A 72089-nucleotide genomic window follows, 5' to 3' on the forward strand; every position below is an offset into this window, starting at 1 on the left:
CCCCCTGGGCATGCAGGGACATGTCTGCTGTCAGGGACTTAGTACGTTTAAACTGTCACCGCGTCTATAGACGCGGTGACAGTTAAATGGCATGACGTACATTTATGCCATGTGTCGGGAAGTACATCCCGGCCATGACGTAAATGTACGTCAAATGTCGGGAAGGGGTTAAAACTAAAGTAATTTATTGAAGTACTTTTATGGGATCCAGCCATCTTGGTCCCCTCGAACTTTAACCCACCGGTAACAGAATATGGACTACATCATCAGAAAATACAAATGAGGAGAATATGACATCTCTGTAAATGTATGGTCCATTCATATTATTGGGTCTTATAAGGACAATCTCATTTCTTTCCATTTGTATCGGGATCTGCCGTATACGCCCATCTTAGTACATTCCCCCCTATGTGTCTCATGTTATATAATGGGGGATCCTGCCACATAGCATCAGACACCGGCACCTGCCCTGTGGGAACACATTATCTTCCAGCTCTGACCCCAGTGGCAGAGTAACAGATCCCACATTATGGGGCTCATGTGGAGGTGGCCGGGAGTTGTGTCTAAGTACCGGATGCCAAATGGGATCCATAAAGTTGCATGGTGCTCGGCTCGTGGGCTGTGAGTCCCACGAAACGTGGCCGGCTCGGCAATCCCAGCACATGCACCTCCTACATAGGTGCCCGGGGTATGACAAGAGGCGCAGAGTCATAGTGATGGCCCAAATATCAGTATACACCACACACATTACAGCACAGGGTCACACAGTGTATTTATTACATATATATTACAGAGAGGCTGTTATACATAAAGCACAGGTACAACAATGCGGTTATATAATGACTCAGTAATACATACACCAGCTGCTTTCCCATATACAGTCAGACTAGGAGACATGGAGTCTTATTGCACACTGATCGCTCATGTCACTGTAACCATGGCAATATATCACAGCAGCAATAGAACTGGAACATCAGCATAACTGACAGATGCATTCAGCCAATCAGATGGGGCCGCCTGTATTACATGTGCGTAACTTGCACCAAGGGTGGAGAGGGAACCAAGAGGTTACGCTTTACACTAATTGGGAGTCCATGTCAACACTGACACCAAAAAATGTGAAAAACACATGTCGACCTTTTCAGGTCAACATTTTGACCCTGTTAGACATTCAATTTCGGCATAGGAAAGTTTACCTAGACACTGTATCTAAGAATCCACATACAATGGATGATAGAGGAATTTAGTATTGATGCTTCCGTTTCATGTAGATCAGTTAATTAAAATTAAGGGTGAGATTTAATAGGATGAGAGATTCAGAAAGTGAGAGATTTGGTGAGAAATCTCCAGTTTTGTTAAAGCGGCAATCATTAACACTGCTAAACCAGTTTGATTTTGAAGTGTAAATGATTGCCGCTTTATAAAAACTGGAGATTTCTCACCAAATCTCTCACTTTCTGAATCTCTCATCCTATTAAATCTCACCCTATACTATTTGTGTGTGAGTTCTCTGGTGTTTATGAACAGATGATTTATGTGTAAAACATTTCCCACATTCCAAACATGAAAATGGTTTCACACCTGTGTGACTTCTCTCATGTATAACAAGAGTTGATTTCCTTCTAAAACATTTCCCACATTCAGAACATGAAAATGGTTTCTCACCTGTGTGACTTCTCTCATGTGTAACAAGAGTTGATTTCCTTCTAAAACATTTCCCACATTCAGAGCATGAATATGGTTTCACACTTGTGTGACTTCTCTCATGTGTAACAAGAGATGATTTATGTGCAAAACATTTCCCACATTCAGAGCATGAAAATGGTTTCGCACCTGTGTGACTTCTCTCATGTCTAACTTGATTTGATTTTTCTCTAAAGCATTTCCCACATTCAGAGCATGAATATGGTTTCACACTTGTGTGACTTCTCTCATGTGTAACAAGAGACGATTTATGTGCAAAACATTTCCCACATTCAGAGCATGAAAATGGTTTCGCACCTGTGTGACTTCTCTCATGTCTAACTTGATTTGATTTTTCTCTAAAGCATTTCCCACATTCAGAACATGAAAATGGTTTCTCACCTGTGTGAATTCTCTCATGTTTAAGAAGAGTTGATTTCCCTCTAAAACATTTCCCACATTCAGAACATGAATATTGTTTCACATTTGTGTGACTTCTCTCATGTGTAACAAGAGACAATTTATTTGTAACACATTTCCCACATTCAGAACATGAATATGGTTTCACACCTGTGTGACTTCTCTCATGTATAACAAGATTTGATTTCCTTCTAAAACATTTCCCACATTCAGACCATGAAAATGGTTTCTCGCCTGTGTGAATTCTTTCATGGTTAAGAAGATTTGATTTCTTTCTAAAACATTTCCCACATTCAGAGCATGGAAATGGTTTCTCACCTGTGTGACTTCTCTCATGTGTAACAAGAGATGATTTATGTGCAAAACATTTCCCACATTCAGAGCATGAAAATGGTTTCTCCCCTGTTTGATGACTCTGATGTAAAACAGAATCTGACGGATGTATAGAACTCTTACCAAACTCAGAACTGGATGATACTGTATCATCTTTATGGTCTGTACTGTGTGAATGATCAGGAGAAGGTTCCTCATGACTAGAGGGACCAGATGAAATATCTGCAATGGGAAATGTTGGGTGTGTATTGGGGATAATGGGTTTTTCTTCTGGAGACTCTTGTCTGATGTTCTTATCTTCTAGTATATAATCTGGAGACACAATGAGATCTCCCTCCGAGGTATTCCTGCTTGTGCGCCCATCTACAGGAAACAGATGAATGACAACAGACAGAATTGTTTACATTGAGAAACAAATGTTCATGGAGGTTTTATCACTTAAACTGAACATGTCTAATGCTGCGCACACACTGGCCGATATATCGATGGTCTACCAGCCAGCGATAGGTCTATGAATGACCAGAAATATTGCGTCAGCTCTGCAACACAGCCAATGGTCAACATACCTAAAGCTAGATGGTGTATGGCGCTGTGTGTGATATCTCCTGACCTCCCATACACCCGCTGCAATAGGCAGCGGTGATGTGCAGCGGAATTGACCGGCGCATGTAATTGTACCCACCCAGTTGTGACATCAGTCACTATGGATTGGGCAGGGTGTATGGAGAACAATCCATCCACAGATATATATGTCTAATAGAGCATACACATGGTGAGATAGGCTTTATAGAAGCAAAATCGAATAGAAAATGGAATGGACATCAAATGGGTTTTGCACATTAAATGCAGATTGGATCCCAATGCAAATCAAATAGATAAATAGTGATAGCAGCCAAGACTATATAGCGGAATCTAATGTATCACTGCAGCATTCCAGTCCATGTCCATCTCCTGCCTGAAGCCAGTGTTGATCGAATGATAAATCGGATAGAAAATAGTGGAAACGGTAAAGGAGTAGAAAACGCGCCAGAGCAGGTGGAATTGTCCATATCTAATAGAGATGTAATAAATAACAGCAGGAACCGCGTGTGCGCACCTGACGTCTGAGCTGATTGTCGGCTCCCAAACGGAAATCGCTAAAATCCTCACAGCTGCCGAGTGATTCCGGGTTACGTGGCGGCTGTGAGCGTCAGGGACAGGACCAATCATACGATGGTAGGTAACCAAATGATTTCTTCTCTGTGCGGGCGCTAGCGGATGGATGTGTACCCGTACGTATCCCTGCACAGGGTGGGAGAGGGCAGGGGACGGCGTGCGTTCAGAGGGGCAGTGTTATCCTGATCCCTGGGATCCGAAATCACGCAGCACAGCGAGCAGGTCTGAATAGGGCCCTAAGACTCTCATCCAATCACTGGTTACAGACCAGACTGGATTACTGTAACCTGCTCCTATGTCTCCTCCCCAACTTCCATCTCTGTCCAATGACAATGACGGGCACCTCACCTCCCACCTCATTACCTCCTCCCACTCAGGCCTGCAAGACGTTACCCACCACCATGGGAACTTTCCCCGCCCAGCTCTTCACCTCTCTCTGATGTATCAGTCAGACTCTGATACCCCAATTCCTTACTAATGCTTTCCTGCTGTCACTCTGTATCCCCTCTCTATGATCCTCAGTCTCTCCGCTCTGTATCCCCTCTCTATGATCCCCAGTCTCTCTGCTCTGTAACCCCTCTCTATGATCCTCAGTCTCTCGGCTCGGTACCCCCTCTCTATGATCTCCAGTCTCTCTGCTCGGTACCCCCCTCTCTATGATCTCCAGTCTCTCTGCTCTGTAACCCCCCTCTCTATGATCTCCAGTCTCTCCCCTCTGTATCCCCTCTCTATGATCCCCAGTCTCTCCCCTCTGTATCCCCTCTCTATGATCCCCAGTCTCTCCCCTCTGTATCCCCTCTCTCTGATCCCCAGTCTCTCCGCTCTTAACCCCCTCTCTATGATACCCAGTCTCTCGGCTCTGTATCCCCTCTCTATGATCCCCAGTCTCTCCCCTCTGTATCCCCTCTCTATGATCCCCAGTCTCTCCCCTCTGTATCCCCTCTCTCTGATCCCCAGTCTCTCCGCTCTTAACCCCCTCTCTATGATACCCAGTCTCTCGGCTCTGTATCCTTTCTCTATGATCCCCAGTCTCTCCGCTCTGTATCCCCTCTCTATGATGCCCAGTCTCTTCCCTCTGTATCCCTTCTCTATGATCCCCAGTCTCTCGGCTCTGTACCCCCCTCTCTATGATCCCCAGTCTCTCGGCTCTGTACCCCCCTCTCTATGATCCCCAGTCTCTCCGCTCTGTATCCCCTCTCTATGATCCCCAGTCTCTCCGCTCTGTATCCCCTCTCTATGATCCCCAGTCTCTCGGCTCTGTATCCTTTCTCTATGATCCCCAGTCTCTCCGCTCTGTATCCCCTCTCTATGATGCCCAGTCTCTTCCCTCTGTATCCCTTCTCTATGATCCCCAGTCTCTCGGCTCTGTACCCCCCTCTCTATGATCCCCAGTCTCTCGGCTCTGTACCCCCCTCTCTATGATCCCCAGTCTCTCCGCTCTGTATCCCCTCTCTATGATCCCCAGTCTCTCCGCTCTGTATCCCCTCTCTATGATCCCCTGTCTCTCCGCTCTGTATCCCCTCTCTATGATCCCCAGTCTCTCCGCTCTGTATCCCCTTCTCTATGATCCCCAGTCTCTCCGCTCTGTATCCCCTCTCTATGATCCCCAGTCTCTCCGCTCTCTATCCCCTCTCTATGATCTCCAGTCTCTCCCCTCTGTATCCCCTCTTTATGATCCCCAGTCTCTCCCCTCTGTATCCTTTCTCTATGATCCCCAGTCTCTCCGCTCTATACCCCCCTCTTTATGATCCCCAGTCTCTCCGCTCTGTATCCCCTCTCTATGATCCCCAGTCTCTCCCCTCTGTATCCCCTCTCTATGATCCCCAGTCTCTCGGCTCTGTACCCCCCTCTCTATGATCTCCTGTCTCTCCGCTCTGTACCCCCCTCTCTCCCCTCTGTATCCCATCAGCTCCTTCAAATAGAAGGACCATTTACATTATTTTTACCAAAATAATGCAATAAAGGGTATTTTTACATTATTTTAGTTTCCCCTGAATGTACTAGCGGGCTTTTGGAGCAGTTTTTATGAAAGCAAAATAATAATAGTTCCGGCGCAAAACTTCTAAATAATCAATTACTCCAAATATATATATCACAATTCACTATGAGTGCTTATGATTGGTATATATGTGCAGCTACCAAGGCAACAGTAGTTAAAGAGCGAAAAAAGAACCAATTAAAGAGAGCGCATGTATACCAATGTATACAATTTTATTAAAAGACAATAATTAAAAATACATTAGTTAATATCAACCTTGTAATAAACCTATTCGGTATAATTGCCCCTTAGGCAAAATGTCCCATTGACAATTAGCAATGTCCCAAGACCCGTGCTAATCACACAGTCTCTAATTGGCGGTTAGGGACCAATAGTCAATATAAATCCTGTAGGGTAAAACACATGTGCAGATCTAATGTTACTTGAATGGTATGCTTCCCAGAGCAAAATATCTCACCACTTGTCTTTCCCTCTTTAGAGGATATTAATTGCAGGCATTGATGGTTTTGTAATTCCACGCAAGAAAGTCTCCACACAGATGTATTTGCGGCCGTCTCAGACTCGGCGCTTACGGGGTCCTAGCAGTATCCGTTTGGCAGTGTGTGGGCTCCCGACTCCGTCTAGGTTGAGCGGTCCTCTGCAGCCGCACACCACGTGGCTGACAGGTGCTGTGTCAGTATTATTAGCCGTGCCCCTCCTGCTATACCTCAACCCTCAGCACCGCACATCAGTTTCCTGACGGGCACCGGATGGGTGATCGGGCAGGTCCTAAGGTTAGGACGGTGGGGTTTTAATTGCCGCGGCTGAGGCGACAGTAATGGCAAGTCTCTGTGGAGATGGCAAGGGTGATGATATGCTCCTGGGTGGCCCAAGGAGGTGAGAAAACCTCTTTTACTTGATGCGTTTCTCCGTCTATGTATTCAGACGGTTTCCTCAGAAGGTATAAGAACCCATATCCTCTGCCTGTCTTTCTTATAAAGCACTCCTGCCCAATCAGCCTGAGGCTTTCATTTGCATACACCTGTTGTTTAATTAACTGTATCTCCAGGTGTAATCAACCTATGAAGTTTTGCACTTTTTAGCTCTTCTCATTATTTGGAGCAATTCTATTTAAACATAAATAATTATAAACTCATTATACTATATATAAAAAATGCATACACATACACAAATAAAAGTATCTATAAGTATTGGCATCGCTGAACGTAATCACCTTACTTCACTTTAATAACATTACTAGTCCTCAACAATAAATTGTTTATTCACATTCATTTGATCCAGCTCTTGCTGGTTCGAGTCACACATCAGACCAAACCCAACTGTGGGTGTGTATAAATATTTTTCTTTTTATCTTTATTTACATTTATTTTATTTTACATTTTTGTATTTTATTTGGATTTTTATTTATTTTTGGATTTATTTTTATTTTCATTTATTTACTATTTTTGATTATTTATCTATATTTCTTTATTCTCATTTATATTTTGATTATGGTTAAATTAACATTTATTATTATTATTATATATCTTTATGTTACCACTTTTAATTATAAAGCCTTTTATGCCTGGCACAATATAAAATATTCTAAAAAATCAATATAAAATAATATAAAAAAGAAATCTATTTATACACACCCACAGTTGGGTTTGGTCTGATGTGTGACTCGAACCAGCAATCGGAAGGTTGGTGTAAACTGAAGGTCCGGGTCTTTACCGTCGAGCCAAGAGCTGGCTCAAATGAATGTGAATAAACAATGTTGAGGACTAATTAATGTAAATAAAGTGAAGTAAGGTGATTACTTTCAGCGATGCCAATACTTATAGATACTTTTATTTGTGTATGTATATGCATTTTTTATATATTGTATAATATGAGGTCATAATTGTTATGTATGTTTAACTAGAATTGCTCCAAATAACAGGATTTTGTACTTACCGTTAAATCCTTTTCTCCGATTCCACAGGTGTTACAGTGGGGAATAGAAGGTCGACTGCAGGGAGCATGGGCACTTTAATAATTTTCAGCCAGCTCCTCCCCTTCTACTTCCCCCAGACAGTCAAAAGAATTGTGCCCGGAGGGAGCTGGAAGATAGGAAAAACACTTCCCAGGAGGAGATGAGTACAAACAAAACACTCTTACACAGAACAACATAAGAAAAGAACTGAAATTGAAAAAGGTCAGAAAACACAAACTAGACCACACATACCATCGTGGAGAGTTTCAGCAAAGCCAACTGACTGAAACTCTAATCTTACTGGAACAGACCTATGGTGCTGTAGAAAACCAAAGAAAACAAACTGGTCTGAATGAAGCAAACAAGAACTTCAGCGCCGAGGCGGGCGTCCAGTGACACCTGTGGAATCGGAGAAAAGGATTTAACGGTAAGTACAAAATCCCATTTTCTCCTTCATCCACCAGGTGTCACTGGAGTAACAGTGGCGACATCCTAGAGCTCCCAACACAGGTGGGACAGCGCTGAGATCCCATCAAAACCACGCGACCAAACTGAGAAGCAGGGTCTGTAATGGTATCAAATTGGTAGAACCTGACAAAGGTCTTCCTACTCGACCAGGTAGCAGCCCAGCAGAGCTGCTGAATGGAAACCCCTTGGGCAGCCGCCCAAGAGGGACCTTCCGAGCGCGTAGAGTGCGCCGATATGGTAGAAGGAGAATGACGAGCCTCCGCGTTGTACGCCTGTCTGATGGTCAGACGAATCCACCGAGATAGCGTCTGTTTGGTTGCAGGCCAATCTCTTTTTACCGGATCGTAGACCACGAACAAAGCATCGGTCTTTCTAATGGAGGCCGTCCTTTCTACATAGATATGGAGGGTCTGCACCACATCCAAAAACTCGTCAACCGGAGAATCCCCCACAAATGCCGGGACTACAATGGGCTGGTTTATGTGAAAGGCTGTAACCACTTTAGGTAGAAAAGCCTTGCAGGTTCCGTCCTGTCCGGGTGAAAGATAAGGAATGGTGGTTTACAAGAAAGCGCCCGTACCTAGGTCACAGACCCTCCTTGCGGAGGGCAAGGCCAAAAGGAGCACAGTCTTCCATGTAAGATATTTTAATTCCACCGATTCTAGAGGTTCGAACAAAGAGGATTGGAGAAAGGTTAAAACCAAATCCAAGTCCCATGGTGCGGTAGGAGCCCTAAAAGGGGGTTCAATACGGAGGACCCCATGGAAAAAGGTCTGTACCTCCAAAAGTAAGGCCAAACGGCTCTGGAAATATACAGACAAGGCCGATACTTGTACCTTGAGGGAGCCCAGCCTCAAGCCTGTGGACAGGCCTGCTTGTAAGAAGAGAAGGAGTCTCGACTTTTTGAACAACTTTGGTGAGACACCCCGCCCCTCCCACCAATTGATGTAAGCTCTCCAGATACGGTAATAGTGGAGAGATGTCACCTCTTTCCTGGCCCTCAGCATCATAGGGATAACCGTAGCCGGAATCCCTGCCTTCCTCAGAATGGACTTCTCAGTACCCACGCCATCAAATGATGTTCCAGGCTCTGATGGTAGAAAGGGCCTTGACCGAGCAGATCCTCCTGCAGAGGCAATGGCCATGGTTCGTCGACGAGCATGGACGTGAGGTTTGTGTACCAAGACCTGCGCGGCCAATACGGTGCTATCAGAAGAACCGTGGCCGCCTCCCTCTGAATGCGCTGTAGCAGTCGCGGAAGCAGAGGGAATGGAGGAAACAGATACACAAACCGGTAAGGCCAAGGCATTGTCAGGGCATCTACTCCCACTGCTCATGGATCTCGAGTCCGAGCTCCGTATAGGGGCAACTGGTGATTGTGTCCAGACGCTATGAGGTTGACTTGAGGGAGACCCCACCTCCTCACCAGTTGCTCGAACACCAGAGGATGCAGACACCACTCTCCGGGGTGCATGTCGTGTCGGCTCAGGAAGTCTGCCTCCCAGTTTTCGACCCCTGGGAGGAATACTGTGGAAATAGCCTGAGCGTTGTCCTGGGCCCAGAGGAGTATCCGACTGACCTCTCGTGGCTGCGAGTGCCGGCCTGCTTGTTTATATATGCCACTGCCGTGGCACCCTCTCTAGTAGAGGGACCGGGCTCTACTCACCCCTGCCAGGCTGGCCGGTGGGTAGTGTGGCTGGTGGGAGATCAGGACACGCGCCGCACGCATCGGTGTCTCTGTCCACTCCGGAAACTGTGGTTTCCTCAGCCGGGGCCAGAGCACAAGCCGCATGCAGCTGCGAACTGGTCCCTCCGGCAGCTCCAACGGCAGGGTCAGACAGAGGCAGAGGCTGTCTGACCCTCCTCTTGCTGATTGTAGAGTAAAATAAAAACAAAAAATAAAGAAATTCTCCTGAACTTGCTCTGGAGCAAGCCAGAAGTGTGCCAAAGCTCCCGCAGGGCACAACATAAGACTGACTGTCTGGGGGAAGTAGAAGGGGAGGAGCTGGCCACAAAATTCTTAAAGTGCCCATGCTCCCTGCAGTCGCCCTTTTATTCCCCACTGTTACTCCAGTGAGGTGCCACAGGTGGATGAAGGAGAAAATGAGAATACCTAAAAAGTGAAAACTTCATAGGTTGATTACACCTGGAGATACAGTTAATTAAACAACAGGTGTATACAAATGAAAGCCCCAGGCTGATTGGGCAGGAGTGCTTTATAAGACAGGCAGAGGATATGGGTTCTTATACCTTCTGAGGAAACCGTCTGAATACATAGACGGAGAAACGCGTCAAGAAAAAGAGGTTTTCTTACCTCCTTGGGCCACCCAGGAGCATATCATCACCCTTGCCATCTCCACAGAGACTAGCCATTACATCTACTCAGCCCCGGCAATCAAAACCCCACCGTCCTAACCTTAGGACCTGCCTGATCACCCATCCGGTGCCCGTCAGGAAACTGATGTGCGGTGCTGAGGGTTGAGGTATAGCAGGAGGGGCACGGCTAATAATACTGACACAGCACCTGTCAGCCACGTGGTGTGCGGCTGCAGAGGACCGCTCAACCTAGACGGAGCCGGGAGCCCACACACTGCCAAACGGATACTGCTAGAACCCCATAAGCGCCGAGTCTGAGACGGCCGCAAATACATCTGTGTGGAGACTTTCTTGCGTGGAATTACAAAACCATCAATGCCCGCAATTAATATCCTCTAAAGAGGGAAAGACAAGTGGTGAGATCTTTTGCTCTGGGAAGCATACCATTCAAGTAACATTAGGTATGCACATGTGTTTTACCCTACAGGATTTATATTGACTATTGGTCCCTAAGCGCCAGTTAGAGACTGTGATTAGCACGGGTCTTGGGACATTGCTAATTGTCAACGGGACATTTTGCCTAAGGGGCAATTATACCTAATAGGTTTATTACAAGGTTGATATTAACTAATGTATTTTTAATTATTGTCTTTTAATAAAACTTTATACATTGGTATACATGCGCTCTCTTTAATTGGTTAAATTTTCATTAAAAACTGATCAAAACCCTTCAATTTGCATTTTTTTTTTGTAAGCAGATCACATCTCCCATACTTATACTTGAGAAACGTGCTCTAGCCAAATTAACTAAACTGTGATAATAATACAGCTTCAGCTGGGGAATCACAGAGCTCAGGTGCAAATTCTGGGCTTCTGCACAGCTCTCTCTGTTCCTAGGCAGAGAGAGCTGTGCGGGGATGGGGCCAGGATGATCAGCTGAGTGTGTCCTGTGTCACACATGCTGATCACAGTGTAAAAAACAATCATACTCACCTCCCCAGGGGATTGCTTCCAGTCTACAGGGCCTCCTGCTGTGCTGTGACCCCTAGTGCAGTAAAGTGATGCTGCAAAGCGGCAGGTCACTTTACAGCACCGGGGGTTACAGGAAAAGGAAGTTCTTAAGACACCAGGAGCTGATATATACCAGCGGTGGGGAGGAGACTGGTCAGATGTCTGGGCTGGTAACACACAGTGACATGATGTGAGGGGGAGAGCAGGAGTATAATAGGGGCTGATGGCTCCTGATGTATGAGATACACCAGAGAGTGTGGGGAGGAGACTGGTCAGATCTCTGGTAACACAGTGACATGATGTGAGGGGGTGAGCAGGAGTATAATAGGGGCTGATGGCACCTGATGTACGATATACACCAGAGAGTGTGGGGAGGAGACTGGTCAGATCTCTGGGCTGGTAACACACAGTGACATGATGTGAGGGGGAGAGCAGGAGTATAATAGGGGCTGATGGCTCCTGATGTATGAGATACACCAGAGAGTGCAGGGAGGAGACTGGTCAGATCTCTGGGCTGGTAACACACAGTGACATGATGTGAGGGGAGAGCAGGAGTATAATAGGGGCTGATGGCTCCTGATGAATTAGATACACCAGAGAGTGCAGGGAGGAGACTGGTCAGATCTCTGGGCTGGTAACACACAGTGACATGATGTGACGGGGAGAGCAGTAGTATAATAGGGGCTGATGGCTCCTGATGTATGAGATACACCAGAGAGTGCAGGGAGGAGACTGGTCAGATCTCTGGGCTGGTAACACACAGTGACATGATGTGAGGGGAGAGCAGGAGTATAATAGGGACTGATGGCTCCTGATGTATGAGATACACCAGAGAGTGTGGGGAGGAGACTGGTCAGATCTCTGGTAACACACAGTGACATGATGTGAGGGGGAGAGCAGGAGTATAATAGGGGCTAGGGGCTGATGGCTCCTGATGTATGAGATACACCAGAGAGTGCGGGGAGGAGACTGGTCAGATCTCTGGGCTGGTAACACACAGTGACATGATGTGAGGGGGAGAGCAGGAGTATAATAGGTGCTGATGGCTCCTGATGTATGAGATACACCAGAGAGTGTGGGGAGGAGACTGGTCAGATGTCTGGGCTGGTAACACACAGTGACATGATGTGAGGGGGAGAGCAATAGTATAATAGGGGCTGATGGCTCCTGATGTATGAGATACACCAGAGCAGGGCCGTAACTAGGGGGGGCACGCGCACCGGGAGCTGGAGGGGGGGGGGGCGCTCTCAGGTCCGGGGACAGCCAGCGGGGTCAGCCAATTATCGTCCGGCAAGTCTTTTCAAAGTCATCACCAGCGCTTCCCGACGCCGCACTAGTAGGAGAGACGGACGGAGTCAAGCTGCCACTACAGCGGCTACCCGGAACCCCGCTGCCTGTCACCGGACCCCCGCTGGCTGCACACAGGAGGTAATTTAGGTTGTCAGCGGGGCAGTGAACAGGGGTGGGGTCTCCGGCGCCAGGGCGGTCATTTGGTCGCCCCCGTCACGGGAGAGAAACACACAACACATACATAACACCACATACACAAAAACAGTACAGCACACAGAAAAAATAAATGCAATACAGGTGCTAACAGGAGTGGATGTAGAATTTATCAACACACAAGCATACTTGCCTACCTGACCCTCTCCATGCGGGAGAAAAAGGAGAGTTATGGTAGACCTACCTTTGTTAACTCCCTTTCCTTGAAGTCCATGGGAACCACAGGGGACATCGGGGTTGTAGGCGGATCCAGGGGGTCCGAGGCACCAATCAGCGAAGCTCTTAAAGGTTTTACCCAGCATGCCCGGGCCCTCTCCCCTACAGCCCCGCCTCCAGGCTACTGCCGCCAGTTTTTGGTAACAAGCCGAGAGCAGGAAGCGGAGAAGAGAAGAGGACAGAGAACACATATGCCCAGAACGCATACATACTTCTGGACTGGTCAGAACAGGTCACAGTATCAGAACATCACATAAAGGTGAACCTCAGTGGCAAATTTAAAGGGTGGGCGCCCTGTGGTTCCCATGGACTTCAAGGAAAGGGAGTTAACAAAGGTAGGTCTACCATAACTCTCCTTTTCCTTGTCAGGGTCCATGGGTCCCACAGGGGACATCGGGGATGTCACAAGCCGTAATTAAGGGAGGGAATTTGTCTGAGGTGTCAACAGGACCCGACGACCGAAGGAGGCATCCTGGGAGGCGAACGTGTCAAAGGCGTAGAACTTAATGAATGTCTGGACGGATGACCACGTTGCAGCCTTGCATAGCTGTTCGGCAGAAGCACCCCTGCTTGCTGCCCATGAAGGCCCAACCGCTCTAGTAGAGTGTGCCCTGATAGCAACCGGAATGGGCCTGTTAGACAGAAGATATGCCTGTTGTATAGCCATGCGGATCCAGCGGGCAATAGTTTGTTTACCCGCTGGCCAACCCTTCTTGTGAAAGCCATATAACACAAAGAGGGAATCTGATTTCCTGACCGATTTAGTGCGGTCGATATAGATGGTCAAAGCTCTGACCACATCAAGCAATTTTTCATCAGATGAAAGGTCATCTGAGGTGAATGCAGGTACCACGATTTCCTGGTTGACATGGAATTTTGTCACCACCTTGGGCAGATGAGAAGACTTTGTCCGTAACACTGCCCTGTCACTGTGGAACACCAGGAAGGGTGATTTACACGACAGCGCGGAAAGATCCGACACCCTGCGTGCGGAGGCAATGGCCAGGAGGAAGACAGTTTTGACTGTCAACCATTTAAGCTCCACTGATGATAGTGGTTCAAACGGTGGTTTGGTTAAAGCTTGAAGCACTAAAGATAAGTCCCAAGGATTCGTGGGAGGAACAAAGGGAGGCTGTATGTGTACCACTCCCTGTAGAAATGTGCGAATGTCAGGTAAGAATGCAATCTTTCTCTGAAACCATACTGAAAGGGCTGAGATTTGGACCTTCAGAGAAGCCAATCTTAGTCCTAAATCCAATCCATTTTGAAGAAAGGCCAATATCCTGGCTGTTTTGAAAATCTTGGGATCATATTTATTAGAATTGCACCAAGAAAAATAGGAATGCCAAGTCCGGTAGTATATCTTCGACGATGCTGGCTTGCGAGCCTGGATCATCGTCCTAGCCACCTTGTCAGAAAAACCCTTGCTCTTTAATAAGGCAATTTCAAGAGCCACGCCATCAAAGACAGGCGCTGAGGATCTGGATGAAGACACGGCCCCTGGCTCAACAGATCTTGACGAAGAGGCAATGGCCAGGGGGGCTGGTGTGACAATTGTTGTAGGTCCACGTACCAGTGTCGGCGTGGCCAGTCTGGCGCGATGAGAAGGAGGGTTCCTCCTTCCTGCCTGAACTTTCTGATCACCCTGGGAATCATGTTTATCGGAGGAAACGCGTATGGGAGATGAAACTTCCACGGTACGGACAGGGCATCCGTGAAGTAGGCCTGAGGATCCCTGGTCCTTGCTCCGAAGCATGGTACTTTGAAATTGTGTCTGGACGCCATGAGGTCTACATCTGGGGTGCCCCAGACTTGCGACAGACTGACAAACACTTCCGGGTGTAGAGACCACTCCCCCGGGTGGATATCCTGTCGGCTCAGAAAGTCCGCCTCCCAGTTCAGGACCCCTGGGATGAAGACTGCCGACAGGGCTAGGAGGTGTTCTTCCCCCCAGGTGAGAATCCTGGAGACCTCCCGGAGGGCGGCGACACTTCGTGTTCCTCCCTGGCGGTTTATGTATGCCACCGCCGTGGCGTTGTCCGACCTGATCTGGACAGGTTTTCCCTGCAACAGATCCTGAGACTGAAGAAGGGCATTGTAGGCTGCTCGAATCTCTAAGACATTGATGGATAATCGAGATTCTGGTTCGGTCCAGACGCCTTGCAAGGACCGGGATCCTACTACTGCCCCCCAGCCTCGCAGGCTGGCGTCTGAGGTTAGTACTATCCATTCTCTGAACCAGAATAGTCTCCCCTGGTTTAGGTGGTCCATCTGTTCCCACCACAGGAGCGAGTCTTTGACCTCCTGTGTTAGAGTGAGAAACGTCGACTTGACGTGTTGTGGTAGGCCATCCCATTTCGCCAGGACCAGGCCCTGGAGCGGACGGGAGTGGAACTGGGCCCACTCGACCATGTCGAATGTGGACACCATCCTTCCCAATATTTTCATGGCCCAGTGAACAGAGACTCTTGGTTTCTGAGCAAAGATCTGGATTCTCTGTATTAAGTCCCTGGCCTTGTCGTTTGGGAGAAACAGACGCAGGGCTCTGGTGTCCAGTAAAGCTCCCAGATGCAACATTCTCTGGGAGGGGATCGTGGAAGATTTCTCCCAGTTGAGGAGCCACCCGAGATCCTGTAATGTGGAGATTGTTATCTGCAAGTGGGATGTTAGGACCTCTGGTGACTTGGCTACAATCAACAGGTCGTCCAAGTAGGGGGAAGACCCTGATTCCCTGCTTGTGCAGGATTTCTGCCATTATAGCCATCACTTTTGTAAAAATCCTTGGCGCTGTTGCAAGGCCGAATGGGAGGGCCTGAAACTGGTAGTGACTTCAGAATAGCAAAGCGCAAATACTTCTGGTGGGCCGGTAGGATGGGGATGTGGAGGTATGCGTCTCTGATATCTAGAGAGACCATGAAATCCCCCTCCTCTAGGGCCAGGATAATGGTCCTCAAGGTCTCCATCCTGAACTTTGTGACTTTTACCACCTTGTTCAGAGCTTTGAGGTTTAAAATGGGACGGAATGTTCCATTTGGTTTTGGCACCAGAAACAGGGTTGAGTAGAAGCCGAGGCCTCTCTGGTGCCCTGGCACTGGAACAATGACCCGCGACCGAAGTAAGGTCTGTAGGATGATCCTCAAGTGTTCTGCCTTGCATGGGTCTCTTGGGAGACCCGTGCAAAAGAACCTTCTTGGGGGAGGCTTTGAGAAGGATATGGCGTACCCCTGCGACACTACCTCCCTCACCCAGGCATCCTTTGTGGTGGACAGCCACTGGTGAGCGAAGTACAGGAGTCTGCCTCCCACTTGGGGGTCCGTCTGTGGGAGGCTGGCCCCGTCATGCTGAAGGCTTGTCGGCCTTGGAGGGAGCCTGTCTGGCGGCCCAAGGCTGCTTGGGTTTGGGTTTGCCAGTTTTATGAGCGGGCGAGGGTCTGGTATAGGACTGGCCTCTGGCCTTGCCTTGAGGACGAAAGGGCCGAAAGGACTGGGTTCTAGGCCTTTGAGGTAGAGCCGTAGGGAGGCAGGCTGTCTTAGCTGACGCCAAGGAGGCCACAATTTTATTTAACTCCTCCCCAAACAGGTTTTCCCCTTTAAAGGGTAAGAGTTCCAGAGTCCTTATGGATTCTAGGTCCGCCTTCCATGACCAAAGCCAGATAATCCGGCGTGCCAGCACTGAACTGGCAGAGGCTCTGGCAGCTAGAGTGCCGGCGTCCGACATAGCATCCATAATATATGTTGCTGCATGTTTGATGTGTTGCATACACAGCCTTGCATCCTCAGATGCGACTGGGGCCAACTCATCTTCTATCACTTGTAACCAAGGAGAAATGGCCTTTGCCGCCCAAGTAGCGGCAATTGTAGGCCTCTGCACTGCCCCTGCATAAGAAAAGGCTGCCTTGAGAGCGTTTTCCAGACGCCTGTCTGTCTGGTCCTTCAGGGCTGACCCTGAGGCTACCGGGAGCACGGATGGTTTAACCAGCCTGGACACGTGCGCGTCCACTGTGGGAGGGATTTCCCAAGGGGTACAATCTTCTGGAGGAAGCGGGTATCTAGCCAACATCTTTTTAGATATGTTGGCTCTTTTCCCTAAAGCCTCCCATTGATCTCTCCTGATTTCTGATAAATGATCAGAATGAGGGAATTGGGCTTTGACTATCTTCTGCTTTTTGAAGACGTCCCTGGTCTTAGCAGTAGGTTCAGGTTCATCTGCATCTGACAGAAGAACCTCCCGGATAGCGTAAATAAGACCTGCTATGTCAGGGGTTTCAGCCTGAGAAGCGGCAGGGTCCATAGGCATAGGGTCATCCTGATCGTCATCAGGTATGATGTCATCCCCATTATCAGGGTCTGCATTATCGGGGTCATCCCCGCCATCGTCTGTGTCATCAGAGCCGTCCCTGGTTACCGGTAGTAACGGATTTATCAGTGATCTACTGGGTTGTGCAGCATGTGGCAGTAGCTTCTGCATAGCTGCCGTAGTCTGCTGCAAAGTCTGCACCGTGGTCGACAAAGCATCCACCCATGGAGGGGGGGGCTGTACTACAGGGGGTGCTACAGCATTAGGGAGACGATCCACCAGGGTGCCTAACAGCTGTTGAAAGGCTGCCCATGGTGGTTGGGGTGCCCTTGAGGGCTGGGGATGGTCAGGAGGAGTAAAGCAATTGACACATAGCCCATCCTGGATGACATCCATGTCAGACAGACCTGCAGCGCAGCTCTTGCAAGACAAGAGCAAGGGGGATTCTGTCTGGCTGCGCCCCCGTTTGGACATAGTGAACACACTCCCAATAGGGGGGATACAGTGCACAGTAGGTAACTCAGAAGAAGAGGACCTAGAGTGATCCACTGACAGTATGTGACCGCTGAGGTAAAAACCTCACTTAGAAATAAAGTGGACAGTTTAAGAAAAAAAACTGACAGAGGAAAAGAAAGTACTAGCACAAAGTCACATACACACTATATTAGGCAATATAGATGAGCTAACACACCCTATATCAACCACAGTACTCTATGGAGCAAAGGGGGAATGAGGGTGGCTGTGAAAAGCACTACTTAGCCTGTAGCCGGTTTCACAGGGGAGAGAGATGTGCCCGACCTCTGGAGACCTGCGTGCTGCTGTAATGGCGCTGGTCCAAGAGAGGAGGGGCGGGCACAAACAGTTTCATCTAATGGACGGCAGACCTCGAGGAGATTGGCGCCAAAGCTGGGGGAGGGACTGCAGGCCAAGCGCCACCTCCCCTTGCTGGACTTCCCCCACCGGAGCATAATAGTTACTTAAAAATGGGTCCCCCCCAGACCCAGCCTGCTGCTCTGTCCCCGGTGGTCTAGTGGGATCCCTGGCCGAAGCGAGTGCCCACGCCAGCCACCGCGGGCGTCTCCCAGCGCGCCGCGGCAGGACAGCGATTAGTGCTTCCTAAGGAAGCCTTACCTGCTCCTGGTCCGGCCACGCTGTCAGGAGAGCGACGTCCGGCGGTGCTAGGCGCTGACGTCGCCTCCGCCGTCTGCCTCAAGATGTTCTGAGGAGGTCGGCGCCGGGAGGAGTGAAGGAGACGCTCACTCCGCTGTCAATCACTGACGGCGGGGAGCGTCTCTGCCGCAAGGCGGCTTCTGCCGCCGTAGCAGCTGTTTAAAAATAAAAAAGCTTCTTCTGGAATCACCTCAAAGAGGTGATTCCTGCTGATTACAGGTGCGTCTGCTTCCTGCAGGCACCAACTAAAAACTGGCGGCAGTAGCCTGGAGGCGGGGCTGTAGGGGAGAGGGCCCGGGCATGCTGGGTAAAACCTTTAAGAGCTTCGCTGATTGGTGCCTCGGACCCCCTGGATCCGCCTACAACCCCGATGTCCCCTGTGGTTCCCATGGACCCTGACAAGGAAATGCTCTGTACCTGGACTTCCCTGGTAATGTATGATTGCCATCACCTATGGTGACACCTTTTCTTATCAATTACCCAGCTCCCCACAGGTGATGGCAATCATACATTACAGGGAAGTCCAGGAACAGAGCATTTTCTCCTGCATGGAGAGGGTCAGGTAGGCAAGTATGCACACAAGTCAGGAGCGGTGTGTTTGAAACACCACCACCACACCTGATCTAATTGCGGTCATTGAGTGTCAATGCAAACACTAACATTACGGTGAATGTTTTAACAATTTACAATCTTGGGCCTTTGGCGCAGCATAAGACGAAATTTGACAGCAATTTTGGAATTAAAAAAAATAAAACTCCTAGGTTTTCCCGGGCAGGTCAGATAGTATGTAATAAGTGATTATTCCTCACCTGCGCTGGTATCTGTAGGGATTTCCTCCTCCTTACACTGCTGATCATCCCTCATATATGTGTCTTCTGTGTCTGTATCTTCTCTCTTATCTGTCACACAAGACTCTTCTCCTTCTGCCTTAATATCAGTCACATCCGTCTCTTCTTCTCCCTTTATTTCTTCGGCCTTAATATCAGACAAATCTTCACAATGAACCTAAAAAAATATCACATTAGTATTGTCTGATGTTATGGAGATAGAATATCATTGTATAAGACACACACACACACACACACACACACACACACACACACAACTGCTGCAATTCATATAGTGACAGTCACTTTGGTATACTGGGGAGACCCTAATTCCCACCTACCTGATCCTCCTGTGGGGTCCTGTGAGTCTCCTCTGTACATTGCTGGGAATACAGAGGACGGGGACATCTCTCTGGGGTATCTCTGTTACTGGGCCCATCTGTAGGAGACACGCAGTGACTGAGGACATTGTATATATGTGATTATCCTGGGAATACAGAGGACGGGGACATCTCTCTGGGGTATCTCTGTTACTGGGCCCCATCTGTAGGAGACACACAGTGACTGAGGACATGGTATATATGTGATTATCCTGGGAATACAGAGGACGGGGACATCTCTCTGGAGAACCTCTGTTACTGGGCCCATCTGTAGGAGAGACACAGTGACTGAGTACATGGTATATATGTGATTATCCTGGGAATACAGAGGACGGGGACATCTCTCTGGGGTATCTCTGTTACTGGGCCCCATCTGTAGGAGACACGCAGTGACTGAGGACATGGTATATATGTGATTATCCTGGGAATACAGAGGACGGGGACATCTCTCTGGGGTATCTCTGTTACTGGGCCCATCTGTAGGAGACACGCAGTGACTGAGGACACGGTATATATGTGATTATCCTGGGAATACAGAGGACGGGGACATCTCTCTGGGGTATCTCTGTTACTGGGCCCATCTGTAGGGGACACGCAGGGACTGAGTACATGGTATATATGTGATTATCCTGGGAATACAGAGGACGAGGACATCTCTCTGGGGTATCTCTGTTACTGGGCCCATCTGTAGGAGACACGCAGTGACTGAGGACACGGTATATATGTGATTATCCTGGGAATACAGAGGACGGGGACATCTCTCTGGGGTATCTCTGTTACTGGGCCCATCTGTAGGAGACACGCAGTGACTGAGGACACGGTATATATGTGATTATCCTGGGAATACAGAGGACGGGGACATCTCTCTGGGGTATCTCTGTTACTGGGCCCATCTGTAGGGGACACGCAGGGACTGAGTACATGGTATATATGTGATTATCCTGGGAATACAGAGGACGGGGACATCTCTCTGGGGTATCTCTGTTACTGGGCCCATCTGTAGGAGACACACAGTGACTGAGGACATGGTATATATGTGATTATCCTGGGAATACAGAGGACGAGGACATCTCTCTGGGGTATCTCTGTTACTGGGCCCATCTGTAGGAGACACACAGTGACAGAGGACATGGTATATATGTGATTATCCTGGGAATACAGAGGAAAGGGACATCTCTCTGGGGTATCTCTGTTACTGGGCCCATCTGTAGGAGACACGCAGTGACTGAGGACATGGTATATATGTGATTATCCTGGGAATACAGAGGACGGGGACATCTCTCTGGGGTATCTCTGTTACTGGGCCCATCTGTAGGAGACACGCAGTGACTGAGGACATGGTATATATGTGATTATCCTGTGAATACAGAGGACGGGGACATCTCTCTGGGGTATCTCTGTTACTGGGCCCATCTGTAGGAGACACGCAGTGACTGAGGACATGGTATATATGTGATTATCCTGGGAATACAGAGGATGGGGACATCTCTCTGGGGTATCTCTGTTACTGGGCACATCTGTAGGAGACACACAGTGACTGAGGACATGGTGTATATGTGAATATCCTGGGAATACAGAGGATGGGGACATCTCTCTGGGGTATCTCTGTTACTGGGCACATCTGTAGGAGACACACAGTGACTGAGGACATGGTATATATGTGATTATCCTGGGAATACGGAGGACGGGGACATCTCTCTGGGGTATCTCTGTTACTGGGCACATCTGTAGGAGACACGCAGTGACTGAGGACATGGTATATATGTGATTATCCTGGGAATACAGAGGATAGGGACATCTCTCTGGGGTATCTGTGTTACTGGGTCCATCTGTAGGAGACACGCAGTGACTGAGGACATGGTGTATATGTGATTATCCTGGGAATACAGAGGACGGGGACATCTCTCTGGGGTATCTCTGTTACTGGGCCCATCTGTAGGAGACGCACAGTGACTGAGGACATTGTATATATGTGATTATCCTGGGAATACAGAGGACGGGGACATCTCTCTGGGGTATCTCTGTTACTGGGCCCATCTGTAGGAGACACACAGTGACTGAGGACATTGTACATGTGCGATTAGCAGATGATACGATTATATAGGGGGCACCCATACCTGCTCTACCATGTGCAATAAAATGTAATCTCTGCTTACCCAGTGATGTGAGGGGCCGGTGAATCTCCATCATCACGTCCTTGTACAGACCCTTGTGTTCCTCTATATACTCCCACTCCTCCATAGAGAGATAGACAGCGACATCCTGACACCTTATAGGAACCTGACACACACAATGATACAGTCATCACTCAGACCACATCCCCCGTATTACTGTATAACGTCCCATTCCCATTGGTCACCTCTCCGGTCACATCCCCCAGTGTTACTGTATAACGTCCCATTCCCAGCAGTCACCTCTCCGGTCACATCCCCCAGTGTTACTGTATAATGTCCCATTCCCGGCAGTCACCTCTCTGGTCACATCCCCCAGTGTTACTGTATAACGCTCCATTCCCAGCAGTCACATCCCCCGGTGTTACTGTATAATGTCCCATTCCCATTGGTCACTTCTCCGGTCACATCCCCCAGTGTTACTGTATAACATCCCATTCCCAGCAGTCACCTCTCCGGTCACATCCCCCGGTGTTACTGTATAACGTCCCATTCCCAGCAGTCACCTCTCCGGTCACAGCCCCCAGTGTTACTGTATAATGTCCCATTCCCAGCAGTCACATCCCCCGGTGTTACTGTATAATGTCCCATTCCCGGCAGTCACCTCTCTGGTCACATCCCCCGGTGTTACTCTATAATGTCCCATTCCCAGCAGTCACCTCTCCGGTCACATCCCCCAGTGTTACTGTATAATGTCCCATTCCCAGCAGTCACATCCCCCGGTGTTACTGTATAATGTCCCATTCCCGGCAGTCACCTCTCTGGTCACATCCCCCGGTGTTACTCTATAGTGTCCCATTCCCAGCAGTTACCTCTCCGGTCACATTCCCCGGTGTTACTGTATAACGTCCCATTTCCAGCAGTCACCTCTCCGGTCACATCCCCCGGTGTTACCGTATAATGTCCCATTCTCGGAAGTCACCTCTCCAGGCACATCCCTGGTGTTGCTGTATAATATCCCATTGCCGGCAGTCTCCGGTCACATCCCCCGGTGTTACTGTATAACGTCCCATTCCCAGCAGTCATCTCTCCGGTCACATCCCCCGGTGTTACTGTATACCGTCCCATTCACAGCAGTCACCTCTCCAGTCACAGCCCCCGGTGTTACTGGTCCCATTCCCAGCAGTCACATCCCCCGGTGTTACTCTATAATGTCCCATTCCCAGCAGTCACCTCTCCGGTCACATCCCCCGGTGTTACTGTATAATGTCCCATTCCCAGCAGTCACCTCTCCGGTCATATCCCCGGTGTTATACTGTATAACATCCCATTCCCAGCAGTTACCTCTCCGGTCACATCCCCCTGGTGTTACTGTATAACGTCCCATTCCCAGCAATCACCTCTCCGGTCACTCCTCCCCCGTGTTACTATATAATATCCCCTTCCCAGCAGTCACCTCTCTGTTCATATCCCCCAGTATTACTGTATAATGTCCCATTCCAAGCAGTCACCTCTCCAGTCAGCAGTTGATTGATCTTGTTAGTGAGTTCCAAGATCTTCTGCTCATTGTCTTTCCCATGTATCAGTGAGTGAGGTGGAGGCACCATGATGGGAATCTGGGTCCTCTTCTGTCCTTCTGACACACAGTGATGGCTACTGGGTGTCTCATGATCACCAGAGGTCTTCTTCACTACTGTGTAACCCTGTGTATAAGAAAATACACTATCACTGTAGACACTCCCAGTTATGACCCTCTATTATTACTATAAGTGATGTCACAGTGACGCTCCCAGATCCCCTCACCTCCCCAGTCACGTCCCTGTATTATTACTATAGATATAAGTGATGTCACTGTGACACTCCCAGATCCCCTCACCTCCCCAGTCACGTCCCTGTATTATTACTATAGATATAAGTGATGTCACAGTGACACTCCCAGATCCCCTCAACTCCCCAGTCACGTCCCTGCATTATTACTATAGATATAAGTGATGTCACAGTGACACTCCCAGATCCCCTCACTCCCCAGTCACATCCCTTTATTATTACTATAGATATAAGTGATGTCACTGTGACACTCCCAGATCCCCTCACCTCCCCAGTCACGTCCCTGTATTATTACTATAGATATAAGTGATGTCACTGTGACGCTCCCAGACCCCCTCACCTGCCCAGTCACGTCCCTGTATTATTACTATAGATATAAATGACGTCAAAGTGACACTCCCAGATCCCCTCACCTCCGCAGTCACGTGCCTGTATTATTACTATAGATATAAGTGATGTCACAGTGACACTCCCAGATCCCCTCACCTCCCCAGTCACATCCCTGTATTATTACTATAGATATAAGTGATGTCACTGTGACACTCCCAGATCCCCTCACCTCCCCAGTCAGCAGGTAGATGATCTCCAGGGTGATATTTAGTATCCTGTCAGTCATGTGACTTTGGTCCTTGTTCATCCTCGGGGAATCAGTGACGCGTCTCATCCTCACCGCTCTGTTGTCCTGGAGAAAATATAAGAATTACAATAAACACCACACAGTACACATGAAACCTATTAGATAAAGGTAAGAGAAATCCACATAGAGGCACAACAGCAGCTTCTAATGTTTCCCCACATTTAAATATATATCGTATAGAGAATAGGTACATGTGTAGTATAGGATATAATAGCACTACTATGTCCATTGTAGTGAATGATCTTAAAATAAAATGTAATAATAGGCACCAAAGGCTGCTGGCTCTGTATAATCATCATAATACTAATAATATTAAGAACTCAGAGACTGGTAATCAAGGAATAAGGAAATATATTATAATAATCATCATCATCACACAGAGGCTGCTCAACTGTACAATAAAAACAAAAACAACGCACAAGAGTCTGCTCCCCCTCTATAACATTTGTAACAGGCCACTCCCCCTGTATGAATAGGACACTACAGGCCGCTCCTCCTGTACTATGGGACACCACAGGCCACTCCCCCTGTATGAAAGGGATACCGCAGGCCGCTCCCCCTGTGTGAACGGGACACCCAAGGCCACTCCCCCTGTGTGAACGGGACACCGCAGGCCGCTCCCCTGTGTGAACGGGACACCGCAGGCCGCTCCCCCTGTGTGAACAGGACACCGCAGGCTGCTCCCCCTGTGTGAACGGGGCACCGCAGGCCGCTCCCCCTGTGTGAACGGGGCACCGCAGGCTGCTCCCCCTGTGTGAACGGGGCACCGCAGGCCGCTCCCCTGTGTGAAATGGACACCGCAGGCCGCTCTGGCTGTGTGAACGGGACACCGCAGGCCGCTCCCCCTGTTCGAATAGGACACCACAGGCTGCTCCCCTGTATGAACAGGACACCACAGGCTGCCCCCCCCTGTATGAACAGGACACCACAGGCTGCTCCCCCTGTATAATAACCCGAGGGCAGCACAATACCATCACCTGCTGCCAGATACAGCAATGTCTTCTCTCGGTCCCCGGTAACTTAATCACCGTGGCTGCTGGAAGTGAGAGGCCTCAGGTAAGATCAGCAGCGCTGCCCCAGCAGGGAGACGAGATGCTGCGGCTGCCGTCACTGTACGCGGGGATTGGTCTTCGGGAAAATGGCCGCCGCTCCGTCGCAAATGGGACAGGTGTTATGGAGACTTATTAGTCATATATACAGCATGGAATCTATCATTTAAAGGTGACCTCACATCACATAACTCTCTCTGTTGATTCTCCAGGGGGGCAGTTACCTCTCCTAGCAGTCCGGCTGTGATGTCTCAGTGTCCTCATACAGCGGCGGCCATTTTGTTGTGGGTTGAACTCAGCTCCCAGACTCCCCCGCGGCTGTAGCCAGTGTACTTCCTGTGTGGGGCAGAGTGGGTGGAGCTGTGTTACCAGGGAAACGTCCCTTCCTGGTGTGCATGGCAGGCAGGAGGGAGAGTGCTGCAGCTGGCACCAGGGGACCCCAGGTATTATACTGCTAGTAACAGCATAGTAGTGATTGCTGGGTGTGAGCCATAAGGGCACTTACAGGGGAGCTGCTGTTCTACTCACACAGGCTGCAGTATAATACCAGGTGTGTGCTATCACTGGGACCAGGGAGAGGCAGCGGAGTCCTCCCAGCCCTAGCTGTGGTGCTGCAAGGCAGAGACTGCTGTGCATGCTGGGACTTGTAGTTCTCCACCCTTTTCTTTACTATTCAGCCATGCCCAGATGTGTATGTATGTGGTGTAATGCTGGGCGGTGACTGTGGGTATGGGGGTATATATGCCAGGCATGAGGATGTATAAGGTGTGCCCAGGTGTGTATGTATGTGGTGTAATGCTGGGAAGTGACTGTGGGTATGGGGGGTATATGTGCCAGGCATGAGGCTGTATAAGGTGTGCCCAGGTGTTTATGTATGAGGTGTAATGCTGGGCGGTGACTGTGGGTATGGGGGGTATATATGCCAGGCATGAGGATTTATAAGGCGTGCCCAGGTGTGTATGTATGAGGTGTAATGCTGGGCGGTGACTGTGGGTATGGGGAGTATATGTGCCAGGTATGAGGATGTATAAGGTGTGTCTGTATGAAGGGTAATGCTGGGCGGTGACTGTGGGTATGGGGGTATATATGTCGGGCATGAGGCTGTATAAGGTGTGCCCAGGTGTGTATGTATGAGGTGTAATTCTGGGTGGTGACTGTGGGTATGGGGGGAATATGTGCCAGGTATGAGGATGTATAAGGTGTGCCCAGGTGTGTATGTATGAGGTGTGATGCTGGGAGGTGACTGTGGGTATGGGGGGTATATGTGCCGGGCATGAGGATGTATAAGGTGTGCCCAGGTGTGTATGTATGAGGTGTGATGCTGGGCGGTGACTGTGGGTATGGGGGTATATGTGCCAGGCATGAGGATGTATAAGGTGTGCCCAGGTGTGTATGTATGAGGTGTGATGCTGGGCGGTGACTGTGGGTATGGGGGTATATGTGCCAGGCATGAGGATGTATAAGGTGTGCCCAGGTGTGTATGTATGAGGTGTGATGCTGGGCGGTGACTGTGGGTATGGGGGTATATGTGCCAGGCATGAGGATGTATAAGGTGTGCCCAGGTGTGTATGTATGAGGTGTAATGCTGGGCGGTGACTGTGGGTATGGGGGGTACAGTATATGTGCCGGGTATGAGGATGTATAAGGTGTGCACAGGTGTGTGTGTGTATGAGGTGAAATGCTGGGCGGTGACTGTGGGTATGGGGGGTATATATGCCAGGCATGAGGATTTATAAGGCGTGTCCAGGTGTGTATGTATGAGGTGTAATGCTGGGCGGTGACTGTGGGTATGGGGAGTATATGTGCCAGGTATGAGGATGTATAAGGTGTGCCCAGGTGTGTATGTATGAGGTGTAATGCTGGGCGGTGACTGTGGGTATGGGGAGTATATGTGCCAGGTATGAGGATGTATAAGGTGTGTCTGTATGAAGGGTAATGCTGGGCGGTGACTGTGGGTATAGGGGTATATGTGCCGGGCATAAGGTGTGTGTGTGTGTATATATATGAGGTATAATGCTGGGCAGTGACTGTGGGTATGGGGGTATATATGTCGGGCATGAGGATGTATAAGGTGTGCCCAGGTGTGTATGTATGAGGTGTAATGCTGGGTGGTGACTGTGGGTATTGGGGGTATATGTGCCGGGCATGAAGATGTGTAAGGTGTGCCCAGGTGTGTATGTATGAGGTGTAATGCTGGGCGGTGACTGTGGGTATGGGAGGTATATGTGCCGGGCATGAGGACGTGTAAGGTGTGCCCAGGGGTGTATGTATGAGGTGTAATGCTGGGCGATGACTGTGGGTAATGGGGGGTATATGTGCCGGGTATGAGGATGTATAAGGTGTGCCCAGGTGTGTATGTATGAGGTGTAATGCTGGAAGGTGAATGTGGGTATGGTGGGATATACTGACTGACCTATTCGTCTATTGACCTTTAAGTTTTACGCTGACTGACCCACTAAACCATACATCTCACAGTGACTGACCCACTAACCCATACGTCTCACAGTGACTGACTGACCCATACATCTCACACTGACTGATTAATCCATACATCTCACACTGACTGACTGACTGACTCATACGTCTCACACTGACTGACCCGTACATCTCACACTAACTGACTGACCCACTGACCCATACTTCTCACACGGTCTGACCCACCCGTGTCACACAGTCTGACTGATCCATATATCTCACACTGATTGATTGACACACTGACCAATACATCTCACACTGACCCATAAGTCTCACACGGACTGACCAACACGTATCACACAGTCTGACTGACCCATATGTCTCACTGATCTATTGACACACTGACCAATAGGTCTTACACTGACTGACCCACTAGTCCATACGTCTCACACTGATTGTCCCGTTAAACCCATATGTCTCACACTGACTACCTGACCCATACATTACACACGGACTGACTGACAGACCCACTAACCAATACTTCTCACACTGACTGACCCATACGTCTCACACTGACTGACCCATACGTCAAATGTTTATCAGGGATCCGCTGTATACAAACCCTCCTAAAGCTATACCTGTAATTATACAAGGAACACGACCAGCGGTTTGTGAGAAGGAAGCTACTGCATCAGATACAGAGAAAGCTCCCATAGCGATTGATGATGGGAAACAGAGTGATTTGATATGGGTGCCCGACAGTCGGGATCTTGACTGTTAAAACCCCGACACTTGGGGTCCCAACGGCCCCTGGCTATCCTCCCTCATGGGGGTCCATGATGTGATAGAGGGAGAATAGAATAGGTGGTGAGAGCACCGAGCCTCTATAACCAGGGCCCTGTCATTGTTAGGGTAGCCTATATAACCAGGACCCTGTCAGTGTTAGGGTAGCCTCTGTAGCCTATATAACCAGGACCCAGTCAGTGTTAGGGTAGCCTCTGTAGCCTATATAACCAGGACCCTGTAAGTGTTAGGGTAGCTTATGTAGCCTATATAACCAGGACCCTGTCAGTGTTAGGGTAGCCTCTGTAGCCTATATATCCAGGACCCTGTCAGTGTTAGGGTAGCCTCTGTAGCCTATATAACCAAGACCCGGTCAGTGTTAGGGTAGCCTCTGTAGCCTATATAACCAGGACCCTGTCAGTGTTAGGGTAGCCTATATAACCAGGACCCTGTCAGTGTTAGGGTAGCTTATGTAGCCTATATAACCAGGACCCTGTCAGTGTTAGGGTAGCCTCTGTAGCCTATATAACCAGGACCCTGTCAGTGTAAGGGTAGCCTCTGTAGCCTATATAACCAGGACCCTGTCAGTGTTAGGGTAGCTTATGTAGCCTATATAACCAGGACCCTGTCAGTGTTAGGGTAGCCTCTGTAGCCTATATATCCAGGACCCTGTCAGTGTTAGGGTAGCCTCGGTAGCCTATATAACTAGGACCCTGTCAGTGTTAGGGTAGCCTCTGTAGCCTATATATCCAGGACCCTGTCAGTGTTAGGGTAGCTTATGTAGCCTATATAACCAGGACCCTGTCAGTGTTAGCGTAGACTCTGTAGCCTATATAACCAGGACCCTGTCAGTTTTAGGGTAGCCTGTGTAACCTATATAACTAGGACCCTGTCAGTGTTAGGGTAGCCTCTGTAGCCTATATATCCAGGACCCTGTCAGTGTTAGGGTAGCTTATGTAGCCTATATAACCAGGACCCTGTCAGTGTTAGCGTAGACTTTGTAGCCTATATAACCAGGACCCTGTCAGTTTTAGGGTAGCCTGTGTAACCTATATAACCAGGACCCTGTCAGTGTTAGGGTAGCCTCTGCAGCCTATAGAACCAGGACCCTGTCAGTGTTAGGGTTGCCTCTGTAGCCTATATAACCAGAACCCTGTCAGTGTTAGGGTTGCCACTGTAGCCTATATAACCAGGACCCTGTCAGTGTTAGGGTAGCCTCTGCAGCCTATATAACCAGGACCCTGTCAGTGTTAGGGTAGCCTGTGTAACCTATATAACCAGGACCCTGTCAGTGTTAGGGTAGCCTCTGAGGCCTATATGACCAGGACCCTGTCAGTGTTAGGGTAGCCTCCTTCTTGGATGAACACTGACTGCAGAAGTGCCAGGAAGAAACCAACTCAGCCTCTTGATGCAGGGGGCGGGGCTCCTGAGTTTGCTGATGTGTATGCTGTATTGGAAATCCTGCGGATAATAACCGTAGTGTACTTTAAAACTAAAGTAATTTATTGAAGTACTTTTCTGGGATCCAGCCATCTTGGTCCCCTCGAACTTCAACCCACCGGTAACAGAATATGGACTACATCATATATGACATCTCTGTACATGTATGGTCCATTTGTATTATTGGGTCTTATACGGCCAATCTCATTTCTTTCCATTTGTATGGGGATCTGCCGTATACGCCCATCTTAGTACATTCCCCCCTATGTGTCTCATGTTATATAATGGGGGCAGTTGTACAGATCCTGCCACATAGCATCAGACACCGGCACCTGCCCTGTGGGAACACATTATCTCCCAGCTCTGACCCCAGTGAGAGAGTAACAGATTCCACATTATGGGGCTCATGTGGAGGTGGCCGGGAGTTGTGTCTAAGTACCGGATGCCAAATGGGATCCATAAAGCTGCATGGTGCTGGGCCCGTGGGCTGTGAGTACCACGGAACGTGGCCGGCTCGGCAATCCCAGCACATGCACCTCCTACATAGGTGCCGGGGGTATGACAAGAGACGCAGAGTCATAGTGATGGCCCAAATATCAGTATACACCACACACATTACAGTACAGGGTCACACAGTGTATTTATTACATATATATTGCAGAGAGGCCGTTATACATAACATAAAGCACAGTTACAATCATAAATGATAGAATCATGTGTGTAACTTGCACCAAGGATGGAGAGGCAACCAAGAGGTTACGCTTTACACTAATTGGGAGTCCATGTAAAGAGTTATCAACATTGACACGAGAAAATGTGAAAAATATATGCTGATTTTTTTGGATCGACATTTTGACCCTGTGAAACATTCCTATGCTGAAATTGAATGTCTATCTAGACACTGTTTATCTAAGAATCCACATACAATGGATGATATAGGGATTTAGTATTGATGCTTCCGTTTCATGTAGATCAGTTAATTTAAATTATATTTTTTGTGTGTGAGTTTTTTGGTGTCTACGAACAGCTGATTTATGTGTAAAACATTTCCCACATTCAAAACATGAAAATGGTTGCTCTCCTGTGTGACTTCTCTCATGTGTAACAAGATGGGAAATGTTTTGCACAGAAATCACACTTTTAGAGCATGGAAATGGTTTCTCGCCTGTGTGAAGTCTCTCATGTTTAACTAGACTTGTCTCTTTTGCTAAAACATTTCCCACATTCAGAGCATGAAAATGGTTTCTCACCTGTGTGACTTCTTATGTGTACCAAGAGATGAATTATATGTAAAACATTTCCCACATTCAGAGCATGAAAATGGTTTCTCACCTGTGTGACTTCTCTGATGTGTAACAAGACACGATTTATATGTAAAACATTTCCCACATTCAGAGCATGAAAATGGTTTCTCACCTGTGTGACTTTTCTGGTGTGTAACAAGATACGATTTATTTGTAAAACATTTCCCACATTCAGAACATGGAAATGGTTTCTCACCTGTGTGATATCTCTCATGTGTAACTAGACATGATTTATCTCTAAAACATTTCCCACATTCAGAGCATGAAACTGTTTTTTCACCTGTGTGACTTCTCTCATGTCTAACAAGACCTGGTTTATTTATGAAACATTTCCCACATTCAGAGCATGAAAATAGTTTCTCACCTGTGTGACCGCTCTCATGTGTAACAAGTTGTGATTTCATTATAAAACATTTCCCACATTCCAAGCATGAATATGGTTTCTCACCTGTGTGACTTCTCTTATGTAGAACAAGAGACGATTGAGTTGTAAAACATTTCTTACATTCAGAGCATGAAAATGGTTTCTCGCCCGTGTGAAGTCTCTCATGTTTAACTAGACTGGCTTTTTCTCTAAAACATTTCCCACACTCAGAGCATGGAAATGGTTTCTCCCCTGTGTGAGGTCTCTGATGTAAAACAGAATCTGACTGATTTATAGAACTCTTACCAATCTCAGAACTGGATGATACTGTACCATCTTTATGGTCTGTACTGTGTGCAGTAAGGTCTGAATGATCAGGAGAAGTTTCCTCATGACTAGAGGGACCAGATGAAATATCTGCACTGTGAAATGTTGGGTGTGTATTGGGGATAATGGGGTTTTCCTCTGGAGACTCTTGTCTGATGTTCTTATCTTCTAGTATATAATCTGGAGACACAATGAGATCTCCCTCCGAGGTATTCCTGCTTGTGCGCCCATCTACAGGAAACAGATGAATGACAACAGACAGAATTGTTTACATTGAGAAGCAAATGTTCATGGATGTTTTATCACTTAAACTGAACATGTCTAATGCTGCGCACACACTGGCCGATATATCGCTGGTCCGTCAGCCAGTGATAGGTCTGTGAACAACGTCAGTCAGATATATCGCGTCAGCTCTGCAACGCAGCCGATGGTCAACATACCTAAAGCTAGATGGCGCTGTGTGTGAGGGTGATCTCCTGACCTCCCATACACCCGCTACAGGAGCCGGCAGTGATCAGCAGCTGGATCCCAATGTGCGCTCCCGTGTAGTGTAAATCAACTGATCAAAACCCTTCAGTTCGCATTTTTTTTTGTAAGCAGATCACATCTCCCATACTTATACTTGAGAAACATGCTCTAGCCAAATTAACTACAACTAAAAAAAAAGTCAAATACCCTGTGATAATAATGCAGCTTCAGCTGGGGAATCACAGAGCTCAGGTGCAAATTCTGGGCTTCTGCACAGCTCTCTCTGTTCCTAGGCAGAGAGAGCTGTGCGGGGATGGGGCCAGGATGATCAGCTCTGTGTGTCCTGTGTCACACATGCTGATCACAGTGTAAAAAACAATCATACTCACCTCCCCAGGGGATTGCTTCCAGTCTACAGGGCCTCCTGCTGAGCTGTGACCCCTGGTGCAGTAAAGTGATGCTGCAAAGCGGCAGGTCACTTTACAGCAAGGGCTCTATACACCGGAGCAGCTGATTTCTCCGTATACACAACTTGTGCGGCTGCACCTCCATCTGATTTGGGAGTTAGTACATCCATTTGCACTGATAATTGATACATCTGTGCGATGTATTCTGTGATCGCATTGCGAGTTTGGCCGATATTATCACATCCTCAGATGCAGATGTGATAAATGGGCCCCATATACTGTAAGGTCTAACAAGCAGGGCCCTCTCCCTTCTGTGCTTTATCTTCCCTGACCTATACTGTCGTCATCTCCCCAATACCGACAGTGGCACGGAACCTCTGGGATCATCCGGCACTGCTTACATGGCTTCTTTGACTGCACATGATGCAATATTGCACTGAATAGACCCAGGCACAGTGACATGCAGACCGAGGGTAGTCACATTTCCCAAGATGTGAGGGGAGAGCAGGAGTATAATAGGGGCTGATGGCTCCTGATGTATGAGATACACCAGAGAGTGTGGGGATGAGACTGGTCAGATCTCTGGGCTGGTAACACACAGTGACATGATGTGAGGGGGAGAGCAGGAGTATAATAGGGGCTGATGGCTCCTGATGTATGAGATACACCAGAGAGTGCGGGGAGGAGGCTGGTCAGATCTCTGGGCTGGTAACATACAGTGACATGATGTGAGGGGAGAGCAGGAGTATAATAGGGTCTGATGGCTCCAGATGTATGAGATACACCAGAGAGTGCGGGGAGGAGGCTGGTCAGATCTCTGGGCTGGTAACATACAGTGACATGATGTGAGGGGAGAGCAGGAGTATAATAGGGTCTGATGGCTCCAGATGTATGAGATACACCAGAGAGTGTGGGGAGGAGACTGGTCAGATCTCTGGGCTGGTAACACACAGTGACATGATGTGAAGGAGAGAGCAGGTGTATAATAGGGTCTGATGGCTCCAGATGTATGAGATACACCAGAGAGTGTGGGGAGGAGACTGGTCAGATCTCTGGGCTGGTAACACAAAGTGACATGATGTGAGGGGAGAGCAGGAGTATAATAGGGTCTGATGGCTCCAGATGTATGAGATACACCAGAGAGTGTGGGGAGGAGACTGGTCAGATCTCTGGGCTGGTAACACACAGTGATATGATGTGAAGGAGAGAGCAGGTGTATAATAGGGTCTGATGGCTCCAGATGTATGAGATACACCAGAGAGTGTGGGGAGGAGACTGGTCAGATCTCTGGGCTGGTAACACACAGTAACATGATGTGAGGGGAGAGCAGGAGTATAATAGGGGCTGATGGCTCCTGATGTATGAGATACACCAGAGAGTGCGGGGAGGAGGCTGGTCAGATCTCTGGGCTGGTAACACAAAGTGACATGATGTGAGGGGAGAGCAGGAGTATAATAGGGTCTGATGGCTCCAGATGTATGAGATACACCAGAGAGTGTGGGGAGGAGACTGGTCAGATCTCTGGGCTGGTAACACACAGTGACATGATGTGAGGGGGAGAGCAGGAGTATAATAGGGGCTGATGGCTGCTGATGTATGAGATACACCAGAGAGTGTAGGCGCAGGAGACTGGTCAGATCTCTGGGCTGGAAACACACAGTGACATGATGTGAGGGGGAGAGCAGGAGTATAATAGGGGCTGATGTCTCCTGATGTATGAGATACACCAGAGAGTGTGGGGAGGAGACAGGTCAGATCTCTGGGCTGGTAACACACAGTGACATGATGTGAGGGGGAGAGCAGGAGTATAATAGGGACTGATGGCTGCTGATGTATGAGATACACCAGAGAGTGCGGGGAGGAGACTGGTCAGATCTCTGGGCTGATAACACACAGTGACATGATGTGATGGGGAGAGCAGGAGTATAATAGGGGCTGATGGCTCCTGATGTATGAGATACACCAGAGAGTGTAGGCGGAGGAGACTGGTCAGATCTCTGGGCTGGTAACACACAGTGACATGATGTGAGGGGGAGAGCAGGAGTATAATAGGGGCTGATAGCTCCTGATGTATGAGATATACCAGAGAGTGTGGGGAGGAGACTGGTCAGATCTCTGGGCTGGTAACACACAGTGACATGATGTGAGGGGGAGAGCAGGAGTACAATAGGGGCTGATGGCTCCTGATGTATGAGATACACCAGAGAGTGTGGGGAGCAGACTGGTCAGATCTCTGGACTGGTAACACACAGTGACATGATGTGACGGGAGAGCAGGAGTATAATAGGGGCTGATGGCTCCTGATGTATGAGATACACCAGAGAGTGTGGGGAGCAGACTGGTCAGATCTCTGGGATGGTAACACACAGTGACATTATGTGAGGGGGAGAGCAGGAGTATAATAGGGGCTGATGGCTCCTGATGTATGAGATACACCAGAGAGTGTGGGGAGGAGACTGGTCAGATCTCTGGGCTGGTAGCACACAGTGACTCCACAGGAGATGTTCACAGTGGGTTATAGATTGGTAGTCACCGGGAGCATGGCACTGTAAGAAATGTAACATAGTAACACATAACAAAAGAACAGATAACACAAGCAATTAACAACAACATAGCAATACACCATGGCAGGTAAAGAACCAGTGCTGGGTGGGCTTCCAGTGTCTCCTGTGGAATTGGCGAAAAGGATTTACCTGGTAAGTACCAAAATCCCAATTTTCTCCTCATGCAGCAGGAGACACTGGAGATGTTCACATTGGGGAAGTCCCAGAGCCCCCAACATGGTCCCAGAGCACTGGGAACCCTGCAGCACCATTTGTCTGAAATGAGAGGACAGGGTCGCAGAAGTATTAAACCTGAAAATGTTTAGAAACGTATGACAGCTAGACCAAGACACCGCCCCCCGGGCAGCTGCCATGAGGAAGCCACAGACCTAGTTGAATTTGCCGAAATGGAAACTGGATGAACCCTAGAATCCGCCACATAAGCGAAGCTAACGGGTCAATGACCAAGCGAAGCTAACAGGTCAAAGTTTGTTTTGACACAGGCCATCTCTTATGAGCCGCATCATAGAGAACAAATAGACAATCAGATTTTCACAATGAGGCTGCAGTAGCCACAAAAATGCGAAGGGCCCATACCACATCAAGGGACCTGGAAGCAGGGGAATCCTCTGAAAAGACCAGAACTACAATTGGCTGATTTAAATGAAAACTGGAAACCACCTTGGGAAGGAGAGAGCTCCCAATTCAGAGACTCTTCTTGTGGAGGCTAAGGCAAGAAGCAGTACCACTTTAAAAGGAGAGATCTTAAAGCCATCGAATCCAATGGCTCGGAAACCGAGGACTGTAAAAAGGACAGAACCAACTGCAGGTCCCAAGGAGCAGAAGGTGCAACAAAAAGACACTGCAACCTAAGTACACCCTGAAAAAAATTTTTGCACTTCTGCCAGGTCAGATTATCAGTTTCTGATCATAAGGGGAAATCCAAAAATACTCTTCTGCTATGGGTTGTGATAAGTTCTTTCCTTCTTAGTGAAAGAATGGAAGACTATTCTCTTACACAATGCTTACATTCACACGTATTTTATAAAACCGATAAAGGTATCTTTTATCCAGACTACCACACCATACAAGCAATTCAAAAGTAGGCGCACACGTTTCTTACACAGTCTCGCTTGGTATCTTCATACTGTATGTTATAAACTTTGTGGAAGATGTTAAAACAGAAATGAATGCATCAACAATTCTATGCTTTTATTACACTGTTTTCTTAAATACTTTTATTATTGCTGCAGTTGGCGTTAGCTTGTTGCACAACGTACTAGCCACGGCGTATGAGGCCTGCCCTTTGCGCTAAGTAGCAGGTGTTTGTCAGCAACCAACTATGACTTGCATAAAAACATTATAAAATGGCTGAAGATTCAGAGCAGTGCTGGAAAAGTGATTTCTTATAGAAAACGGTTTTTGGTTTTATAAGTTTAAGAATGTGATGTTGACAGTATAGTGGAGCAAGGACAGCCAGCTACTCTCCACAAACTTGTCAACATTATGAGAACAGGGCCACACATGCATAGACCCCAAGGCCACTGAATCTTTCCCTAGTAACAAGGAAGTTGGGTGTTGGGTTAATTATGGCATCATGATTGAAAGTAGAGCTTGCCAATAAGACTCAATGCTTAGGAGTAATTAATGTAATTAAGGTTTAAATATCAGCGTTAGAGAAGGAAGGGGCAGGCAGTTGAGGAAGAACAGGCAAGCAGGGGGCTGGAGGTAACTATGAAATGAGGTTTAATGGCGGATCACTGTCCTTAATAGGTTTCCATTTTGATTTGATTTAGAATTATTGTTTAAGTATTAGCTAATCAATTTTATGTCTCTTGTGTTAGTCTGCATTTGCAAATACCTGTAATTAAGCTATCTTGCAAGTAAAGCTTTGTCATACATTTTTTCAAGTTTGTGTTGGCCTGCAATTATTTGAGCGTTTGCCATTATATTTAAGGGTTATAAAGGACACATAAATAAGTCTCCGTTATCAAAGAAAAAATTGTGAAAAAGAATTTGGAAAGGACTGTACCCTGACCACCCAGTAGTCCAGGTGGTAAGAGCTCAATGAGCGCGGTCAAATTTCTGTCATTTTTTATTGTATTTGTGTCCCCATCTCAACGTAAGCATGTGGAACACCTGAGGGTGGAGAGACCACTCCCCGGATCCACGACCAGCCGACCCAGGAAGTTGGCTTCCCAATTTTCTACCCCTGGTTTGAAAATCACCGATAGAGCCTCAGTGTACCTTTCTGCCAAAAGTAAGATTCTGGTCACCTCCTTCATGGCTGTGCGACTCATCTCGCCTTGGCGGTTTATGTACGCCACAGCCGTGGCATTGTCCGTTTGGACTCTCACCACCCATCCTTGAAGAATTGTGGGCTGATTATAGAGCGTAAAAGATTGCTCTCAGTTCTAAGATGTTGATTGGTAAGGTTAACTCTGTCAGAGATCAGGTTCCCTTGAAATGGGCTCCCGTCATCAATGCGCCCCAACCGCTTAGACTCGCATCTGTAGTGAATAGAGTCCACTGGAAAAAGGTTGAACCTCCGCCCCTCCAAGTGGTGTTTTAGAGTCTAACCACCAAAGGAGGGATAGTCTGGTTGTTGGTGATAAGCTAACTCACTTGTGAAGGAAAAGATGTGAGCCCAACCATTGATGTAGCAGGTCTAGCTGAAAAGGCCTGGGGTGAAAACGACCTTAGGGAACTGCCACAAAAACAGCCACCATCCGTCCTAGGAGCTGGATACAAATGTGCACTGACACTTTTTTTTTGTCCTGTGGTAGGAAAATCCGAGCCATGACGGTGTCCAGTACCGTGCCTCGAAAAACCAGCCTCTGGGATGGTTCCAACTGAGATTTTTGATAGTCCCTTCTTCAACAGCACGGCATGATTCTGAACTAAGTCCTCTGTAAATCCTGAAGAAGCTGATCTCTGGAAGTATGATCCCTGGAATAATTGTTATTCCTTGTAGACGGAATATGCTCTTCATCACCGCCATCACCTTTGAAACTGGGTGCGGATGAGAGTCTGAACGGCAGGGCTCTGAACTGGAGGTGAGCGGATCTGATGGTGAATCGCAAGTATTGTTGGTGAGGAGGCCAAATCGTGGTGCGTAGATGATCCTTTACATCGATTGACACAAGGAATTCTCCCTGGTCCAGCAAAGCAATGACTGATGGGATTCCATCTTGAACCAATATTTTCTAGAGAAAAGATTGAGATCCTTTAAATTGAGGATCGGTCTCACCTAACCATCCGGTTTTGAGACTAGGAACAGAAATAAAAACCCTGTTTTTGCTGTGTGGAGGATACTGGAATGATCACTCCTGCATTTAGAAGGGCGGACACTGCTAGAAACGTATCCTTCGATGCCGGTAACCCGGTAGTGAAGAATCGTGAATGAGCAGGTGAAAGAAAAATCATCTTGGAATCTTGAAGAAAGAACGAGTTCCTTTACCCATGCATCTAGGCAAGTGTCTTTCTAAACATCCTGAAACAGCCAAAGTCGTCCTCCCACTATTTAGGGATGAGGGCGCCCCTAGGCACAACAATAATGTTTACTAAGTAGAGCAGTTTACAGGGGCAGTAACTGCATGTCCTATCCATTTACACTCTATTTAAGATGGAATATAGTACAGTACAGTGGATATTTTGCAGTTATTGGTACATTTTGGGCTGACAGTACTATCACAGGCATCCAAGTGCCGCCCCCAAACATGTGCCGCCCCTAGGCACGTGCCTCACGGGAAATTCGGCTCTGCCACTATGGGGTTTCCCAGGTGGGCCAGATGCCCGTCATCCACTGGGTCTGAGAGCGGTTGGCAGCTTGAGCTCCCTCTGTTTGGGAGAAAGGAGCAGAGACTCTACCTCAGCCTCTGAAAACTCTGGATGAAGAGGCCGCTCCTCTGATGCGACCCGAAACATGCCGTCGGCCGAAAGGAAGGTCCAGTGTAGTGTCGAGGAGGTGTGGCCAAGGGCCAGTGATATCCATTTGTCTAATTCCTCCCCAAACGAAACGAAACCCATGAATGGAAGAGCCTCTACTGCTTTCTTCGATTCAGAATTAGCCTGCCACTGTCGTAACCATAGGGTTCGACATGCAGAAACAGACAAGACAGACATCTTTTGAACCTTCTCCGAGATACATAGCGGATTCCTGTACATGTTCAGCTAAACTGGCAATCTCTTCGATTGGAGCACCTGCACGTAAACTCTGTATGAATTGAGCAGCCCAGGTCTCCATTGCTTTGTTCACCCAGCAGCCCACCATGGCTGGTCGCAACATAACCCCCCCGCCACCGAGCATATCGCCTTAAGCGATGCATCCAACTTGCACCTAGGATGACGCCAGCCCCGGAGGCACAGTCGACGGCTCTGCCAGTGGGGAATCTGGACCGGCCCACCGGGAAATGGCCCGGTTTCCCAGTGGGCCAATCCGCCTCTGCATTCCAGTAAATATAATACCTCCTCTGAGTCGCAGGAAAGATGGTCACTGATTTTGTATTCTTTACCAGTTTGATTTGATGTTATTTATTGATTTGGTTGATCCCTTGCCGTTTCTACATGATTTGCAATTTAAACATTTGAAGAACCCTTTGTTCTGTATGGATTTTTTTTCCACCAGGCTTGTGACAAACATGACAAAGGATGTGACCATGTAAGACATTTCCTTTCAACAGACTCATCTTTAAAGAACTCACAAATTCATTTCATTATGGAGAACATACACTTCATCCTCTCACATAATTATTTCTGGCGCAGCGAGCCATGCGAGGGGACTAGGGAAGCCAATCCCGGGGCATTTTTTCAATCCCGGGATTCGGGATTGAAAAATGCTCAATCCCGGGATTCCCGGGATTGGCTTTCCTAATTAAAAGACTGCCCCACAAACTTATATTTGATGGTTGCCGGTTGTGGGGGGACGGGTCGTCCATGCCGCTGGCGTGCTGGCTTCGCGCTGGCTGTGGGCGCTTGGGCTGGGCGAGTGGGCGCGCTGGCTGGCTGGGTGCTTGGGCTGGGCGGGTGGGTGCTTGGGTGCGCTGTCCGGCACGGCATTACAATGCCGGGCGCGTCCTCTGCCTGCGCAGCGTGACCCCTGATCTCACGCTGAGAGGTCACGCTGCACACAGTGCTGCCGGGAGAAGTCGGGCAGCGTCTGAGCGATGCTCAGACGCTGCCCGGCATTAGACTGCGCGCATGCGCAGTCTAATCCCGAAATCCCGATTGGAATCCCGGCGTTTTGGGGGCCAAATCCCGGGATCCCGCCGATCCCGATCCCGGGATTGGCCACCCTAGAGGGGACGCGGTGCACTTTAACATGTGTCTGTCGACAGTGTCAAAATTCGGGTAAAAAAAAAAAAGCGAAAAACCCCATGTTGACCTAATGACCCCATCGACCTTCCTGCATGTCGACCTAATGGCTGTCTAACAACTTGCTGGTGACCAACTGATCCATTAAATGAGGAGGAGATTTAGAGAGCGGCACCGCTACATATATTTTTTATAAAACAAAGATGTTAAATACGGATTGTGCTAACAAAAAAAAAAAATATTATTAGTATTATTACTATTACTTTTTATTTATTTCATGATTATAATAACTATTATTTTTATTACTACTATCATTTATATATCTGTATTAATTCCTTATGTTGCTATAACCATTGTTGATGACGTAATCTAAGAATGAACAGCATAGGACTTGCTTTTAAAATGAATATTATTGCCATTTTGTATCACATATTATTATCATTTTAAATGTGTTATGGTCCAATCTCCTTTGAACTCTAAATACCTGTCAGCATAAATAATAATTGATAAATGTTAAAGTATACAATTAGGAATGCACTGTCTATAAAACAATTTACAAATAGTACACGCGTAGATGTAATGCTAAAACTGAAAGCTCATGATCGGCTTCAGCCTAATCACAAAGAGCTGTAACGACCCAGAACGGATATAAATAAGGGCAAAGATAGGCTCTCAGTTATTCCAATTGATAAAGCCGCCCAGTGTGCGGCGAAACGCGTCTTGAGGACCCACAAGCTCCAGCCTTAAATCAGTGCAAACTGAGGGGACCCAGCACATCGTGCATTTAGCATTCAGCAAACCCCGAGCACGGAGATCTCTGCAGCGACGCGCGCAAATCCCGGCAGGCGCTGTTATTCGGCCACACACAGCCTCCTGCCCGGCTTACCACAGCTCCCTCTCCCCATCAAGCCTGGAAGCCTAACCCGGTTACACATTCCGGCGGCTCAGCAGGGAGACGCTGAAGACGCTATAGAGCAAATGTGGACATTGCTCGTTTACTAAGTGTGTGCCAGCCGGCTATACAACCGAAGCGGCAATTCAACACCAATTCGGACTGCAAGTTACCCCTATACATTTTTTCTTGATATATATTTTCTTAAATGTTATGTGTAGATTTCTCTTATTTTTAATGTTTTACAATAAAACTTTTTTACATATGTGATTGGTTCATTTTCTATATCCAAAGCGCCTAGTGGTAATTTTTTCTAGGAGATTTAGAGAGGACTAAAGCCTTAGACAAACTAGCCACCGAAGAGGCCAGCGCCTGAGCCCAGGCTGGTTCTGGCGGCTGATGAACTGGTTGTCTAGCAGCTTCCCTTTCCTTACGGGCTGCTAGGAGCTCCCTTGATAGACCTGCCATAACCTGGGAGCAGGAAGAGTAACCAGGAGGGAAGCTCCGCCCCCATCATTATGGTGCCCTCTTTTAAAATGGCAACAGACCGCTGTATTTGTACTGCCGGGACCCCCGCTAGTCCGGTTACCGGCAGGCTACTCACCTCTGCCCCAACGCACTGCCGGATGCGGACAGGCTTGGGGCAGGAGACTCTCGCTGAGCACAGCAGGTCTGGGCATCCGGAGGTCTCTGAAGCTGGGAACCCCAGCACGAACCATAGTGGCGGTGGGGTTTCCCCGGCAGTCCCGCGGCATGGACAGGTAATGGCAGCGCTGCCTGTCCTCCTCACATGCTGATTGTATACAGATACACTCCTGTGCAAATACGACACCAGTGCAACCTATATAACACACAAGGCCTTCACCCTCAGCCCCCAATAGGACAGAAGAAAGGTTGGTGGATAAATGGCGCTTAGGTGATTTCATTCATGAAAATCCCCTAATAACTAACCCTACAGGAAGGAGAACATGAACAACATGTCCACCTTCGTCGGGCACTAATCTAATGGTGCCCATACACGGTACATTGGTTGGGACTGATGAGATGCGCGGTTCTGCACACATCTCATTGCACAGCTCCAAAGGTAAAAGTCATTGCCGTCATTGGGTATGAATGCAAACACATTCTAACATTGTGGTGGAGAATTTCAACATTTAGGAAAAATTGGGGATATACATAAACCACACATCACACCACACACACATATATATATGTTACACAACTCACACACTTACACATTGGACAGATACACACAATACAACACACCACACACCCATATTCACTACAAAACACACACTTAAACATTGCAGATACACAACACACACATTTATACGTAGCGCACCGCACACACTTACACATTGGAGAGATACACATACACCCATAACACCACATACACAAAAACAGTACAGCACACACAGAACACAGAAAAAAATAAATGCATTATAGGTGCTAAATCTCAGGAGTGGATGTAGAATTCATCAACACACACAAACTATAAAGTCAGGAGCGGTGTGTTTGAAACACCACCACCACACCTGACTTCATTGCTGTCAATGAGTATCAATGCAAACACTAACATTACGGTGGATGTTTTAACAATTTACAATCTTGGGCCTTTGGCGCAGCATAAGACGAAATTTTACAGCAATTTTGGAATAAAAAAAAAAAAAAAAAAAGGTTTTCCCGGGCAGGTCAGATAGTATATAATAAGTGATTATTCCTCACCTGTGCTGGTATCTGTAGGGATTTCCTCCTCCTTACACTGCTGATCATCCCTCATATATGTGTCTTCTGTCTCTGTATCTTCTTTCTTATCTGTCACACAAGACTCTTCTCCTTCTGCCTTAATATCAGTCACATCCGTCTCTTCTTCTCCCTTTATTTCTTCAGCCTTAATATCAGACAGATCTTCACAATGAACCAGCCACTATAAAATAGTGTTAATTTAGGCGCTATCTGATGTATACAAGAAATATAGTTTTTTTATAAATAAAAGTTTATAAAAAAAATTTATATAGGTAAAAGTATAACTCAGCTGCAGTTCTCTTTTATGCACAAGTGTGTGTGCATAGAATTATCTCACATCCGTGCACAGAGAGATTTAGTCTCATGCACTGATGTAGTGATAAAACACATCTAGAGCCAAAAACGATTAGAGTTACTGCGCTATTATCCAATTAATTATTGCACCATGGATGAACACACTCACACAAATAGAATTAGAATTAATCAATGGTATATCACATTTATTATAAAGATATAAAATATACAATATATTCCAGGTGGCCACCTAGGAAAAAAACATACATAAAACAGATATTGACATCACTTTGAATACATATATAATAAAAAAAATGGAATAATAAAATATTGGGATAAATGCGTGTATATTTCTTTAAGACTTAAAGTGCTCCCAGTCCAGCGTCCACGACCTGCTGACTTATATGGTCAAATGCGCCGGTGAGAGAGACGCCAGCCACTGCTTATTCAAACAACAGGCTCGGGCAAGGTGGGTTGAGCAGTGACCAGCCGTAACATCCAGGGTCCAGCTCCCCACTCACCCACACCAACCGGAGGGACACTCCAGCTGTGACTCACTCCGAGTCCATCGAGCGCACAAAAGCGCAGGTGAGAGAAGCGCTAAATTTGCGCATACAGAATCTATCACTCCATCTAATGCCCTAAACAGGGTTACCTTGTTTTTGGATGGCTGCTATATATTCAACTAATTGAAAAATATTATCCAGAGACACTAACTGTAATACCCACAGCTACAATACCTGAGGTTATATTTGCATTTGACCATATAAGTCAGCAGGTCGTGGACGCTGGACTGGGAGCACTTTAATTCTTAAAGAAATATACACGCATTTAATCCCAATATTTTATTATTCCATTTTTTTATTATATATGTATTCAAAGTGATGTCAATATCTGTTTTATGTATGTTTTTTTCCTAGGTGGCCACCTGGAATATATTGTATATTTTATATCTTTATAGTAAATGTGATATACCATTGATTAATTGTAATTTATTTGTGTGAGTGTATTCATCCATGGTGCAATAATTAATTGGATAATAGCGCAGTAACTCGAATCGTTTTTGGCTCTAGATCTTCACAACGAACCTAAAAAAATATCACTTAGTATTGTCTGATGTTATGGAGATTACAAAGTAGAATATCAGTGTATAACACACACACACACACACACACTGCAATTCATATAGTGACAGTCACTTTGGTATATTGGGGAGACTCTAAATCCCACCTACCTGATCCTCCTGTGGGGTCCTGTGAGTCTCCTCTGTACAGTGCTGGGAATACAGAAGACGGGGACATCTCTCTGGGGTATCTCTGTTACTGGGCCCATCTGTAGGAGACACACAGTGACTGAGGACATGGTATATATGTGATTATCCTGGGAATACAGAGGACAGGGACATCTCTCTGGGGTATCTCTGTTACTGGGACCATCTGTAGGAGACACGCAGTGACTGAGGACATGGTATATATGTGATTATCCTGGGAATACAGAGGACGGGGACATCTCTCTGGGGGATCTCTGTTACTGGGCCCATCTGTAGGAGACATACAGTGACTGAGGACATGGTATATATGTGATTATCCTGGGAATACAGAGGACGGGGACATCTCTCTGAGGTATCTGTGTTACTGGGCCCATCTGTAGGAGACACACAGTGACTGAGGACATGGTATATATGTGATTATCCTGGGAATACAGAGGACGGGGACATCTCTCTGGGGTATCTCTGTTACTGGGCCCATCTCTAGGAGACACACAGTGACTGAGGACATGGTATATATGTGATTATCCTGGGAATACAGAGGACGGGGACATCTCTCTGAGGTATCTGTGTTACTGGGCCCATCTGTAGGAGACACACAGTGACTGAGGACATGGTATATATGTGATTATCCTGGGAATACAGAGGACAGGGACATCTCTCTGGGGTATCTCTGTTACTGGGCCCATCTGTAGGAGACACACAGTGACTGAGGACATGGTATATATGTGATTATCCTGGGAATACAGAGGACGGGGACATCTCTCTGGGGTATCTCTGTTACTGGGCCCATCTGTAGGAGACACACAGTGACTGAGGACATGGTATATATGTGATTATCCTGGGAATACAGAGGACGGGGACATCTCTCTGGGGTATCTCTGTCACTGGGCCCATCTGTAGGAGACACGCAGTGACTGAGGACATGGTATATATGTGATTATCCTGGGAATACAGAGGACAGGGACATCTCTCTGGGGTATCTCTGTTACTGGCCCATCTGTAGGAGACACACAGTGACTGAGGACATGGTATATATGTGATTATCCTGGGAATACAGAGGACGGGGACATCTCTCTGGGGTATCTCTGTTACTGGGCCCCATCTGTAGGAGACACGCAGTGACTGAGGACACTGTATATATGTGATTATCCTGGGAATACAGAGGACGGGGACATCTCTCTGGGGTATCTCTGTTACTGGGCCCATCTGTAGGAGACACACAGTGACTGAGGACATTGTGTATATGTGATTATCCTGGGAATACAGAGTACGGGGACATCTCTCTGGGGTATCTGTTACTGGGCCCATCTGTAGGAGACACGCAGTGACTGAGGACATGGTATATATGTGATTATCCTGGGAATACAGAGGACGGGGACATCTCTCTGGGGTATCTCTGTTACTGGGCCCATCTGTAGGAGACATGCAGTGACTGAGGACATGGTATATATGTGATTATCCTGGGAATACAGAGGACGGGGACATCTCTCTGGGGTATCTGTTACTGGGCCCATCTGTAGGAGACACGCAGTGACTGAGGACATGGTATATATGTGATTATCCTGGGAATACAGAGGACGGGGACATCTCTCTGGGGTATCTGTTACTGGGCCCATCTGTAGGAGACACGCAGTGACTGAGGACATGGTATATATGTGATTATCCTGGGAATACAGAGGACGGGGACATCTCTCTGGGGTGTCTCTGTTACTGGGCCCATCTGTAGGAGACACGCAGTGACTGAGGACATGGTATATATGTGATTATCCTGGGAATACAGAGGACGGGGACATCTCTCTGGGGTATCTCTGTTACTGGGCCCATCTGTAGGAGACACGCAGTGACTGAGGACATGGTATATATGTGATTATCCTGGGAATACAGAGGACGGGGACATCTCTCTGGAGTATATCTGTTACTGGGCCCATCTGTAGGAGACACGCAGTGACTGAGGACATTGTATATATGTGATTATCCTGGGAATACAGAGGACGGGGACATCACTCTGGGGTATCTCGGTTACTGGGCCCATCTGTAGGAGACACGCCGTGACTGAGGACATGGTATATATGTGATTATCCTGGGAATACAGAGGACGGGGACATCTCTCTGGGGTATCGCTGTTACTGGGCCCATCTGTAGGAGACACGCAGTGACTGAGGACACGGTATATATGTGATTATCCTGGGAATACAGAGGACGGGGACATCTCTCTGGGGGATCTCTGTTACTGGGCCCATCTGTAGGAGACACGCAGTGACTGAGGACACGGTATATATGTGATTATCCTGGGAATACAGAGGACGGGGACATCTCTCTGGGGTATCTCTGTTACTGGGCCCATCTGTAGGAGACACGCAGTGACTGAGGACACGGTATATATGTGATTATCCTGGGAATACAGAGGACGGGGACATCTCTCTGGGGTATCTCTGTTACTGGGCCCATCTATAGGAGACACGCAGTGACTGAGGACACGGTATATATGTGATTATCCTTGGAATACAGAGGACGGGGACATCTCTCTGGGGTATCTCTGTTACTGGGCCCATCTGTAGGAGACACGCAGTGACTGAGGACATGGTATATATGAGATTATCCTGGGAATACAGAGGATGGGGACATCTCTCTGGGGTATCTCTGTTACTGGGCCCATCTGTAGGAGACACGCAGTGACTGAGGACATGGTATATATGTGATTATCCTGGGAATACAGAGGACGGGGACATCTCTCTGGGGTATCTCTGTTACTGGGCCCATCTGTAGGAGACACGCAGTGACTGAGGACATTGTATATATGTGATTATCCTGGGAATACAGAGGACGGGGACATCTCTCTGGGGTATCTCTGTTACTGGGCCCATCTGTAGGAGACACGCAGTGACTGAGGACACGGTATATATGTGATTATCCTGGGAATACAGAGGACGTGGACATCTCTCTGGGGTATCTCTGTTACTGGGCCCATCTGTAGGAGACACACAGTGACTGAGGACACGGTATATATGTGATTATCCTGGGAATACAGAGGACGGGGACATCTCTCTGGGGTATTCCTGTTACTGGCCCATCTGTAGGAGACACACAGTGACTGAGGACATGGTACATATGTGATTATCCTGGGAATACAGAGGACGGGGACATCTCTCTGGGGTATCTCTGTCACTGGCCCATCTGTAGGAGACACACAGTGACTGAGGACATGGTATATATGTGATTATCCTGGGAATACAGAGGACAGGGACATCTCTCTGGGGTATTCCTGTTACTGGCCCATCTGTAGGAGACACACAGTGACTGAGGACGTTGTATATATGTGATTATCCTGGGAATACAGAGGACGGGGACATCTCTCTGGGGTATCTCTGTTACTGGGCCCATCTGTAGGAGACACGCAGCGACTGAGGACATGGTATATATGTGATTATCCTGGGAATACAGAGGACGGGGACATCTCTCTGGGGTATTCCTGTTACTGGCCCATCTGTAGGAGACACACAGTGACTGAGGACATGGTATATATGTGATTATCCTGGGAATACAGAGGACGGGGACATCTCTCTGGGGTATCTCTGTCACTGGCCCATCTGTAGGAGACACACAGTGACTGAGGACATGGTATATATGTGATTATCCTGGGAATACAGAGGACAGGGACATCTCTCTGGGGTATTCCTGTTACTGGCCCATCTGTAGGAGACACACAGTGACTGAGGACATGGTATATATGTGATTATCCTGGGAATACAGAGGACATCTCTCTGGGGTATCTCTGTTACTGGGCCCATCTGTAGGAGACACACAGTGACTGAGGACATGGTATATATGTGATTATCCTGGGAATACAGAGGACGGGGACATCTCTCTGGTGTATCTCTGTTACTGGGCCCATCTGTAGGAGACACGCAGTGACTGAGGACATTGTATATATGTGATTATCCTGGGAATACAGAGGACGGGGACATCTCTCTGGGGTATCCCCACCCGTACCTCCCCCCCCCCCCCCCCCATCCCCCATACCTGCTCTACCCATTACAATAAATTGAAGTCTCCTCTTACCCAGTAATGTGAGAGGCAGGTAATTTTCCATCATCACGTCCTTGTACAGACCCTTGTGTTCCTCTACATACTCCCACTCCTCCATGGAGAGATAGACAGCGACATCCTGACACCTTATAGGAACCTGATACACACACAGTGATACAGTCATCACCCAGACACATCCCCCGGGGTTACTGTATATTGTCCCATTCCCAGCAGTCACCTCTCCGGTCACATCCCCCGCTGTTACTGTATAATGGGGTGCCGGACAGCTCACCAACAGTAGGGATTCCGACAGTCATTACTCCGTCAGAATCCCGAATGCTCCCTCATGGGGGTCCACGACCCCCATAGAGGGAGAATAAAATAGGTGGCGAGAGCAGCAAGGGGCTTCATTGCGCTCCCCCTGCTGTGCAGTCGGGATTCCTAAGTCGGGCTAATAACTGTCTGAATTCCAACTGTTGGTGTGTTATACCACACCCGTATAATGTACCATTCCCGGCAGTCATCTCTCCGGTCACATCTCCCCGGTGTTACTGTATAATGCCCCATTCCCAGCAGTCATCTCTTTGGTCACATCCCTGGTGTTACTGTATAATGCTCCATTCCCAGCAGTCACATCCCCCGATGTTACTGTATAATGCCCCATTCCCAGCAGTCACCTCTCCCGTCACATCCCCCGGTGTTACTGTATAATGCCCCATTCCCAGCAGTCATCTCTCCGGTCACATCCCCCGGTGTTACTGTATAATGCCCCATTCCCAGCAGTCATCTCTTTGGTCACATCCCCCGGTGTTACTGTATAATGCCCCATTCCCAGCAGTCATCTCTTTGGTCACATCCCTGGTGTTACTGTATAATGCTCCATTCCCAGCAGTCACATCCCCCGGTGTTACTGTATAATGCTCCATTCCCAGCAGTCACATCCCCCAATGTTACTGTATAATGTCCCATTCCCAGCAGTCACCTCTCCGGTCACATCCCTCTGTGTTACTCTATAGTGCCCCATTCCCAGCAGTCACCTCTCCGGTCACATCTACCGGTGTTACTGTATAACGCCCCATTCCCAGCAGTCACCTCTCCGGTCACATCCCCCAGTGTTACTGTAAAATGCCCCATTCCCAGCAGTCACCTCTCCGGTCACATCCCCGGTGTTACTGTATAATGTCCCATTGCCAGCAGTCACCTCTCCGGTCACATCCCCCATTGTTACTGTATAATGTCCCATTCCAAGCAGTCACCTCTCCAGTCAGCAGCTGGATGATCTTGTTGGTGAGTTCCAAGATCTTCTGCTCATTGTCTTTCCCATGTAACAGTGAGTGAGCTGGAGGCACCATGATGGGAATCTGGGTCCTCTTCTGTCCTTCTGACACACAGTGACGGTTACTGGGTGTCTCATGATCACTGGAGGTCTTCACTACTATGTAACCCTGTGTATAAGAAAATACACTATCACTGTAGACACTCCCAGTTATGACCCTTTATTATTACTATAAGTGATGTCACTGTGACACTCCCAGATCCCCTCACCTCCCCAGTCACGTCCCTGTATTATTACTATAGATATAAGTGATGTCACAGTGACACTCCCAGATCCCCTCACCTCCCCAGTCACGTCCCTGTAATATTACTATAGATATAAGTGATGTCACAGTGACGCTCCCAGATCCGCTCACCTCCCCAGTCACGTCCCTGTATTATTACTATAGATATAAGTGATGTCACTGTGACGCTCCCAGATCCCCTCACCTCCCCAGTCACATCCCTGTATTATTACTATAGATGTAAGTGATGTCACAGTGACGCTCCCAGATCCCCTCACCTCCCTAGTCATGTCACTGTATTATTACTATAGATATAAGTGATGTCACAGTGACGCTCCCAGATCCCCTCACCTCCCCAGTCATGTCCCTGTATTATTAATATAGATATAAGTGATGTCACAATGACACTCCCAGATCCCCTCACCTCCCCATTCACGTCCCTGTATTATTACTATAGATATAAGTGATGTCACAATGACACTCCCAGATCCCCTCACCTTCCTAGTCACGTCCCTGTAATATTACTATAGATATAAGTGATGTCACAGTGACGCTCCCAGATCCCCTCACCTCCCCAGTCATGTCCCTGTATTATTACTATAGATATAAGTGACGTCACAGTGACGCTCCCAGATCCCCTCACCTCCCCAGTCACGTCCCTGTATTATTACTATAGATATAAGTGACGATACAGTGATGCTCCCAGATCCCCTCACCTCCCCAGTCACGTCCCTGTATTATTACTATAGATATCAGTGATGTCACTGTGACACTCCCAGATCCCCTCACCTCCCCAGTCACGTCCCTGTATTATTACTATAGATATAAGTGATGTCACAGTGACACTCCCAGATCCCCTCACCTCCCCAGTCACGTCCCTGTAATATTACTATAGATATAAGTGATGTCGGTACTTGTTTCCTAGCACGGCCACAATCGCGGCCATCGGGGGTAATTTTTAGTGGCCTGCGACGCGACCGACGCGATGCCCCTGATTTTTCCATTGAAATGCATTGAGAACAGTGAAAAATCGGGTCGGTCGCGTCGTGTGCACCTAAAAATGCTTAAATGGTCCAGACGCGATGCCCACGATTTCCCCATAGGGAACAATGTTAAATGCCTCAATTTACCCGCGATGACCACGATTTCCCATAGGAAACAATGTTAAATGGATCAATTTACCCAAATCAGCATAGGGAAGAATGGTAAATGGGCCAGAAACCCCCAAAAAACCCACAGACCAGTGGAATGTCCCCCCAAAAGTAGTTGACGCCACCCCGCCATCAACGTGAACCCGAAGCGTGGCGAGCCCGCGAGGGGCGGCGGTACGCGTCCTCCGACCTTTTCATGCCCTACTATCCACGTCGGCGTGGAGTTGAGAATAGAATAGTGTGGCGAGCGCAGCGAGCCACCGAGCCCGAAGCGTGGCGAGCGCAGCGCGCCCCGCGAGGGGACGCGGATACCTTCACAGGTAAACGCGTCCCTTCGCGGGCTTCCCAGGTGTCGCCATGGACACCTGGGAAGCCCGCGAGGGGACGCGTATAACTGTGAAGGTATCCGCGTCCCCTCGCCACGCTTCGGGCTCGGTGGCTCGCTGCGCTCGCCACACTATTTTATTCTCAACTCCACGCCGACGTGGATAGTAGGGCATGAAAAGGTCGGAGGACGGGTACCGCCGCCCCTCGCGAGATCCCTGCGCTTGCCACGCTTCGGGTTCACGTTGATCGCGGGGTGGCGTATAGTACTTTTGGGGGGACATTTTTATGTTCAGGGGTGTTTTTGGCCCATATACCATTGTTCCCTATGATAATTTGGGTAAATTGAGCCATTTCACATTGTTTCCTATGGGAAATCGTGGTCATCGTGGGTAAATTGAGCCATTTAACATTGTTCTCTATGGGGAAATCGCGGGCATCGCGTCTGGCCCATCGCACCCGATTTTTTAAGCGGCCGCGATGGCCCCGATTTTACCCCCGATGACCGCGATAAAGATCGTTGTGGCCGTGCTAGGAAACAAGTACCGTGATGTCACAGTGACACTCCCAGATCCCCTCACCTCCCCAGTCACGTCCCTGTATTATTACTATAGATATAAGTGATGTCACAGTGACGCTCCCAGATCCCCTCACCTCCCCAGTCACGTCCCTGTATTTTTACTATAGATATAAGTGATGTCACAGTGACACTCCCAGATCCCCACACCTCCCCAGTCACGTCCCTGTATTATTACTATAGATATAAGTGATGTCACAGTGACGCTCCCAGATCCCCTCACCTCCCCAGTCACCTCCCTGTATTATTACTATAGATATAAGTGACGTCACAGTGACGCTCCCAGATCCCCTCACCTCCCCAGTCATGTCCCTGTATTATTACTATAGATATAAGTGATGTCACAGTGACACTCCCAGATCCCCTCACCTCCCCAGTCACGTCCCTGTATTATTACTATAGATATAAGTGACGTCACAGTGACGCTCCCAGATCCCCTCACCTCCCCAGTCACGTCCCTGTATTATTACTATAGATATAAGTGATGTCACAGTGACGCTCCCAGATCCCCTCACCTCCCCAGTCACGTCCCTGTATTATTACTATAGATATAAGTGATGTCACAGTGACGCTCCCAGATCCCCTCACCTCCCCAGTCACGTCCCTGTATTATTACTATAGATATAAGTGATGTCACAGTGACGCTCCCAGATCCCCTCACCTCCCCAGTCACGTCCCTGTATTATTACTATAGATATAAGTGACGTCACAGTGACACTCCCAGATCCCCTCACCTCCCCAGTCACGTCCCTGTATTATTACTATAGATATAAGTGACGTCACAGTGACACTCCCAGATCCCCTCACCTCCCCAGTCACGTCCCTGTATTATTACTATAGATATAAGTGATGTCACAGTGACACTCCCAGATCCCCTCACCTCCCCAGTCACGTCCCTGTATTATTACTATAGATATAAGTGATGTCACAGTGACACTCCCAGATCCCCTCATCTGCCCAGTCACATCCCTGTATTATTACTATAGATATAGGTGATGTCACAGTGACACTCCCAGATCCTCTCACCTCCCCAGTCAGCAGGTAGATGATCTCCAGGGTGATATTTAGTATCCTGTCAGTCATGTGACTCTGGTCCTTGTACATCCTCGGGGAATCAGTGACGCGTCTCATCCTCACCGCTCTGTTGTCCTGGAGTAAATATAAGAATTACAATAAACACCACACAGTACACATGAAACCTAATAGATAAAGGTAAGAGAAATCCACATACACAACAGCAGCTTCTAATGTTTCCCCACATTTAAATATATATCGTATAGAGAACAACAGGTACATGTGTAGTATAGGATATAATAGCACTGCTATGTCCATTGTAGTGAATGGTCTTAAAATAAAATGTAATAATAGGCACCAAAGGCTGCTCGCTCTGTATAATCATCATAATACTAATATTAAGAACTCAGAGACTGGTAATCAAGGAATAAGAAAATAACTAATAATAATAATCACCATCACACAGGGAGCGCAGGCAGCCAAGATGGCGCCCGGAGCGGCATAGGGGCGCGGGGCAGTGGCGGACCGAGGCCGAACGGCGGGAAGCTAGGGGGGACAGGCAAGTATGCCTGACCCACTTTTCACACCCGGCACTCCGGCCAACCAGTCAGGGGGAGCGGGGGGGAGCCTGGCCGGGAGGGGGTTAAAAGGCAGAGCTGGTGGGGGAGGCTGCATTCCAGGAGGACACGCAGCGACGCAGCTGTATGCTGTTTTGTCGCAGCCTCCCACCACAGCAACGGCATCTGCAGCCCATCACGGCAGGGCGCCTTTCCAGCACACGGCGGCAAGGGACCGCTCAAACCAGCGTCAGGCCCCATTTGATTCACCACCAGGGAGCAGGCATCGCCACCCCAGGTCCCGCACTGAGCAGCATGGCCGCCGCAGTTGCACACGGCGGTCAGAAAGGCGGGAGCAAGCTTACCATCATACTGAGCGCGATTTCCAGCTCGGGGAAAGGGAGAATGTCAGAAGGCGGAGAAGTCCACTACGTCGTTACAGCAGAAGTCTGACACGGGGATACTTTAGGACCAGAACGGACCAGACGTTGCACGGGATTGGTAAGACAAATGTCGTTAATGATACCCAGCATAGCATGTTTAGCACACCAGCAAATGTATGCAATAGCCTGAATGTTAGCAATGCTATAGGCGAGGGTTTGAGGGTACCCAGTGTTGTTTCACATAATGTATGTATTACATCGGCAGGGGCTCAGAGCTTTAGCAATGCCACAGGTAATGTCGTAGGTGTAGCTAGTAGTTTGGGGTTGCAAAATCCAGGCGTTCCACCGGGAGGGGGTGGGAACGGGTCACAAGGGGACCTTAATTTAATGGGGGGCACCACGGAGTCAGACGAGGCATGCAGAGTTTTAAGGGAACAGTGGAGGGCCGCAGTAGCTAAATGGAAAAGCAAGAAGGGCAGGAGCGGACGCGGTCAGGGATCAGTTAGGCGGTATACAGCCGGATAAGGTGGCATCCTTTGCGCAGGGCAACACCGCCATGGGATATGCGTTCGGTCATTAGCGGCACATCTGCCACCGGTGACCCAGAAGGAGATAGAGAAACGGGCATTTATAGACATATGTTCTTTAACTAAAGAAGGACTAAAGGATAAAGAGAAGGCCAAGCTGGAAGGGGGGGGGGGGGGGAGCTGGATGATAGCTACAAAACAACTGAGCACTGGCTGAGCGGCATGTTCGCTTACACTGCTTGCTATACGGAGGCCTACCCCGGGGCATGGGTATGGTTATCAAGCTATACTGATTTTATTTACACAGCTTACAAGGAGCAGGGGGAGTTGGTATGGCGCAAATACGACGAGGATTTCAGGGCAAGAGCCAAAAGCCCATAGACTTCGGGTCTAGGGACGTTGACTTGTGGCTGAATGCGCAGTCAGCAGGGTTGGCAGAAAAGGCAGCAGCGCCACAGGAAGTGGGCGCAGCGGGGCCTAGCATCCAGGAGCAGGATCTTAAATGCTGGGCATTTAATGATATGCGCTGCACCCGCGTGCAGTGCAAATTCAAACACGCATGTAGCACATGTGGCGCTAACCATGCAGCCAAGTAGTGTACCAGGCAAGGGTGTAGCGGCAGGAAGAAGGTTCCCGTAGCAGCAAAAGAAGACAATAGCAGCGAGCCTCGTTAATAATGCGGACGTGGCTAGCCACATATCAAAGGGCAGAAGCCAAAGGGCTACGGGGAGGGGGGAGGAAGGTTTTACTACCATCGTTGCCTCCACAGTCGATGGTTGCCATCGACTGCGAAAGTGCAACTAACCATCGATAGTGTACAGCTATTCAATATGGGACCATCGATGTTTGGAATATCGAGGGTCTTCCATGTTCAATGAGGCGGGCCAGTCAGAAGGCGGGGGCGGTGCATCAGGGGCGGAGCTATGCTCCATATGCCTGCACTTTGGGAGCAGAAAACAAGGAAGGAGCTATTTGTTTAGGTTTTACATCGAAGGCGGGAAACCAGCTGGTTACCCGCCATCGATGGCAAAACTATTAGACGGCGGCCATAAACCATCGACTATTGCTAATCATCGACGGTCAAGGGCCATTCCTAGAAAACCAGATCAGTAGGTAAGACCGGTATGCAGCGGTGCAATCGGGCGACGGGGTGCACCCGTCAGAGGTCGGTGCAGAGCTGTGCAGCAACGGGCTGCAGGAGGCGAGGGAGGTTTGAGCCAAGTGCATATGGCAGGATGGGGGGTGTTCGACCCCGGGTAGAGGGGCCTCAGTGGCGGGAAGAAGCGGTGCGCAAGGCATCGGAACAGGAGGAGCCAGCTGAGGTTCGCAGATTCACCCTCGGTCGGGCCGCACGCCAGGCTCTAGCTGTCGACGGCAGGCCGTCTGGCTGCACGCCAGGAAGGGGGGTAATCCACAGGGGCTGGCTCACGGGAGGGGGTGTAGCCGAGGGCCTACAGCGTAGGCAGGGGCACGCCCCACGTCATAAATCAATGAAGGTCATTGACAGGTTGCTTGCCTTGCCCACCGTTCTCTGTCCCTACCCTGCATTATGTAATTAGGAGTCTAAATAAACTGTGGCCAATAATTCAATCCCAAGTACTGTCTCTGAGCATTATTTCAGTTGGGGTTGGGAGTGAGGTCACACGAGGGACACAGCACACAGCCCTCGCACCCTTAAGAGGCTGCTCAACTGTACAATAAAAACAACACACAAGAGTCTGCTCCCCCTCTATAACATTTGTAACAGGCCACAACAGGGCGCTCCACATGAATAAACCGCAGGCCGCTCCCCCTGTGTGAACGGGACACCGCAGGCCGCTCCCCCTGTGTGAACGGGACACAGCAGGCCGCTCCCCCTGTGTGAACGGGACACCGCAGGCCGCTCCCCCTGTGTGAATGGGACACCGCAGGCCGCCTCCCCTGTGTGAACGGGACACCGCAGGCCGCCCCCCCTGTGTGAACGGGACACCGCAGGCCGCTCCCCCTGTATGAACGGGACACCGCAGGCCGCTCCCCCTGTATGAACGGGACACCGCAGGCCGCTCCCCCTGTATGAACGGGACACCACAGGCCGCTCCCCCTGTATAAACAGGACACCACAGGCTACTCCACCTGTATAATAACACCAAGGCAGCACAATACCATCACCTGCTGCCAGATACAGCAATGTCTTCTCTCGGTCCCCCGTAACTTATTCACCGTAGCTGCTGGAAGTGAGAGGCCTCAGGTAAGATCAGCAGCGCTGCCCCAGCAGGAAGCCGAGATGCTGCAGCCAATGAACGCGGGGATTGGTCTTCCGGAAAATGGCCGCCGCTCCCTCACACAGGGGACAATTGTTAAGGCGCCTTACTAGTAATATATACAGCATGGAATCTATCAGCTACCGGTGACCTCACATCACATAACTTCTCCCAGGAACAATTACCTCTTCTATCAGTCCGGCTGTGATGTCTCTGTGTCCTCATATAGCGGCGGCCATTGTGTTGTGGTTTGTACTCTGCTCCCAGAATCCCCCGCGGCTGTAGCCAAAGTGTATTTCCTGTGTGTGGCAGAGTGGGAGGAGCTGTGTTACCAGGGAAACGTCCCTTCCTGGTGTGCATGGCAGGCAGCAGGGAGAGTGCTGCAGCTGGCACCAGGTGACCCCAGGTATTATACTGCTAGTAACAGCATAGTAGTGATTGCTGGGTGTGAGCCATAAGGGCACTTACAGGGGAGCTGCTGTTCTACTCACACAGGCTGCAGTATAATACCAGGTGTGTGCTTTCACTGGGACCAGGGAGAGGGAACTGAGTCCTCCCAGCCCTAGCTGTGGTGTTGCAAGGCAGAGACTGGTGTGCATGCTGGGACTTGTAGTTCTCCGCCCTCTTTTTTACTATTCAGCCATGCCCAGATGTGTATGTATGTGGTGTAATGCTGGGCAGTGACTGTAGGTATGGGGGTATATGTGCCAGGCATGAGGATGTATAAGGTGTGCCCAGATGTGTATGTATGAGGTGTAATGCTGGGTGGTGACTGTGGGTATGGTGGGTATATGTGCCAGCCATGAGGATGTATAAGGTGTGCCCAGGTGTGTATGTATGAGGTGTAATGCTGGGCGGTGACTGTGGGTATGGGGGTATATGTGCCAGGCATGAGGATGTATAAGGTGTGCCCAGGTGTGTATGTATGAGGTGTAATGCTGGGAGGTGACTGTGGGTATAGGGGTATATGTGCTGGGTATGAGGCTGTATAAGGTGTGCCCAGGTGTGTATGTATGAGGTGTAATGCTGGGTGGTGACTGTGGGTATGGGGGTATATGTGCCGGGCATGAGGATGTGTAAGGTGTGCCCAGGTGTGTATGTATGAGGTGTAATGCTGGGAGGTGACTGTGGGTATGGGGGTATATGTGCTAGGTATGAGGATGTATAAGGTGTGCCCAGGTGTGTATGTATGAGGTGTAATACTGGGTGGGGACTGTGGGTATGGGGGGTATATGTGCCAGGCATGAGGGTGTATAAGGTGTGCCCAGGTGTGTATGTATGAGGTGTAATGCTGGGAGGTGACTGTGGGTATGGGGGGGGGGGTATATGTGCTAGGTAGGAGGGTGTATAAGGTGTGCCCAGCTGTGTATGAGGTGTAATGCTGGAAGGTGACTGTGGGTATGGGGGGTATATGTGCCAGGCATGAGGATGTATAAGGTGTGCCCAGGTGTGTATGTATAAGGTGTAATGCTGGGCGGTGACTGTGGGTATGGGGGGTATATATGCCAGGCATGAGGATGTATAAGGTGTGCCCAGGTGTGTATGTATGAGGTGTAATGCTGGGCGGTGACTGTGGGTATGGGGGGTATATGTGCCAGGCATGAGGCTGTATAAGGTGTGCCCAGGTGTGTGTGTGTGTGTGTGTGTATGAGGTGTAATGCTGGGCGGTGACTGTGGGTATGGGGGTATATGTGCCAGGCATGAGGATGTATAAGGTGTGCCCAGGTGTGTATGTATGAGGTGTAATGCTGGGCAGTGACTGTGGGTATGGGGGGTATATGTGCCAGGCATGAGGCTGTATAAGGTGTGCCCATACATCTCACACTAACTGGCCTATTCGTCTCACAGGGACTGACCCACTGACCCATAAGTCTTACGCTGACTGACCCACTAAACCATACATCTCACAGTGACTAACTGACCCACTAACCCATACGTCTCACAGTGACTGACTGACCCATACATCTCACACTGACTGACTAATCCATACACCTCACACTGACTGACTCATACGTCTCACACTGACTGACCCGTACGTCTCACACTAACTGACTGACCCACTGATCCATACTTCTCACATGGACTGACCCATACTTCTCACACGGTCTGACCCACCCGTATCACACAGTCTGACTGATCCATATATCTCACACTGATTGATTGACCCACTGACCCATAAGTCTCACACGGACTGACCCATAAATCTCATACGGACTGACCAACACGTATCACACAGTCTGACTGACCCATATGTCTCACTGATCGATTGACACACTGACCAATAGGTCTTACACTAACCGACCCACTAGTCCATACGTCTCACACTGATTGACCCGTTAACCCATATGTCTCACACTGACTGACTAACTGACCCATACGTTACACACGGACTGACTGACAGACCCACTCACCAATACATCTCACACTGACTGACCCATACATCTCACATGGACTGACCCATACGTCTCTTACTGATTGACCCAAATGTCTCACACTGACTGACTGACCCATATGTTACACATGGACTGACTGAACCATACATCTCACACTGACTGGCTGACCCATACATCTCACACTGACTGACCCACTGACCCATATGTCTCACACTGACTGACTGATCCACTGACCCATACGTCTCACAATGACTGTCCTATACGTCAAATGTTTTTCAGGGATCCGCTGTATACAAACCCCCCTAAAGCTATACCTGTAATTATACAAGGAACACGACCAGCGGTTTGTGAGAAGGAAGCTACTGCATCAGATACAGAGAAAGCTCCCATAGCGATTGATGATGGGAAACAGAGTGATTTGATATGGGTGCCCGACAGTCAGGATCTTGACTGTTAAAACCCCGACACTTGGGGTCCCAACGGCCCCTGGCTATCCTCCCTCATGGGGGTCCATGATGTGATAGAGGGAGAATAGAATAGGTGGTGAGAGCACCGAGCCCGCAAGGGGCTTTGTTACACTCCCCTTGCTGCCTGAGTCCGGGCAGTCAGGATCCCAACATTGGGCTAATGACTGTCGGGATCCTATACCACACCCTTTGATTTAAATATGCTACAAATCCTACAGGGATACTCCGGTTGTGGGAGGAGGGTGGAGATTCAATTAAGTTAATTTCCACAGAAATGGCACAAATGGGAACTTTGCCAATAGATCCCCGGGTGCATTTACAGGCGCAGAGGTTTCACAGTAGGGATGGTACCTGGACATTATTGACTTGTGAAGTAATAAAAATACAGATGATGCCCACCTCACCGTGGCACACTACTAGAGAGGGTATTCAGCAGGTATAGTTGTTAGGGTGTGTTCGACGTTTGGTGAAAGTTGCAAATCCATGAGGTGGGGGAATAAGTGTAATACAGCGGGAAGGACCTGATCTCTGTATGTTTGTCCAGTCAGCTCCCACCTACATGAAAGCACCCCTGGATTTAGCAGTAGGCACCTCATCTGGTATGACTGGGTCTATGGCAGAAGAGCATTTGACTCCACTGCCACCCAGAGTACTGAACTGAAGACTCCTATTGAACTTTGGAGCAAGCAGTTACCACACCCACAGACAGCATACACTGCACTCCAGCATGTGGGGAGCATCATCATGCCACAACCGGTCACTATACGCACTGACTTACCAGTGGCAGGGTGGGTGAGGCGCAAGGGCCTAGGCATACACAGCCATGGCCCAGGAGCAGATGCTGCAGGAATGGAAGTGGTCGGAAAGAGGTGGAGCGTCCATACAAGAGACTGCCCAAGCAATCCACAGCAGCAGGTCCACAGAGTGGTCAGCAACAGTGGCCTCCACAGGAAGCACCCAGAACTGATACATGGGGGTGGTGAAGAAGGAACATGTCAGTAAGCAGAGCTACATGCTGTAGTCAGGCTGCTGGAAGAAACCAAAGCTCCTCCCATCATCATCATTAACACCAACAGCTGTACTGTATCCCAAGGATGGATGACATGGATGCTCGCCTTGTTGTAGCACCAAGCTGGAAACTGAGCTATATAACCAGTGTTATGGACGGCCTGTGTCTGTGGGACATGTCTATTACACACTGGGCTAGAAGGCAATGAAATCTCAGATGCCCTGGTGCAATACAGGACAACAGAGGTTTCCCCACAGGAGAAACCTGGAAGGTATATGGTGGAAAACTACCTGAGACCAAGGGTGGAAGGTAGCAGGACTGATGAATATATTGTCATTGCTCATTTAAGTCTGATGTCAGGTATTGTTGCTTTTGTATATAATATAATCTTTAGAAGTAAGGTGGGTGTTTATTTCATTAATATAAATGGTGGTAGGAAAATAAGGGATATCTGTATATTCCCTTATGAGATGATAGAGGCGGTTTTAGATTCTAACATGTTTGTCCCAATAGACAACGGTCACTGGTTATATTAGACTAAACTAATTCACGTGTTTGTGTCCTTGCTTCTCAATCCTGGGACATTGCATTCACATTGTGTCTTTAATCTATGTAATCCTATGTACACATTTGTAAATGCATTTGTTTGATTATTCATAATTCAGGCAATAGCGCCCTCTACTGTTATTTACATTTATGATATTACACTTTAGCCTTTGCACTTATAAAACAGCTTACTCAGGAGTTCTGTAGCCTCTATAAACAGGACCCTGTCAGTGTTAAGGTAGCCTCTGTAACCAGGACCCTGTCAGTGTTAGGATAGCCTCTGTAGCCTATATAACCAGGACCCTGTCAGTGTTAGGGTAGCCTCTGTAGCCTATATAACCAGGACCCTGTCAGTGTTAGGGTAGCCTATATGACCAGGACCCTGTCAGTGTTAGGATAGCCTCTGTAGCCTATATAACCAGGACCCTGTCAGTGTTAGGGTAGCCTCGGCAGCCTATATAACCAGGACCCTGTCAGTGTTAGGGTAGCCTGTGTAACCTATATAACCAGGACCCTGTCAGTGTTAGGGTAGCCTCCTTCTTGGATGAACACTGACTGCAGAAGTGCAAGGAAGAAACTGACTCAGCCTCTTGATACAGGGGGCGGGGCTCCTGAGTTTGCTGTATTTTAAATCCTGCGGATAATAACCGTAGTGTACTTTAAAACTAAAATAATTTATTAAAGTACTTTTCTGGGATCCAGCCATCTTGGTCCCCTCGAACTTTAACCCACCGGTAACAGAATATGGACTACATCATCGGAAAATACAAATGAGGAGAATATGACATCTTTGTACATGTATGGTCCATTTGTATTATTGGGTCTTATACGGCCAATCTCAATTTTTTCCATTTGTATCGTCTTAGTACATTCCCCCCTATGTGTCTCATGTTATATAATGGGGGCAGTTGTACAGATCCTGCCACATAGCATCAGACACCTGCACCTGCCCTGTGGGAACACATTATCTCCCAGCTCTGACCCCAGTGACAGAGTAACAGATCCCACATTATGGGGCTCATGTGGAGGTGGCCGGGAGTTGTGTCTAAGTACCGGATGCCAAATGGGATCCATAAAGCTGCCTGGTGCTGGGCCCGTGGGCTGTGAGTACCACGGAACGTGGCCGGCTCGGCAATCCCAGCACATGCACCTCCTACATAGGTGCCGGGGGTATGACAAGAGGCGCAGAGTCATAGTGATGGCCCAAATATCAGTATACACCACACACATTACAGTACAGGGTCACACAGTGTATTTATTACATATATATTACAGAGATGCTGTTATACATAAAGCACAGGTACAACAATGTGGTTATATAATGACTCAGTAATACATATACCAGCTGCTTTCCCATATACAGTCAGACTAGGAGACATGGAGTCTTATTGCACACTGATCGCTCATGTCACTGTAACCATGGCAATACATCACAGCAGCAATAGAACTGGAACATCAGCATAAATGACAGATGCATTCAGCCAATCAGATGTGGCCGCCTGTATTACATGTGTGTAACTTGCACCAAGGGTGAGGAGGGAACCAAGAGGTTACGCTTTACACTAATTGGGAGTCAATGTCAACACTGACACCAAACAATGTGAAAAACACATATCGACCTTTTCAGGTCGACATTTTGACCCTGTTAGACTTTCAATTTCGGCATAGGAAAGTTTACCTAGAAACTGTATCTAAGAATCCACATACGGACTTCCGGTTCCGGCTACCCTATGAGAGGAGGCTGAGAGAATCCGCTCCGCTGCCGGTTAGCCCAATTATATCATTTACAAGGCACTGCGCCTCGACTAACGGCTCCCCCCCCCCCACTCACCGCTATACCGCCGAATACCCGCGGTATATGGAAAAGTATTTCCCAGCAACACCAAGCGCCACAAGAAGGAGGGAGAGAAGAGAAGCAGGGAACCCAAGATGGCGCCGCACATCACGCCCAGCGCGTCTCTCCCGGGGTCACCGCTGCACAGCCAATATCCCTCTGAGGAGGAGAGGGAATCCGAGGAGCTGCAGGTGAACCTGGCTCGCCCAGATACCCCACACAAACCACGCAGAGACAACTCACTCCCTGACCCACAAGCCCCAGTGACATATGGGGACCTCATAGATGCTGTGAGAGCTGCCATATCTCCCCTATTGAAGCAGCAGACTGCTGATATAAATAGGCAGATTGCTCCGCTACAACAACGGGTGCTTGAGACTGAACATAGAGTTGGAGAGACTTTTGCAGAGGTAGCTGAGATAAAGTTGGTCTCAAAAGATCATACAAAAGCTATTCACCAATTGCAGAATAAAATTCAGGACCTTGAAAACAGGTCCAGACGTAATAACCTGCGGCTGATCAGACTCCCAGAAACCGTCAAGAGTCAGGGCCTCTACGACTTTATCAGGATCACCCTCCCCAATTTATTAAATGTGCAGGATAGATGCAATGATTTAGTAATTGAACAGGCTCACAGGTTAGGCCCACAGAGAACACAAGAGGGCGCCAGACCTCGTGCAGTAATATTTAAAACACTGAACTACCTCCACAAAGAATTATTATGAGTAGAATCCCGCAAGGTTAAACCCCTGACCTGGGAGGGTGTCACGGACCCACCGGTCGCCTGCTCCGATACGTCAATCTGAGCAGCTCCGGCCGTGACTGGGGTTCACTTTGGACTCTCGGGTCCTTTACTTGAGGTACACTGCCACCAGCCAAAACCTGATTTTAGCGCTTGAAACTGCGCAAGGGGCGGCTTGGCTCGCACCTGACCGCACAATACAATATACAAATGGTAACACGCTGGAGCGTTCTCTTCTGAGGCTAATGAGTCTTAAGAACACAGGACCAGGACTGAGAATATGTATTATTTATGCCTAGAAATACTACAGAGCTTTAAAAAATAGTTACAAGATATTACAATGATTTAAAAAGTACACACAAGATTAAATGCAATTTCAGAAATAAAATAAATAGGAAAAATGACAGAACCGTATCTTACACTTAAAATCCTGACGTGGGGGGGTTCTCCACAAGAAATCTCTGGTCGCTTACAGCCTGTTTGCTACACCCCCAGGTAGTGACCACTGACTATCCCAAGGTACAGAGGTTTTTTTCTGCAGCCTCCCCCATCCCTCCCACCCTTGGGATTTTTAACCATTCCCTTGCTGAGCCTAGTGAAGGTCCCTAGATATAGGATCTTTCCCATAAAGAATTTGTCCCTGCTTTGAAGTAGATTTTATACATTCCTCAAGTGATAAGAGGTAATTTAGTGGAGGGCCAGAGCAACTTTGGCCTGTTGGCTGGACACTATTGCTCTCCCCCCCAATCTGGTTTATGAGGGGTCTCAGATCTTTATCTTACATCCTAACTCCAGAGGAGTCCACAGATGTCAAACAGAGGGAATACAGGCCTCAAATTAAAACCAGGGTCACCTACAGTTTACCCACATAATAAAAGACATGTCCTGATTCCAATACTCACAGGAGACATAACTTTACAACAATATCAGACATACATTGATCGAACAGATAATCATAACAGGAGGCATACGTTAATTTGATCGATCACCTGATCTGATCGTTACAGAGGGGCATAAAATACTTTTATTCCAGGACTATTTTGCTGAGCTGACCAAGGCAAGAAAGGATTTCTCACCTATCTGCGCTAATCTCATCCGTGATGGCCGCAAGTTTGCGCTCTTATACCCAGCCAGACTCAGGATATTTGACGGAACCTCACTTAAAGACTTCCTATCCCCAAGCGACGCAGAAGCCTACCTGCAAGAAGAAACCGACTCGCATAACCCCCCCACAAGAATGTCAGACTGTGACTGAATACATACGCCATCCCATTACTGCTTTGTTGCCCCGTGCATCAACAATTAAGGAAACCGCATGAAGCTCATTTACATCACCTGAGTGTTTCATATATACATGACTGGTATTGCCATTTACATATACCTCCTTCTCTTGCCCTCGTCACCTTTCCCCCCACTCCCCCCTCCCACCTTACCTGCTCCTGGTCCGGGCAAGCTGCCAGGGGGAGACGTCCGGAGGTGCTATTCGCCGAGGTCTCCCCCGCCGGATTACCCCGCTTGACGCCTGTCATGGGGGAATGTCGGCGCCGGGAGGAGAGATGCAGCCGCTCGCTCCGCGGTCAGTGACTGACGGCGTTGAGCGGCTGAGCCGCAAAGCGACTTCTGCCGTAAAGGCGGCAGATTCAAAAGTGAAAAATAAAAATAAGCTTTTTGTGGGATTGCCTCAGCGAGGCAATCCCCACTGATAAAAAGGTGCGTCTGCTTCCTGCAGGCACCAACAAAAAACTGGGTAGAGCCCTGGAGGCGGGGCTGTAGGGGAGAGGGCCTGGGCATTCTGGGAAACTTAAAGATGCTTTGCTGATTGGTGCCTCGGACCCCCTGGATCCGCCTACAACCCCGATGTCCCCTGTGGGACCCATGGACCCTGAAAAGGAAAAATCGGGTGCCCAGATAATACACAAGTACCGTATGCTGTATTGGAAATTCTGCTGATCATAACGGTAGATAACGTATTTGCCAGCATATAAGACGACCCCCCCCCCCCAATATTTCCACTCAAAATATAGTTTGTTATATAAGTGCATGAAGGGTCTTTTTAATTACAGTGTACCGGAACAGCAATGGGCACCAGGTTTGCCCCCAGCTATGCCAACCTATTTATGGCCCACTGGGAAGATCAAGTGGTGTGGCAGGGTGGCGAGCTGGGGGTAGGCCTGGTGTCCTGGAGCCGTTTTATAGATGATATTTTTTTTATTTGGTCAGGGGATAAGAATTCCTTAGACTCTTTCTGTGATTCTTTGAATAGTAATAGCAGGAACATTAAACTTACATTCAGTTGTAGCCAGAAGGAGGTATCCTTCTTGGATTTCAACATCTACATTGAATCCAATACTCTCAAAACGAAAACGTTTAGAAAAGAAACGGATTCTAACAGCTTCATTTACACCACCAGTCAGCATCATAAAAACTGGCTTGATGCCATTCCTTTTGGGCAATTCACCCGCATCAAGCGGAATTACACCGACCCCTCTGTCTGTGAATCCCAAATACAAGAAGTTTCGGATCGATTGCAGGTTAAGGGTTATTCGAGCCAAATCCTTAATAAAGCAAAAGAGAGAATTAACCAGATTGAGAGAACCAGCTTATTGGAAGTAAAAACCAAACCTAAGGAAACTAATGATAGGTTCAAGTGGATATAGAGCAGGTCTTTAAGACCAACTGGTATCTCCTTCAAAATGATCCCGTTATAGGTCCAGAGTTACCAGACAAACCTCAATTTATTTATAAAAAAGCACCATCATTACGAGATCATCTGGTACATAGTTCAACAGAGGAGAAACCCCGTCAAGCGATTAGAACCATTGGGTTCCATCGCTGTGGCTCCTGTTTGGCCTGTAAAACAGTAAAGGCCAAAGATAGAAAAATAGAGCAGTTGATGATAAATGGCACCAGTGTATCAATTAAACAATTTTTGACATGTCATTCCAGAAACGTTGTATATCTGCTTCAATGCAGTTGCGGCTTGGCCTATATAGGCAAAACTAGTAGACAATTAAAAGCACATACTGCTGAACACATATACAACATCCGGAAACAGTTAAGAACACATACTGTATCAGCACATTTTAGGGTTGTTCACAACTCGAAGGAAAGCCATATTTCAAACTTTTGTGCAATGGAACAAATTATCCCCAAAACTTGAACCAATGATCTAGCCAAACGTCTCTCAAGGACAGAGATGCGCTGGATCCATAAATTGGGGACATTGGTACCCAAAGGCCTCAATGGGGATTTTGAGTTGAAACCCTTTTTGAGTTAAAAATTTGTTCTACTCTTCAAGTTCTCACTGCTCTTTTCTTTTTCTATTTGGTGCTGGCATCATAATATTTTGGATTGTACTCTAACAAATCTTTTTTTTTTTTTTTTACAGATCTTATGTGTATTGATAATTTATGTACACAATATCCGTTTTCCCTGTGAGCAATCATGACATACATATTTATTGATCCAAATTGTGAGGTATTGCCTTAAAGAAAGAATTGGAAAGCAAGCGCCAGAAGGCTGGAACGCACAGCTACGTCTAAACCACTGTATTGCGATCACTTTCGGCTATTGGAACGCATGGGGTGACGTACTTCCGGCATATGGAATGCACCGCCATCTTTCTTCACACGGAATCCAGATATTGTATGCCGATTAGCGGCATATGTATTGTATTTGTTTTAATGATAGGAGGTATATATATGCATGCCTGGGGACATTTTATCACGCTTCTGAAGAAGGAACTTTGTTTTCTGAAGAAGGAACTTTGTTTTCCGAAACGCGTTAAGCGTGTGTATTTGCAATTGGACACTTGACTTCCGGGTAGCAGTATCCACGGCGGAGGAAGATCCTGGACTGAACCCCCCTTGATTCCGGACCAAGGGACCCTGGACAGGAGACTTCCGAGAACATCTTTATGCCTGCTGCTTTGCCTTGGTTTCATTGTTACACGCTTTTATTATCGTCAACACTTTGTAAGTGTATCCTCCATATTAAAACCTTTTTTACCATAATGATCTGCACCATGTTTTTCCCTATTGTGTCTCCCCTTTATGCCTAATAGGGGAGAATCTATTTGGATCTATGTGAAATATTATATCCATCCATGATATTCAAATCCTGTGCGACACATGACCAGTTGTATATGGTTTTGTATAAAAATATTTTTATTTGAGGCTATACACCCTCTGTACTTAGATACCACTGAGCGCTATCTTTCAGTTCCACTCCATCTTTTGCTGCATTTGTCTTTTTGAGTAGTTTGAGATGTATCTACTCTGTGGTCCTGTATGTTAGCTGCACTGTGGTTTGATTCACATAGCTTGAACTATTGCACTTTATATAAGTGCACCCGGCGTATAAGACGACCCTCCCACTTGGAGGCATGTTTTTCAGGGGAAAAAAGTAGTTTTATACGCCAGCAAATACAGTAAGTGTACTTTAAAACTAAAGTAATTTATTGAAGTACTTTTCTAGGATCCAGCCACCTTGGTCCCCTCGAACTTTAACCCACCGGTAACAGAATATGGACTACATCATCGGAAAATACAAATGAGGAGAATATGACATCTCTGTAAATGTATGGTCCATTCATATTATTGGGTCTTATACGGACAATCTAATTTTTTTCCATTTGTATCGGGATCTGCCGTATACGCCCATCTTAGTACATTTCCCCCTATGTGTCTCATGTTATATAATGGGGGATCCTGCCACATAGCATCAGACACCTGCACCTGCCCTGTGGGTACACATTATCTCCCAGCTCTGACCCCAGTGACAGAGTAACAGATCCCACATTATGGGGCTCATGTGGAGGTGGCCGGGAGTTGTGTCTAAGTACCCGATGCCAAATGGGATCCATAAAGCTGCATGGTGCTGGGCCCGTGGGCTGTGAGTACCACGGAACGTGGCCGGCTCGGCAATCCCAGCACATGCACCTCCTACATAGGTGCCGGGGGTATGACAAGAGGCGCAGAGTCATAGTGATGGCCCAAATATCAGTATACACCACACACATTACAGTACAGGGTCACACTGTGTATTTATTACATATATATTACAGAGATGCTGTTATACATAAAGCACAGGTACAACAATGCGGTTATATAATGACTCAGTAATACATACACCAGCTGCTTTCCCATATACAGTCAGACTAGGAGACATGGAGTCTTATTGCACACTGATCGCTCATGTCACTGTAACCATGGCAATACATCACAGCAGCAATAGAACTGGAACATCAGCATAAATGACAGATGCAGTCAGCCAATCAGATGTGGCCGCCAGCATTACATGTGTGTAACTTGCACCATGGATGGAGAGGGAACCAAGAGGTTACGCTTTACACTAATTGGGAGTCCATGTCAACACTGACACCAAAAAATGTTAAACACATGTCGACATTTAAACCTGTTAGACATTCAACTTCGGCATAGGAAAGTTTACCTAGACACTGTATCTAAGAATCCACATACAATGGATGATAGAGGAATTTAGTATTGATGCTTCCGTTTCATGTAGATCAGTTAATTAAAATTAAGGGTGAGATTTAATAGGATGAGAGATTCAGAAAGTGAGAGATTTGGTGAGAAATCTCCAGTTTTTGTAAAGCGGCAATCATTAACACTGCTAAACCAGTTTGATTTTGAAGTGTAAATGATTGCCGCTTTATAAAAACTGGAGATTTCTCACCAAATCTCTCACTTTCTGAAAATCTCATCCTATTAAATCTCACCCTATACTATTTGTGTGTGAGTTTTCTGGTGTTTATGAACAGCTGATTTATGTGTAAAACATTTCCCACATTCCAAACATGAAAATGGTTTCACACTTGTGTGACTTCTCTCATGTATAACAAGAGTTGATTTCCTTCTAAAACATTTCCCACATTCAGAGCATGAAAATGGTTTCTCACCTGTGTGAAATCTCTCATGTTTAACAAGAGTTGATTTCTCTCTAAAACATTTCCTACATTCAGAGCATGAAAATGGTTTCTCACCTGTGTGACTTCTCTCATGTATAACAAGATTTGATTTGTCGCTAAAGCATTTCCCACATTCAGAACATGAAAATGGTTTCTCACCTGTGTGACTTCTCTCATGTCTAACTTGATTTGATTTTTCGCTAAAACATTTCCCACATTCAGGACATGGAAATGGTTTCTCACCTGTGTGAATTCTCTCATGTTTACGAAGAGTTGATTTCTCTCTAAAACATTTCCCACATTCAGAGCATGAATATGGTTTCACATTTGTGTGACTTCTCTCATGTGTAACAAGAGACGATTTATTTGTAAAACATTTCCCACATTCAGAACATGAATATGGTGTCACACCTGTGTGACTTCTCTCATGTATAACAAGATTTGATTTCCTTCTAAAACATTTCCCACATTCAGAGCATGAAAATGGTTTCTCACCTGTGTGACTTCTCTCATGTATAACAAGATTTGATTTCCTTCTAAAACATTTCCCACATTCAGAGCATGAAAATGGTTTCTCACCTGTGTGACTTCTCTCATGTATAACAAAATTTGATTTTACGCTAAAGCATTTCCCACATTCAGAACATGAAAATGGTTTCTCACCTGTGTGACTTCTCTCATGTCTAACTTGATTTGATTTTTCGCTAAAACATTTCCCACATTCAGAACATGGAAATGGTTTTTCACCTGTGTGAATTCTCTCATGTATAACAAGTTTTGATTTCCTTCTAAAACATTTCCCACATTCAGAGCATGGAAATGGTTTCTCACCTGTGTGACTTCTCTCATGTGTAACAAGAGATGATTTATGTGCAAAACATTTCTCACATTCAGAGCATGGAAATGGTTTCTCCCCTGTTTGATGTCTCTGATGTAAAACAGAATCTGACGGATGTATAGAACTCTTACCAGACTCAGAACTGGATGATACTGTATCATCTTTATGGTCTGTACTGTGTGTAGTAAGGTCTGAATGATCAGGAGAAGGTTCCTCATGACTAGAGGGACCAGATGAAATATCTGCAATGGGAAATGTTGGGTGTGTATTGGGGATAATGGGTTTTTCTTCTGGAGAATCTTGTCTGATGTTCTTATCTTCTAGTATATAATCTGGAGACACAATGAGATCTCCCTCCGAGGTATTCCTGCTTGTGCGCCCATCTACAGGAAACAGATGAATGACAACAGACAGAATTGTTTACATTGAGAAGCAAATGTTCATGGAGGTTTTATCACTTAAACTGAACATGTCTAATGCTGCGCACACACTGGCCGATATATCGATGGTCTCTCAGCCAGCGATAGGTCTTTGAATGACCAGACATATCGCGTCAGCTCTGCAACACAGCCAATGGTCAACATACCTAAAGCTAGATAGTGCATGGTGCTGTGTGTGATATCTCCTGACCTCCCATACACCCGCTGCAGTAGGCAGCGGTGATGTGCAGCGGAATTGACCGGCGCATGTAATTGTAACCGCCCAGTTGTGACATCAGTCACTATGGATTGGGCAGGGTGTATGGAGAACAATCCATCCACAGATATATATGTCTAATAGAGCATACACATGGTGAGATAGGCTTTATAGAAGCAAAATCGAATAGAAAATGGAATGGTCATCAAATGGTTTTTGCACATTAAATGCAGATTGGATCCCAATGCAAATCAAATAGATAAATAGTGATAGCAGCCAAGACTATATAGCGGAAATCTAATGTATCACTGCAGCATTCCAGTCCATGTCCATCTCCTGCCTGAAGCCAGTGTTGATCGAATGATAAATCGGATAGAAAATAGTGGAAACCGTAAAGGAGTAGAAAACGCGCCAGA

General features: G+C 47.8%; 1 protein-coding gene and 1 long non-coding RNA gene across 2 annotated transcripts; both read right to left on the reverse strand.

The window, feature by feature from the left end:
- Nucleotides 1-1454: 1454 nt before the first annotated feature.
- Nucleotides 1455-49100, reverse strand: LOC146010116 (uncharacterized). The gene is made up of 6 exons (XM_083151039.1): nucleotides 48981-49100; nucleotides 44886-44983; nucleotides 43337-43538; nucleotides 31266-32219; nucleotides 31159-31182; nucleotides 1455-2505 (listed from the first exon to the last, which is right to left on the reverse strand). Exons 1-6 carry the CDS (start codon nucleotides 49063-49065, stop codon nucleotides 1487-1489), a joined length of 2382 nt encoding a protein of 793 aa, XP_083007165.1. The 5' UTR covers nucleotides 49066-49100; the 3' UTR covers nucleotides 1455-1486.
- Nucleotides 49101-50087: 987 nt separating this feature from the next.
- Nucleotides 50088-57661, reverse strand: LOC146010126 (uncharacterized). Its single transcript, XR_014444732.1, has 3 exons — nucleotides 57188-57661; nucleotides 53585-53707; nucleotides 50088-50392 (listed from the first exon to the last, which is right to left on the reverse strand). It is a non-coding gene; the product is annotated as an uncharacterized LOC146010126 (long non-coding RNA).
- Between the last annotated feature and the right edge of the window lie 14428 nt (nucleotides 57662-72089).

The sequence above is a fragment of the Crinia signifera genome, chromosome 6 (assembly GCF_055691185.1).
Source record: "Crinia signifera chromosome 6, ASM5569118v1, whole genome shotgun sequence".
Taxonomy (NCBI): domain Eukaryota; kingdom Metazoa; phylum Chordata; class Amphibia; order Anura; family Myobatrachidae; genus Crinia; species Crinia signifera.

Coding starts and splice junctions, on each gene's coding strand:
- LOC146010116 (XM_083151039.1), bottom strand. CDS start 49,065: ATGGAGGAGTGGGAGTATGTAGAGGAACACAAGGGTCTGTACAAGGAC. Junction 32,220..43,336: donor CCCTACAGATACCAGCACAG/GTGAGGAATAAT, acceptor TGTTTCCTGTAG/ATGGGCGCACAAGCAGGAAT. Junction 31,183..31,265: donor TACATATAATTCATCTCTTG/GTACACATAAGA, acceptor AGACAAGTCTAG/TTAAACATGAGAGACTTCAC.